This window comes from Falco peregrinus, chromosome 2 (assembly GCF_023634155.1).
Source record: "Falco peregrinus isolate bFalPer1 chromosome 2, bFalPer1.pri, whole genome shotgun sequence".
NCBI lineage: Eukaryota > Metazoa > Chordata > Aves > Falconiformes > Falconidae > Falco > Falco peregrinus.
The window spans coordinates 49,094,734-49,165,236 of NC_073722.1; the positions used below are offsets into that span (position 1 = coordinate 49,094,734).

The following is a 70,503-nucleotide window of genomic DNA, read 5'->3' on the forward strand; positions in this document are numbered from 1 at the left end:
CACCTAATCCTGGCCTAACACACTTGTGATCCTGAGTAAAGGTTGACTTTACCCATGTGCCAAAAATCAAAAGCCAAGGTTGAAAATTGCCAGCCCAGCCCCGGAATTCTCTCCATATGATCTGAATAACAAGCCTGTTTGTATGCCGAGTTTTTCTTCAAACCATCCCACTGGCACTGATGAAAGGCTTGAAAGGCAAAGGGCAGTGTGTGTGAAGAAGGATGTCAAAATCCAGATTTCCATGAATTCCCTAAGCAGAAGAACAGTGCATATCGAAGCAAATTAGCGTCACATTTCTTCTAAGCATGGCTCTTTACAATATTTGTGTTTCCAGGTGGAGTTTGGGTTCTGGCACCCTGCGTGGCCGAGGCGGCTGAGTGATGCTCTCAGTGGGGAAGCCTGTGAGGCGGCTGTTTGCTCAGAAACTCTGAGCTGGAATTTGCTCTGTGGGGGCTCACCGGCCTCTCGGCTCCTCAGTACCACGCATACCAGTCTGAAAAATGCAGGAGGACAGGATCAGGCCCTGAGCAGTCCTTTAATCCTATCTTATAGGTCTCAGTGAGGAAAATCCATATTATCTCGTAGCCTAATACTGTTCATGGGATACAAGAAATCAGCTTAATAAAAAAATCCTCTGTAGGACAAGTGCAAAATATTCCTTTTGCTTTTAAGTTAAAAGTGTATCCACTGGGAGGCAGAGAGTAGAAGCAAGAAAGGAATTTCTATCTGAAAACAATACAATTTGATCATATAATTATCTTTTTTTTAAGTTGGTTTACATACCAGATACTAATCCAGTCATTAAAGAGAAATCCATGTCTGAAATTTGGATGTTTCTTTCCTTTTTTTTTTAAGAAGGTAAATGTCCATTCTTTTAGGAAAATAGTATTTCCTGCTGTTGATTTGTTATGAATGGCTGGTATATCTTCAGCAAAAAAATCACAGGAAGAGACTTCATTGAAATCCTGGCTTCACTGCAGTCAATGGGGCTTTTACTGCAGCTTTCTCCAGCAACGTTAACACAAGTAGTTCTGCTTTTAAACAACCATAATGCTTTGAAACTTTTTTTTTAAATACTGTATTTTTCACAGTGTGACGTTGTATAGTGGATAGTAAGAAAATTTGAGATAAAACCTTTTTGGCAGCCGTAACACCAGACACACTTTACCAAGTCACAGTCTGTGCAAAATATTCCCTCTGAAAATACAAGCAAGGGCCTGGACAGAGCCCTGAAGATGTAAGATGACCAGTTAAACACCAACTCTGAACGGGCTGGCTTAGCACGCAAATACAACAGGTTACAGCCTTGTCACCTGCAGTCATACAACCATGTCAGCCTCTAGCTTTGGGGGGGGAGTTGTTTACTTTTGAGACTGTGTGGACACAAGAAAAGGTTTGGGGGAGGGGGAGGGGAAAGCTGAAAATAAGGGAGCAGGTTCAGGCAGGTGGGGTCTGGAGCTCTGAATTTGGGCCTTGTCTCTTCACACAACAATTTCAAAGTTTGGGTTGTCCCAAATAAGGCAGAATAGGGTGAGCAACAAAACATAACCCCAGAGAGCAATGGCCTGTCTGGGCAAGCCTCATTTCTGCTCTGGCTGAGCCTGAGGCAAAAAATTTCTTCCCATGTTCTAGCAGGGAAACAGGCTCTTTGCAGACTGTGAGAAGCCAGACTGGCTTTACGATGGGAGTTCATTTATGAAATGCAATTCTGGGGAGATGATAGAGGTAAACAGCAGGGGATGGACTTGCTTAAGCCTCCCTGGGATGCAGGAAAGTATGGCTCTTCCAGACGGGGAGGAACATCCCAGGGTCTCAGTCTGACCACAGCACATCATCCCATGCTGACATGAGCAGGGCTGCAGCATGTCACTCCCAGGCATGCTGGAGAGCATCCCATCAATCTCTGCTTTCCATTCAGCTCTTCTATTAACAAAGCTGTGACTGCTTTCCTTGAATCCTTGGAAGATGCCCTCAAATCCAATGCTCAGATGCACACATACCTTCCCATTCAGCCAGTCCACCATAAATCTGCTGGATTCCCCCTGAAAACACACCCCAGGACTGCAGGTCTGCAAGGCAGGATCCAGCCCTGTCCCTGAGCACCTCCCTGGGCTAAGAGCCTGGTGCCGAGGTCCTGATCCAGTCCCATTGAGGTCGGTGGCAAAGCGCCCGTCCAGCCTGGGGAGAACAAAAGGGTTGGGCTTGGCAAATCATTCCCGTTAATGTACGAGACAATTACTGATGCCTCTTTGCAAATTGCTTTTCTTTGACATTTTTATAACTCAGTAATTTCCAGTTGTGTTCCCATGTTTGCCTCTTTTGTGTATACTTTTCCTATTTTTGAGTGCATGGTTCACAACATTTAAACAAGCACTAACAACAAATTACCTGCTCAACTGGGTTCTGTGAAAAGAGGCCCTGGAACTTATTTACAAATTAAGCGGACTCGGGCAGGGAGGGAGTAGTCACCGGGAGCGACTTGCTGGTGTGCTGCAAATCACGCATGGTTTTCCAGCCAGAAAAGCACTGCATTTAGGGAGAGGTGAGGGCCCGGGAGCAGAAATCTGTCTTTCACCCAAGACCTTCTTCCAGTGGGGAAAATTCACCTGATTTCTTTTTTTTTTTTTTCACCTATTAATAACCCTCCGGAGAAATGATCCATCAGTAAATCAATACGCGAACAACTCCGCACCCGACTAATTTGTTTTCCCGTTTAAAGAATTAAGTCTACTTTGTATTTGCTTGTTTATTTCTCTCTGATTGTAATAAAATAAATATTGCATATTGGCGTCCTAAAAAAATATAACATCTCAGTTTAAAACACATTCATCACACGGATTCAAATTTCGCAGCCTTCCACGACTCTCCGCCAGAGGTTTTTTAACACAGATTTGATGACTCCAAATGCAATTTCTCCTCTCCTCACTTGAGACACATAATCGTTAAGCGAGGAAGTAGCTGCCTACTTTGCTTTGTTTCGTTTCGTATTTTTATTCGTCTAAATCTCCGCAGTATTTTCCTGCACGGCGGTATTGAAGTATTTCGACTGGGGCTGATATTAGGTATCCTGCATCCCAGCTTCTTTGGCTAACGCTGCTCTCCCATTGCAATATCTTAATTTCGTTACGGCTATAAAGAAAACTCAGGGCGCGCTTTAGAAATAATTTTAAAGAAACGAACAGAACACAGATTACTGTTGAAGATGCCGAGCTAGGTGGCTGTGTACCCACCAACTTTAAAATTCGGTCTCGAGTCATTTTAGATTATTTTTTTATCGCTACACCAATAGCCTGAAAATTATTTATACCTCGGGCTTTCGCTGCTCGGCATTGCAGCTGTTCTTTGTGGTCCCGGCATTTTGTGTTTTCCTTTGATTCGCCGAAAGATAAACTGGGACCCACCAAAATTTGCGATCGGATTTGTTTGCCGCCTTTCGTCGCTGCGTTTCGAGGCATCTTTATCACGCTCCGCAACGTCTTTAACATTTAAAACGTCCTGTTGGACAGAAAAGCACCGACGCTCCTTGGGCTGCAAGAAGGAATTTTACACTGGAGTAGATTTCTGCTTTTTTGGTTGGTTGGTTGGGGGGGAGTGGGGTTAGTTATTATCGTCATTATTTTCTGCGCTAATAAAAATATAAGGTTTAAATTGTATTTAGGCGATGGTCGAATTGCAGGTGGAGCCTGAGGACCGGGACTATACCTTTTTTTCCCTCTTTTCCCCTCTTTTTTTGCGGCGGGGAGCCGCGGGCCGCCTTTCCCGACCCGGGAGTGGAGGTCGGCGGCTCCCGGTGCTCGGAGACACCGGCGCCGGCAGCACCGTGACGGCCCGAGCCGGCCGGGCCGCCGCCGGCCTCCGCCTCGCCCTTTGTGCGGGGCAGCCCCGCCTTGGCAGAGCTCTGCCCCCACACACACACAGAGGGCTCTGCCCCCCGCGCAGCCCCGCAGGCCGCATCCCTCCCTCCTTCGCTGCACCCCACCACCTCCCCGCGGTCCTCCCGCTGGGCACCGCTGAGGCGGCGCCGGGCCGGGCGGCGCTGCGGGCCGGGGGGGGGTTCTCCGCACTCCCGGAGGAGCGATAGGTGAAAAGAAAGGCGGGGGGGGGAGGAGGGGGAATGATAATGATGCTTTTCGGTGTCGTCGGAAGAAGCGGCTCCGGAGCAGGATCAAGAGAAGGGTCCCGCGGGAGACGGCGGGGAGCTGGCGTGACCCAGGGGAGGAGGGAGGAGGGCAGCTGTCCTCGGGCACTCGAGTCGAGCAAGCCTCTTTCATCTTCAGTCCCTTTGGCTTAATTTACCTCTTTCCTCCAACGCCCTGTGAGTTTAATCACATCAGATCTCCTTCAAGCCAGAGCTAACGACTGGAAAGAACGAAAGAATGAGAGAGAAAGAGTATGAAAGAGTGGAAGGGGCAGAGACAGGAGGAAGAGAAGGGCTGCGGGAGGGAGGAAGAGAGGAAGGGAGGGAGGAAGGAAGGAAGAGAAAGAGAGAAAGGAAGGAGGAAAGAAAGGAAATGAAAAAGGGAGAGAGAATACGAATACAAATACGAATATGAAATGAAATAGTTCCTTTATCTTAGGAAAGACGAATAAGTAGGTGGTCGAACGGTTTCTGGTGACACTTGAAACATCAGCAGAGACGTTACCGCTGGCCGCGCGCGCAGCGCAGGGGCCGCAACCGCGGCCGCAGAAGCGCGACCCGCGGGCCGGGCGCGGCTGGGCAGGCTGGGGCTGGGGCTGGGGCTGGGGCTGAGGTTTGGGCTGGGGCTGGGGTTGGGGGTCCTCCACGGGTCCTGGTGGGGCTTCGCCGCCTTCCTCCCACCACTGTGTGTGTGTGTGTGAAACCATTTGTAGCACTGACACGCCACACAAACGTGCCTCTGTGAGAGCCCGCTCGCCCCTGGGCACCTTCGAAACCTAGGGCTGACTGGGGGGCTGTTTTCTTTTGCTTGGGGAGGGGGTGGCGGTGGCGGTTTTTTTTTTCAGGAAGGGGGATCAGCATTGCGGTTCTCGGCCTTCTCCCCTGAAACGAACAGAGGAAATGTTCCATTTGTTGGTTTTGTACAAATACTGTCATGGTGGGTTGCGATCCTTTACTAGTGTTTGCTGTGTTGTTTGGTTGCAAAAGGAGAACCAGGAGGATTCACACCATTTCCTGAAAGCTTTGGTTAATGGGCGCTTATTGATTAGTTGTCAGGCAGGGCCGTGCCTATGTCTGCGCCGTGCCCCCGCTCACTGCGCCGGGGAAGAGCCGGCGGGTTTCCCGGTGGGTTTCCCGGCGGCTACTCACGCAGCCATCGCTCCCGCACACATTTCCAGCGCTGCAGGGCGAGAGGAGGAGACGCTGCCTCGGCGGCCGTGACAGCCGGCGGCGAGCTGGGTGCAACATATCAATCACACCCGAGCCTTGCATTTGTTTGTTTGTTTGTTTGTTTACTTGTTTGTTTATCGCCCGGCCTCTGTCCCTCAGTCCTCTCCCCGCCCGGCACGGTGTAAGTGTAGCAGTGCCCTGCCGCGCCGACCGCACGGTGCGACGGGCGGAGGAGAAGCCCCCAAGGCAGGAGCCCTCCCCGGGCAGGAACCTTCTCCGGGCGGGCAGCCGCCTCTCCCCGCAACCCCCGGCCTGCCCTCGCCTGGCGCCTGTCCAGAAGCCCCGCCGGGGCGACCGCCGCCTCGACGGGAGCCACCTGCGGGGATCTCTGGATGAACCCGGCGGTGGGGGTGACCACCACCCCCAGCGGAACAGGGGGCTTGGATCAGCAGCCTGACATGCTTCTGTCACCTTTGAAGCCTTCTTAATGAGCAAATGTGCTCCCTTCCAGCCCCCCTTTCTGCCCCATCTACTCTGTTCATCCTCAAGCGGGTCGGCGCGGAGGGAGGGATGGGGCAAAGGGGCGGGTTCTCTGGCTGGTGGGGGGGAAGGGGAGCTGCCGCCCTGCCCTGCTGCTTGCAGGACCCCGCCTCACAGGAACGTTCCCACTTCGCAAACCTGGCTAACCCAGCGCTCCCGGCTATTTTCTAGGGATGAACCCGTCATCCCACTCCTTCTCCCCTTCTCTCGGTCAGTGAAAAGCGGCCACCCCTCGGTCAGTGCCGTGCGGGCTCACCGGCAGCCGCTCGGGAAGCCACTAGAGAAGATGCGCCCCCCCCCCCCCCCCCCCCCATGGGACAGGGCGAGGGAACACCCGCTGGCACTACCGGCCAGCGACAGTCCCGCCAGCCCAGGAGAAGGAACCGGCATCACTCGGAAGCTCTAAGCCTCCCGGCGGGCGGCGGAAAGAGGACCGGTGGCTGCTGCCTGTCCATGGGTAAAACGGACCGCAGCCCCGCCGGCAGCGACGGCCTCCCCAAAGCCATTGTGCAGATGTTCAATAAGGTAAAATGTGAAACCAAGCAAACAACGACACCCTGCCCCAGCGAAGGTGGCAGATAAGAGCTAAAGGAAAAGAAGGACCAGGTCGGGTGGACAGTTGTCGCTCCTGGGTTGCCTTTGCTATGAGTTCACATTTCAAATTACATTCAGGTGTACTGTCGACAGCGGTGGTAAGCCCTGCTTCACAACCTTACTGAGATTTTCCTTCTGGCCGGTACAATCCAAGCAGTCATTCTTTAAAAAAAAAAAATAATTAAAAAATGCCCAAATGCGTGGAATTAAGGCATTACCAGGATTTATGCTTTCCTACCACCACCGAACAGCACCCCGGCATCGAGAAGACCTGCAATAGGGAGCGCTAGTAACACCTTTCCCCTCTTGGGACAAGCAGACTAGTAATTTAAAAGTTTGTAAGCTTTTGCAAAGCCCCATGTAGTTAGTTTTAAATAGGCATCACCGTTAACAAGAACAAACTCGGCACATTAGCCCTTAAATAGCCCTTAAATACCGCGCTAATAGCCTCCACGTGGAAAGAAATCCCCAAGTGTTACAAATTCATTTTAACGACCAGAAAGCCGTCTGGGCAGCAGCAAAATGCGAAAACTCTTCTCTCAGTTCCCTGTCTTTGATTTATTTTTAACTACAGGCTCGTGGGAACGCAGCGCTAGAAAATTACGACCAGATGTACCTAAAGAGGCGCTTTCTCTGCTAAAATGCCCACTTCTAAAGTAAAAAGGAGAAAAAAAATTATCTAAAATAGTTTGGGTTTTGGTTTTAGCGCGGATGGAATTGCAAAAAGACGGGGCACAGCGGCGGTTGCGGAGCGCGCAGCTGGGAGGGAGCAGCTCTGAAAATAGAGCGCAAAGGGGCTGCGCTCCCCGCGGCAGCGCTGTGCCCGGGTGGAGGCAGCCCGGGGCTGCCGCTCTCCTCCCAATAGAGCGGGCTTGGGCGTTCGCCCCGTGCGGGCTGTGACGGGGGGCCGGGGCCCCTGCGCCCCAGCTCGCTGCTCTGTCGGCAAAGTAGCAAAGATGTGGCTGTGAAAGTGCGGGAGGAGGGAAGAGACCAGTCCCGAGAAACGAAGGAGCTTTTTTCCAGGTAAGAAACCCTTTGCCTAACCCTAAGTGGGGTCGTTTTAGCGCCTTGAAATTTTGGAACGAAGAACATCTATTTTAGATATGTTTCATGAGGTTTATCGTTTGTTTTGGTTTTTTTTTGTCCTTGAGAGCTGCATTTGGAATGGAATGGGGGAAGGAAAACAAACGTGGCTGTGCTCACTTTTCGTTTGTGACTTTATTCCTCGATTCTAATATGCCATGTAATAACAGCAAATAATAACGGGACCGTTCATCTCCTTTCGATTATACGATGTTGGACTTTTCTGGTACAGTAGTCTGGTAATTTAAGATTTCCTTTTCTTTCCCGATAAATAAAAAATAAACAAATCGCCTGAGCAGTTGCCTGCAAGGGGAGTACCAAGCTGTCTGTCCACGCCTTAGTATCGCGTATTGTAATTGAAATCCAACACTTTTCACCCCGTGTTATTGGAAAAGGTTATCGGGAGCTAGCTTTTGTTGCAGGAAACCTCATTTAAAAATGGCTCTGTAGGCTGCAATCCCCGACACTGATCTCATTGCAGCTCCCTCTTACCGCTGTTTACAAATCCTGGGATTTACCAGCCCTTGGCTGCGATGCCTGGTGGCATCGCTTGCTGCGGGCTGCTGTTGGGAGACGGAGGCTAGATGCCGGTTTCTGGATAGTTTTGTCTGGAGGAAGCATTATTACTTATCGAAACAGTCGGCCAGAAGTAAATCTTGTGTGGTGACTCATGCAGTACAGTCTCTCAAACCTCGGGACTCTCCGTTTGGCAGAGGGCGTGGGTTTCTGTGCTGGAGCCTTCTTGCGGAACCGCCTAATTCATCCAGGTGGGGAGAAGCAGCCCTCTAAGTGATGGGTTAATGGTTAGATTTATTAGTGTCAAGAAATATGAAACGGCAAATCAATAGAATTAATTTCTGTTTTAAACTGGCCATTAAAAAAATTCTGAAGAGATACTCGTCTGGAACATATCTTTGGGTAGGACTGTGTGTTTGCAGTTGTGGTTACCTGGCTGGTAAATAAGAGCATCTTTCGGGTATTAGCAACTGTATGGACAAAGGGAAGAGTCAGACCTTGAAGCTCGACTTTGTCTTGAAGTAGGAAGTTGCAAAACATATGTTGGGTGGAGGTGGAACAAAACGTAGCTATGAGTTCACTTTTCACTTGTCTACCACCAGGTAAAACCACAAATCAAAACCAGGCTGAACGCTTTCCTAAAACTCCTCAATTTTTTAATGGCAGCTGGGTCCAGGACCAGGGAGATATGTGGCTGTATTTGACTTCTGAAATAGATGGTAGTATGAAGCTTTTAAGCCCGTTTTTGAATAATAATAATGGGATTATCCCAGCGGCTACACTTAAAAGGTTTCTGTTAGATTTGTGTAAGGACAGAGCTGGCAGCCAGAATACTGCCTTTTGTGTCCTTAGAGAGTATCTATCTGTGATACCTAAATCATCCGTGGGATTTGTCTGTTGCAGTGCTGCCAAATTGGTTTGGGGTTAGGTACTTCAGAGGAATCAGAGAGTCTCAAGTTCCCTAGCCACAGCACCCAGGAAAAAAAATGGACTTTCAGGAAGAGAAGGAGATGCCTCCATCTCCTACTTACAAGACTTCAGAAGGACAGGCCTGACAGCCCATACCATATGGGATCTCTCTAGGGGCTCCTTTGTCCTGGTGTGTCATGTCTGACACAGCTGATATATTTTATCCAGTTGCTCGGCAATTAAATCATGCTTTGAAGGTCTGGAAGACCAATTCTCCTGCTTGAGTTGAAGCACAGGCCTGGAGTTGAAGGCTTTGCATCCCCTGCTAACTATGGGGTGGTCTAGGGTGAGGATTTCTTGTTAACGCTGCTCCATTTTAAGAGGATAACAGAGGGGGGAAAAAATGAGGCAAGACTGGAGCCAAGATTTCCTAAGTGTGATGTCTGTTATTGGGTTGTAGAGATTTTTCTCAACATTTTCAATTTGTCTTTTTGATTCTTTTTTCCCCCATGCTTATTTTTCACACTGATTTCTGATGCACAAGACTCCCTATCAGATTGAATATTCCTGTGTTATTATGAGTTTCTCTGGAGATTGTCTGGTCCAGCACCCCTGCTCAGAGCAGGGTAAGCTAGGGTAAGTTGCTGGGTAGTTAAATGGATTTTTCTGTATTTCAGTTTATGTCCATTGCCTCATGTCGTTTCACTGGACGCTATTGAGTGCAGCCTCATCTTCTCTACTCCCTTTCCTCACAGGAGTGTTACTGACACATATTGGTAAGATATCGCTCACCCTTCTCTAGGCTGAACAGCCCCAGTTCTCTCAGCCTCTCTTCGTATTCCAGATGCTTCCGTCCCTTAACCACCTTTGTGGCCCTTCAACAGACTCATGCCAGTAAGGCCATGTCTCTCATCTTGGGCAGCCCAGAACTGGACCCAGCACATGACCCCTACAGGTGCATTTGGGTGGGATGTCAGTGATAGGGTCCGTATGGGAAGGGTCCAAGGCAGGTCAGTTTGCTAAGACCTGACCTCATTTAGACATATTTTTTTTCTAGATGCAGTGAGTCAGAGATGCAGGTAGCAGTGCTCCTGATAAAAGTGTAATGCCTAGTCTGCCCTCTATGTGCTCATGGGCAGCTAATGTTCTTGTTCTTGTACTTAAAGAATTTATCTGGCTTGCATAATTGCCTCCAATACTTAAGGCCTTCTTGTGTTTCCAGAGAGCATCCTTTTTCCTCTGAGCTGGTGCTTTTCTAGGCTTTTTGTTCCCTGGTAAAGTCAGGACAAATCCTCAGCTTCATACAATCATACATCACAGTAGCTTTACGCACATGAAGTGTCCCGCTAAATATTTCACTAAGAGGTGGCTGTGAATTCATAGCCAGCACGTAAATGGCCTCCATGCCATTTAAAAAGTCTGTAAATTATTTTGTGTTCTTTGTCTTGTTAATGTTGTTTTACATGTTCTATTATCTTAGGTTATGCTTCACCATTCAGAAGCTGGATCTTGTTGAATCTGAGTCGCAATCTCAGTGGTATTACCAGTGCTTTATCATATTATTGAAATGATGGCAGAAGAGATCTGATAAACTTGTGTTTAAATTGCGTGAAAAATTATGCAAGTTTACACTTTAATTTCAAGTTATTTTACATGTGTATGAAATCTGATTGGGAATTATTTTTATCTGAAAGTAAAAAACATTCTTAGACTGTAGCTTAAATTATATGAATGTTAAAAAGTGGGTTTTTTTCTTTGAAAATCAGTTCTTGTTTTTTTAGTAACAAAAGATTTATATGATGATTTGGGGAATATTCTTGGTTTTTTTCTGTGAAGAGAGACAATTTCCATTGCCCTGTTACACTGGAAAGATTGAAATGTGTTGCAAATGGCTTTTCCTTTTAATGGGCATACTTTTATACATTCCTAGCTAATATAGTCTTGTTCAGTGGGATGGAGAAAACGGAGCTAATGCAATAGTTTTTACCAAAAGATACTCTGATCTTTTTTTTTATTATTATTCACTATTTTTATGATGTTAACATCTATCCAAACACAGAATAAAAAGACAGTTTATTCCCTGGACAATTTACAGTTTAAATAATTCCAGAGTTAGCAGCAGAATCTGAAATCTCTGTAGCCCTAAAATTCACTGTCTGGATGGTTGATATTTCAGCAGTAATGTAGCACTGCTCCCAGCGCATGATGCAATGGGAGCCACTTCAGCTTATCAATAAGGTCATTAAAATGAAGCTGTAATAATGCTTTTGGAAGCAATATTACACAAACTCTACAAAAGTCCACAATCCATAGCCGCATAGCCCAGCAGTCTGCAGCAGCTGCTGTGTCTCACCTGAACCTTTGCCTGAAGTGTGCCCATCACTTGAAGACACTCAGTCACCTAATGGCTGACCTCGTTGCTCTGTGGTTTGCAGGCAGAAGGCTGAAGGTTTTCCTTGGCATGCCGACAGAAATATTTTACGGGTAGTGAGAATGGACCTCAGGAAGAAGGAACACTGAATAATTCTTACACCAAAGTAAAAATCAGGGTTTTGGCTTCCAGAAGGTATCTGCCACTCCTGGGCTAAAGTTTGGCTCACAAGAGTAAGGTGCTGTTATATCCCAGGCTGGCACCCAAGCACGTGTGGCTGTACCTCCAAGAGGGTGGTTGCTTTAGGAGTAGACCCCATGTCTACAGCTGTTCACTACTTGGGAGAAGCACACACATATGAGTAATGTCATGGGTGAGATAAATATCCTGACAGTTGGGGCTCTTCTGGGTCTGCCTAGGGATGCTGCCTGGCATCATCCTGGGGCCAGCCAGACTCACCTTGTGCATGGTAAGAGCCGCACAAGGCATTTCCCAAAGGCCATGAGCTGCTGGCAACCTGAATGCAAGTGGGTCTTGCTCCGCTCAGCAAGGTTCACACCTTTGGCTTGGTTTATCTCGAGCCCCTTTCAAATACTGAAAAGTTGTGCCATGAGGGTGGGGTTTCTTCAGCATTGCACACAGCATCAGAGCCCTGCCCACCCCAAAGCTGCTGGTCCTTTGGGCATGCATGGCTACCAGCAGGAGAGCAGCTCAGTGTAGTGAGACAGAAACACCATGTACTTTTTGTCTACCCACCTTGCTGATTAAAAAAACAGGGAAATTCTGATTTCTTGTGGTATAAATACTGTTAGTTCTAGTCCATTACTGAACATGCACCCAGCACAGTAGGGTTTTATTTGTGAATATGAAGCACTGGTGCATCTGTGCTGGACAAACTCGGCGTTCCTCTGCAAATTAGCTAAAGCTGAGGATAATCTCACTGATTTTATACTGATGTTCCCCCAGGCACCATCTACCCATGACCCCCTCTTCCCACTGGCACTGTTGCCCTCAGGGGGCTGAGGGTGAGCCCTTTAGCCTGCCCACAGCAGCTGCACGCTCTGCCCAGGCCTAAAGAAGATGTTATTTTAGGAGGCGCGGTGACTCAGCCAGGATGAGAAACCATCCATTTCAGGAAGCAAACAACCTTTAACATGCTGCATCCTTATATATGAAATAAACACTTGCCTGAATCATCTACAGAAAAGACGACTGGTTTGGCAAGATTACATCCTGTGTAACTAGGAACAACAATACAGTATTAGCAACAGTAGATCAAGAGTTAGTGCAAGTGTAAATGGTAAGAAAAGGTCTATTCTAATAGATGATTTACCAGGAACCTTACAGTCAGCGTTGTTTCTTAAGTTCATCAGCAATACAGTATAATGTATGTTGCAAAGTCACTGACCCGGTAGTACATGTAAGAAAAAAACAGGTGGGATTTTTTTAATGTATGAGAGAAAGAAAAATGCCCACTTTGGAAATCTCTTCTGCGCGCAAAACCTTTCTAGTAGCTGAGCACTCTGCATGCTCTTCCTCTGCTTCAGTGTATGTAGCAAAGCAGTGCTCCATCTGTTAGAAAGGCACTACCATACAAGGATGCAAGCTTAATAAATTTCATTTATTATTATGCAGACATTTATAATTTCAAATAATTGGGCTCACAGTCTTTGAATCATTGAGTCATTTCATGATCAGCAGGCTCATAAGAGGAACACTGAGGTAACGTTTATATCTTGTGGAAAGCCTTTGGCACTTGGCATCCTAAGAATCCAGGTTTAGAGAGGATCAATATGGCCTGAAAAGATCAGAGCCATGCAGGGAGATGTTTCATTCTACCAGGCTGTGGAGAGGACTCTCTAGAGGGTAAACCACTGCGGAAGTCTACGAGGATCAGCCTTCAGTAGTTGGAACAGGGTTAGGCGAGGCAAAGGGTGGAGAAATGCCACTATACTTTCTTGTGCCTGGATGCCTGTGGGAATTTAGCAGATAGATAGTTTGTTTTCTACTAGCAGCCCTTCTGCTGATGAGGGGTACCAAGCCAGGAAGCAAAAACTAGCTCTGGATTCTTGGATTGCTTCTAATCCCACTAGGCGCTGTTGTTAGCACTCTTGGTTCTGTCTCCAGTCCACCAAACTCTGCTGCTTTTCTTAGGGGATTTCAGCCTTTGTTCAGGGGTGGTATTAAACAAGACTCAAATAATAATTCTTAGATTTCTGTACATAATATTATAGTTAGTCAAAATCATTTTTTTGACTGACAAATCAAAATTTTTTATTGACAAAAAGAGAATTACAAAAGCAAAAGGTGGATTTTTTTTTTTTTCCAAAGCCTTGCCTCACTTCTGCTGACCAAAATGCTTAAGAAAACTCAAGGGTGAGATTTGTCTCCGCAGCTCTCCCAGGCAGGCTGGGCTCTGTGCTCTACACCAGGGAGAGCCAGGGCTTGACCAGGGACACTAGTGCAGCTGATTGCCCTGAAAGAAAACCCTCCTGTTTTTCAACTGATTTATGTCAAAAAAGTGCTAAAAGGAATTTTCCAGCTGTTGCTCCTTAAATGCCAAAACTCACTGAGCTGAATTTATTCAGCTACCTGACTGTATCTGAGAGCAAAACTGTTCTGTCATCTCTGATCTTGCCTTTGCATATGATCCACACATTAGGGCCATGGGTCAGGGAAAGAAAAAACAAATGAGCAGCATTTTTCAAAAGCAGTTTCCCTGCCAAGAGAGTTGTTCAGGAATGATGCCTTAGGCTGACTACTTGCTTCTCTGGAAGAGCAGCTGAAAATTCTATTTGGGGTCCCTCACCTTTGTTGTGTGGTGTCTGTGTTTCTTCCTTCACTGCCTCATGCTGGACAGGAGACCCAGATGCTGGTGTCCTCTTTATATACAGCTGATTACTGATGAGTCTGTAATGGAGCTGTCAGCTTCCTCCTGTGGCCAAACCTAGTGTTTTTCCACCAGAGAAGCCCGTATACTCATTTAATCTTCAGCTCACTGTGCATCTCATGTTAGGTGTTTGGAAAGTGTTTAGGAAGAATTCGAAATAAATTGAAAGCCAGGTTTAGTAGTTACATAAAGCTCACATTGGGTCTTCTTAAATTGAGCATCAAGAAAAAAAATTGAAGAGTATTTACAAAGAAAGCACAAGGTGTTGCTAACAACACTAGCAATATCTCTGACTATATTTTTATCCAGCAAGGTGTTCTTCCTGGATAAAAACTCTGCAAGGCAATGCAATACTTACCCCTAGGTCAAGTGTCCATTCTCTCCTTCAGTGGTGGCAAAACTCTTTGGCTTTAATGGGAGCAGGTGAGGTCTGCTATATTTTCCTTTTAAAGAACCCAAAGTGGTACAATGGTTACTTCATGGCAACAGAAAAATGAGTCACTTGTCTCAGTCTATCAATCGAGTTCCTAATGGACACGTGTCCACATATTAAAAAAAAAAAAAAATCCCAATTAGCGTTAATTGGCATCCTTGCCTGCAGTTTCTGTGGAGAATTCAGTAATGGGCATGGGAGCAGAACTCCCTCCATTTCACCCCAAGAAAGGTCCCACCCCAGCAGACCGAAAGGCTCTTGGTGTTGGCACCAGGAAGGTTCGTTACCATTGCAGTGGAGATGTAGAAGACCTTGGCTTTTAGAGCTGGCACTGGGATCCCATGGAGAACAAAACCCCTTGTGCTGTTGGCTGTTTGCAGGCTGGTGTTTCCAGCTGGCCCTGGAGAGTGAGGGACGTCTGGGGACAGCACTGGGGGCAGCTGCCTGGGCACAGCGTGCTGCCCTTAGACAACCTGTGGCAGGAGAAAAGTGTTTCTTCTGTGAAATAGTAAGGTGAAAAGCAGAATAAGAAATAGCTGGTCTGTAGATCTTCCCTACCTGCCAGCCCTTCACCAGGTATTGGCTCACAGGAATCAAAAAGGCTGTATTGCTGGTGATCACCAGTTTTATTTAGCCATGTTTGGTTGGCTGTTGGCTTCCTTTTAAAAGTTATTGTCCCCTTGACAGCTATGGGATTAAATTAAGACAGTGGTTTGAAAACCATGGAGTGTTACAGACACAGACTTAGCAGGAGAAGAGCAGAAGGGCGAGCTTAAAGCGTCTTTCTCCAGGAAAAAGACTGTAGGGTGACAAAGAGCCCACATCAACTGCTGAAAAGCTGGTTTTGTGATGGTCACAGGGACCGGCAAAGGCCCTTGAGTAACTTGTGAAAGTCACAGGGAACAGTGCTTTTTCCATCATTTGGATGGCTTTACATTTTCAAAAGTTTTATAAAGAAGTAGAGCAAGGGAAATGGCATGAATGATTTTCCATAGAGCCAAACTCCATTTGCTTTCACTTATTCACTTAAAGTTAAGCATAGGATTAAGCAAAACAAGTTGTGGGTGTGTGTGTGTGTGTACTAGAAGCAGACCCTCACATCACATCTGCTGGTCTCTCCCTGCTTTCTGGCTGCCAGCTGACTGATGCCCCCACCTCATCCCAACTCTGAAGGCAGCAAAGGCAGAGAGAGAGGAGATGAAAGAAAAAGTGTCCTGTTGTCCCTGGCTTTGGCTGCATCCTGACAACACGCAGTCTTTGCTTTTCTCTTGTCTTTATGGGTTTTTTGCTCCTTAGTGTTATATGAGTTTGGGCTTGGGTTTTTTTGGTTTTTGTTTTGTTACCTTTCGATTTGCTGTCCAGTCAGCTGGCACTGGTCTGTGTCTGCCAGCGGCGCTGCTAGTGCAGACCAGCTGCACCAGCTAAAACTAGTACGTGCGTGGCAGGTTTGGGGTGACTGGTCAGGTTATGGGTTGGACTCATTTCTCCAGTGGTGGCTGATGAGTGAAAGGCACAATGAGAGGCAGAAGGTGAAATTTTAATCCCCTCCCTTCATCTTTGTGTTTGCATTTACTTGTCTTAGAAGAAACAAATCTGGTTTCTGTAGCAACATAAGGTCTCAGGCAGTTTTCTTCTTCCTGCCCATAAATCAGAGTTAAGGGTTGTTCAACAGGACAACAGCAATCTGTCAAAGTGGACCAGAGAGGAAAAAGATTAATATAAATGTCACTTAAATTTTAAGTGATTTCTTGTGCTTCCTTTTGACTTGTACTTCCTGAAAAAGCTCTATCTCACATTGCCTTATTTAACGTAAGTGTTGTCACACTGAAATTTATCCAGTTTTCTTTCCTTTTGCTCCAAGAAGATGACAGCTTAGGAGTGCCAGTTAAATACAGTTGTTGTAACTTGTTTATAACTATATCAATCTTCAACAAGGTATTTACACCATAACTACTACCCAGGTATACAAATGAACGCATAGAAAGCAATGCAGGTCAAAGACATTTATAGGATCATAGAATCATTTAAGTTGGAAAAGACCTTTAAGATCATCAAGTCTAGAATTAATTAAATAAAAGATAAAATAGAGTTAATTTCCCCTGATGCGGTATGACTAGTAATTTACATTAGTCATTAAAAAAAATATTATCGTATTCAAATAATTTAGAGAAAACCATAATTTACCTTAGTTTTCTGAACTTCTGTGACTGTGAGTCAAAGTGGGATTTAAACGGTTTTGTGGCTTTCTTTTCGCCTGTGTTGCAGCCGGGATGCATGGAGTTTCTGACAGTTTTTTCCAAAGAAATGGTCAGTAACAGCATCAAGATGTACAGTCTGCTGATTTGCTTCTTGTTTTCAGGAAGCCTGTGTTCCACAGCTCTACAAAAGAAGCAGTAAAATTCCTTTGGTCCTTGGGACTATTGTTGCACATTGCCAGACTGAACTTTCAGGGAGTTGTTCATCTGTCTGTGGAGTCTGATCTTCATAAAAAACCACACACTAATTCTTTTTGTTTGAAGCCATCGGTGTTGCCTATGAGCATACTGATTCATTAATTCTTATCTCTTGTCAATGTACTTATGGTGGTAGAAGTAAGATTAAATTTAGGCTTAGAAAATATTCCACTAATGCAGCTGCAATCAATGCTATAGCAACGGCAATAACAAGAAACATACAAACTACCCGGTGCTTTTATACTAGAAATACTGCACAAATGCTTATTTAAAAGAGAATTTCAGAAGTAGAAATACAAATTTCAAAGCAAAAATCTCTTCTAACTGGAGCTAGTTCAAAAATGTTTGCTAGGATTCTTTCTCATGAGGTTTTCAAAGTATCTGAAAATTGTTTTTGACCTAAATCGGAATATATAATTTTTATCTTTTTTAATCTTCCCCGAATAGCCTAGGTTGAACAAAACATTCTTCCAGTAATTTAGAGTAATATAATTATGTAATTTTACTACTTAAAAGTTAAATGCTAATATTAACTGAAATATGAAAATAAAAATTCTATCACAAAAAATCCAATTTTTTCCTGTTTAATGTATAGGAACACTGGAAATTCTCCTGCATTAATTTTTTTTTTAAATTCATGTTTTTGACCTGATTAAATCTTTCATTAAGTAACTTGGTCAGCTTTCAGCTGGGCAATAACCAGATTTAGACATGCTAAAATTTAAAGCTCTTGACTTTTGGGACAGAAGATTTTTACTAAGATGTGTTCAGATATACTGGAATTCTGAATTACTGGATGAATTCTTTGGGTCTGTGCTCTGCAGTAGGTAGGATTACAATAATGGCCCTTCTGTCTTTAAAACTGATTGACTGCATCACTTCATAAAAAATCATCTGGTACTTTCTATGCTGAACTGCAAAGATAGAAGACTAGCTCCAAATCAAATACCTGAAAGTGCTCAGAAGGTTTTTATTTTTTCTCAGCAGAAGCACTGGGCAATCAGGGTTTCTAAGAAACTTCAGGAGTTTGATGAAAGAAGATAAGTACATTGGAAAAAATCTGGTACTGCAGATTATCAATAGCTTATCCATAAGGATAATACACCTAAGGGTAGCTTGGCTTCCGGGCAGACGTTTGGTGCACTGATGCATTGGGCTTACACACAGTGAAGTCAACACACCTTAAACTTTCTGCATAAATTTTCAACATATTCCTGCAAATTCACTTTGTTGTTTTTCCCTGGACATGGGCTTTTTCTCTATTGCTCTTTCCCTAAGCTTCTGATTTTTTTGAGCTTTTCAAGGCTGGTGTTCTCTTCAGTGCCCTGGTTGTGGCAGACACACCTGGGTTTCCAGCTCTTTTAAATACTGTAGATACTGAATCTGGGCAGTAGAGAGAACAAACACATAATGTTCAGCAACAGAAGAGGAAAGAGCATTTCTCTTCCTCAGTTTTTTCACCACCTGCAGATTTTTCAAGGTTAATTCAGGTTTTTTGGTGATGTAACATTGCCCTCCTGAATATTTTTTTCCTAATCTTGGTGTTTCAACTGACCTAAGTGGTCTTTCGTTGACCTTGCCTGGTCCAACAGTCACCAATAGTCTCTTTCACAAAAACTGATTCTCTTTTTTTAATTTTCTTGCCTGAAATTTTCTTTTCTTGTGTGTCCTTCCTCTTGGCATTTAGGCTGGTTTTTTCTTGGTGTTGCTGCATAGGGACCTCTAACCTTGAAATCCCAATCCCTACTGACAAGCTTGCCTTTTGCTAGTGAGGAACACCATGATCTCTAAACACTCCTGCCTGTGTGAATGTATACAGGTTTAACAATTTTCTGCTGTTCCTGGTCAGGGACTTAGATGGCATGGGTCTGCCATCACAGGCTGGATCTCAGTTATGCAGGAATGCTATGCATACTCATAATAAAACAAATCCAGAAATTCACTGAATCAGTATTCATAAATCAGACATAGAGTCCCTGAATTGTCTTACCACTTTTCTTCCTTGAGGAGCAGTGGACAGGACTGTTTGTCTTGGATTCTAATGACTGAGAAAATTAAGAGAAAAATGTAATTTACCAGAAAAAGTATAAAAATTCTTTATGAACATGATGTTGGACCAGATGATTCACGAGGTTGCTTCCAACATGGTATTCTATGATTTTTATTTTTTTTTACTGTAAATAATTGTCATTGTATCAGGGTCCCTCAAAGCGAATTCTTCCCTTTGTCCATCCTGAAGCTTGGGGAAGTCTTTTCCAGGACCCATAATATCCAAAGTGAGACATGACTCACTACCATGGTGGTAGGGGTCGGTACATTTAAAATTCCTTCCTGAGAGAGCTTCCCCTTGTAGTACTAACAGGGTAGAAGCCCAGTCACACTCACTCCAGTGTGCCTCTAGAGATGTTTATTCGATTCACAGTCTAATATCCATAAGAGCATTTTCTAACTGGAAATCAGGAAAAGGAGCGGGACATATTATAAGGAAATTCTGCTAGTAAAGTGCTGCAAAAGTGCAAAGTATTTCTGATCCCACACAGTGGCAATGCTAGAAATAAAATTTCTTCTAACTTCCTCTGCTGTTCACTAGAGCAAATTTCTCCAGTGGAAACATGCATATGAAAATATTATTTGTCTTTACTTTGTTTTACAGCCATGCTCATGCTCTTTCCTTTCTCAAGGATATCAGAGATGACAGGTGCAAAACAAACTGACAGCCACTCTGCAACTTTCTGCTGGTTTCACAGTCTCAAATTCAGGCAAGTTCAGTCCAGACATAGAGGTAACAAACATATGGACAACTACTGTAAGGGTCACAATGCAGTAAAAAAATGTAAAGGAGTCTTTTCTGTTGCTGTTGTTTCAGTCTGAGAGATGAACTAGAGGCTGGTAGCAAACCATAGTCAGATTTTCTAAAGAACACGGGTGGTGTAAATCCTACCCAAATGCATGAGAGAGGTGTTATCGCTTTTAACCAAGCAGCAGTGAATAAAAATCAGGGGGTGTTTTGTATCTGTATGTAGGGTAATGAAATCAATAAAAAAAATCCTGTATCCAGAGTTGCTTTTTACAATTTAAAGTCTGGAAAGTAGAAGGCGGTAGAAAACAGGGAAAGGAAAAAAAAGAGTATGAAAAGAATAACAAACAAACAAAAAATGTCTGGCAACTGAAAATGAAGCCAGATAAACTCGAATTGCAAAAAATCCAGGTTTTAGCCATCATGGTAATTCAACAGGGGAATGTCCTACCAAAGGCAGCCATGTGAGGTCTATCTTTTATGTTCTTGATTGAAGACAGCCTGCCTTTCTACAAGAGGTATGTCTGCCCTATAGAAACTGTGCCTCAGTCAAGCACGAGCTTGGCTTCAGCAGGGCAGAAAGCAAATGAGTGAAGTTTGCAGAGGTGTGATAGACTGAGAAGAGTCCCTGACCTAAAACTCCTTGTACTTCCTCATTTAAGCGCACCACCTCCAACTGGGGGGTGGGGTGGTGGAAATATAATCACAGTTGTCCTCAGCTGTCAGTCACTTTTGGCAAACCAGGGGTAGGGTTCCCTGAATGGAAATTTCAATCCCTACTGGTTTCATCCAAGAGTTTTTCTGCTCTGGCAGAATAACATCTGTCTTACTTTGAATGAGATTTTGCCACTTAGACCAATGGAGAATAGTCTTTAGATCTTCAGGCGGGGGTGGGGTGGGGGTGGGGGTGGGAATCAAAGAAATAGTTCTTTTGGTTCATGGGAACCAAGGAGGAAATTTGCTCTTGTAAAACCAAGGACCAGAGACTGCAATAACTGTGTGTTTTTCAAGAGCATTTGGCAGGTTAGTTGGTGCTGAATAGTGATGACAAAATGTTCAGCAAACCAAAAATATTCCATCTGTTCACTAAAAAATGGGATTATGTGAAGCAAGACAAATAACAGGAAATACAGAATTCTTTCTCTCCTCCAGGCATTTCGAAACTAGCGTCTCAGCCCGTCCACTTAACTAGTATTAAAAGCCATTAAACCCAGCCTTTGAAACAAATCACGCCTAGCCCGAGCCTCAGCAGAGCGGAGGTGAGCAGGGAGGGCAGGACATGGGAAAGGCTGTTGCAAGGGGACATGGCTAAAAGCAAGCAACTCTCCTTCTCCGAGCCCCGCGTCCCCAAGCTCCTCGTCCCATGGGGATTTCAGCACAGTAGGCAGCACTGCTGCAGGGCACCTTCAGCCTCTGGAGGCAGAGGAATTTCACTTGTGAAGAAACGCAAGCTGTTCGGGGAGGACTGGCTGTGTGGGCTCTGCTGGGCTTTTCTTCCCCAGCCCCCCTCCCCACCTTCCCGTGCTTGCTCAGACTGGGGCTCTGCGGGGGGGTGGGGGGTGTACAACAGGAGAGAAAATGGGCTGTTTACTCAACAAGATTGCTTCGTGGCTAGTTTTGACAGCAACACTTGCAAAGGCTGTGAAAAATTCCCTCTGGTGAATTAATCTGGGACTTCCTTGAAGAGATGTTGGGTAAAACAGACCTTTTTGAGATGCCTGTGAGTTCCCGAGATGCCAGAGCTGGGGACAAGCTTTAGCTGTCTTTGGGCAGATCACGCAGAAATGCCTAGCCTTTCTTTGAGCTGTTTGTGTTGCTGGATTATTTTACCAGGCAAATGTTTCACAAGCCTGGTTTGAGTAAAATCAATAATTTTCTCTGGAGTATATTGTCTTTGGAGCACATCATGTCCCTCCGAGCAGACAGGCAGAGGACTGCAGCCCCTGTTTCTGTGATCTTTCTGATTTTTTTTTTCCAGGTAGACCTTACCTCTCCTGTTTTCTCATCTTTCAAGCCCTTCAGCTGCTCCCAGGGCAGACACACAAACATCTTTCAGCTTTATCCTTACCCTGCCTCTCCCTGTATGTGTGTTTGGGCAAGTGCTCAGGCTGTAGCAAGGGAAGGCTGATGAGGGTTACCATCACTGAGCCCTGCAGGAGAGCACTGCTTCTTATCATCATATTTGCGTAATTCATTATAAATACATGCAACTTTTGACTTGTCTGACCTATTACTACTGTAAATCTAAATAGAAAAAGGGTTTCTAAAAAGAGAACAAAAGAAAACAGTCTTCCTTGGTTTGATTTCGCATCTCTGCTTGTGGGTTCTGCTTTACTGGTAGGAGTTTTAAGCGCACACATGCAAGCGCACAGCTGGTTTGCTATACATTGTAGTGCCCTTCGAAAACCTCCCTTGCTGCTAGCCTTGATCCCATCTCATGCTACTTCTCAACAAAGACAGTTCCAATTTATACCCATTTCCAGCCATTTCAAACTGACTGCTTTAATTCATCTCATGGTAGTTACCAAGGGTCAGCAGAAAGATAAAGAAAAAAGGAAAAAGAAGAACAAATACTTCAGTTTCCAAAAACTTCAAGCTCCTGTGACCACTTTGAGCTGTCTAACCCCAACTGGTATTAATGGCATTTCTTGTATTTACAGGTAAATTGATTTTCTTTCTCACAGGAAATGAAAGAAAATGTAAGTTTGAAGAGTCACTTTCTGCAATATTCAAGAATACATTTGATTGCAGGAAGCAGGTTCCAAACCATTTACAGTGGCAGCAGAGGGGACAGAACCAGGCAAGGCAGAGTCACAGTGACTGCTGGTGTCTAAGTCTGATGGCAGTGAGGATCTGACACAAAGTACTACACAGCTGCACAAGCTACAGCAAGGTCAGTAGCTCACTTAAAAAGCCAGATTCAGGCACTGTGGCTTTGAAAGGGGTATGGAATTGTTAAGATCAGGTCATTTTAAAGAAATAATTTTCAGGATAAAATTGTAACTGACCCAAACAGTTGACCACATCACTCTTGCAGACGCTGTTGTTCCTCAAGGGAGGGACACCAAAACTCCCCTGAGTCATTCCCACCCAGCTTTGGACCCATGAAATCTCATGCCCAGGTAGGACATCGCTCTTCAGGTGCTGTATCATCCCTCAGCAGGGTGTGGTGATGTCATCTTTTATGCCACATCAGCCAGAGCTCTGTGTTCTAAATCACTACAGGCTTGCTTTTTTATTTTGATTTTGGACTCAGAAAGGAGTGTCAAAAAAGAAACCTGTGGGGGGGGAAACTCATCAGCCTATCTTTGAACTGAAATTAAAGGGAGGTTTCACAAATGACGAGTCATTGGAACATAATTTCATGATGCTGCCAATTATTGTTCACATTGTGAACCACTCAGAAAAATACCCTGAGATGCTATGTGCAGACAAAACCAGGATTTTAGCTAGTATAAATGCATTACTCTTAATGCAATGATGCTATCTTTTTTCCTTCCAAAACATAGTATATTTTTAAGGACACATTCTAGTGTAAGCAGGGTACTTTTCCCTAACTTCTGCGTAGAGGTATCTCTTTTGGGATAAGATCTTGTTTATAAATGGGGCAGGCAATCTTAGCAGGCAGGAACAAAGAAAAGTGTTTTTATTAGCAGCAGGAACCCCATGAACAGCTTTGACCCCAATTTAGGATTTAGCTTATCATTTCACACAGAGGCTTGCATCAAGAATTTGACACTGGTGCCCTTTTCTAATTTGTAAAGCAAACTAAAAGGAAAATAATGGAGTACGGATAAGTGCTGTTCATGAGCCACTGAGCAGGCTCTATTCCATTCTGCCCAAATTACTCCACAATCAGTCAGAAATCTCACGACAGACTAGATTGTCTTTTTGTTGTTTTTATTCCTCTAAAAAAAGAAAAAAAAAAAAAGGGCAAATTAAACCACCAGGCCTGTCTGTCCCTATCCTGCTGGCGATCAGGAGTACTGTGGAATTGGCATTCCTTGCGCTCATCACTGCATCCACGGAGGGAAGCGCTGCCGGGGCATGGAGGGCATGTTCGCCTGCGAATGTTAGAGCTGTGGTCGTGTGATCGAAGAGCAACCTAAGGTTAGGTCTTAAGCGTGGTAAAGCCCTGGCAGCTTTGCTCCAATTCCGTGATCCTAATGGCTTGAGACTGGCTGAATTCTTCTAACCCCAGCAATTAGTTCTTTCATTTTCTAGAACGGCTCACTCGAAGTGTTATTTTATCCACACAGAGGGCGCATCGGAGCTGGGGCTTAACCCACCCAAATGCGCTGGCTGTGTGAATCGTCTTTCAGGCAAAGCCACTGTGCCCTGCACCCGCCCGTGCTGATTCAGCCAGATTTTTGTCCCTGACAGCAACAACAACAAAAAAAAAAAAAAATCACAAATTTTGTTAGCTTTCGTGAACAAAAGAGCTGCGTGAGAGCAAAAACATACAAATGATCTTAGCAGATATGTGGTATTGACATCTCAGTGAGGGAGAATTTTAGTCTTTCTTTTCTCTAGCTGAAAGATGACACAAGGCAAACCCAAACTGCATTATTTGTGTTTCCCCCCCCAACAATGACACCAATATCCTGTTCCTGTGTGCCAGAGCAGCCTTGCAAATTAAAACTCCCTTCTCACCATATTTACATGGCACCCCTTCTGCAGCCCTGTTCTCTCCTGGCAGCAACTGCTGAAATAAGTGTGACTTTTCTAAACAAGGACATGCATCTGCATTGCTTGAAGTAATATATATATATAATATGGGAACTGCTGAGTGGCTTTTCTTCACATTACTGAGAAGCACATATTTCCTCCGCAGATTTTACAACACCAGATGAGTGGCCCCAACCCAGTGAGCAACGGGAGGGCTTGCTACGTGTGATTTTATGGAGCACAGCAGGACTAAGGGCTCCTCAGGAGCTCTGCTTTCACTCTGTGTTACTCTGGTAGGAGGGAAGAGCAAAGGGTGTGCAACATGTCTCTTTGAATCAATGTGTAGATATACGGAAAATGTGTGAAAACCCACACAGCCATCTGTTTACATGGGTTTGTATCATCTGTGGGAAGCAGAAGCATAAGGAGAGAGGTTTAGGCTCTGACTGTTGTTGGGGAAAGCTGGATATAGGACAGGAGGAGAAACTCAAGATAAAGAAAAAAGCCAAAGGAGGACAGGGCACAGGCCCAGAGGGGAGAGAAATATAAATATAAATGAGTGAATAAGGAGAAGATATATGCTATTGCTGTCACCTGGCTGTGTCTGCCTCCCAGGCTGGTGTCCAGCTCTGCTGATCTACTTGGTGTTCAACACCCTTGCAAGTTCCAGGCTTCCCTGCCACACTGCCTTGGTGTGACATGCCTGGGAAAGTGTGTGCAACACACCATTCATGCTCTGGACGTGCCAACCTCATGCCGCCAAGCATCAGGGTGCATCTCCAGCTTCACCTGTAAAGCCTAGCTCTCTCTGAACTCAAGCACGATTTGACTGCTGATTTTTCAAGAGTTATCCTCTTGTTGATGTCCTTGTGGCACATAACATTTTGGAATTGATGTTATCTGTAACAACCCATCATAAAGACTACTTCTGAAGGGTACTTTGGAGCACTGGGACAATACAGTTGCATTGCTCACAGACCTGACTGAACTGGCATGGCATCACCGGCATCATGAGCAATGCCTTAAAGTGCCTTTTGAAGCCAAAGCAATGCAATGTTAAATAACATGTGGTTAAATCTAGCCCTTGTGCTTGACTCAGCATTAGCATTAGGAAGATTTGCTCTGGAAACTCCTGCCAAGCAATAGGATCAGCGTGACAGAAGGATGGTGAATCGTTTGCCGTGGATCTTAGCTTGCAGACCAGGAGTTCAGAAATAGAGAAGATGAGATCGGAGGGTGACTGAAACTAGCCAAGTTCAAAAGCCTTCTTGCTAATTCAGTATGCAAACAGCACACAGGTAAAGGCATAAAATAGTTTTCCCAGCTACAGCCTGCCAGATCCATGCCCTAAGCATGGCTGAGGAATCCTGTGCAATGTGAACCAGGGATGACGGGGAAAGCCCGAGTCCTTCTCCAGCCAGGCAGGTTTCCTGGAGATTAGTATGTACATTGCACAGTGCTGCAGGGCTGTGGCAAGAGGCTGTGGCTGAAGTGATACTTTAGCCGTATGTCTCCCATCCCCGGCAGTGCTTGCAATACCATTTGCATTTCCAGGCTCTCGCAGCCCTTCTCCAAGGTTAAACACACTTGGCAAATGTAACTCATTCTGCAGCTAGAAAATGGAAAGGAGCAGAAAATGCTCCCAGCCAAATTACCCTCTTGATCTGATTCTTCTTGACTCATCTCTTCCCTTCTATCCTCTCTGCCAATAAGCTCCGGCAAGCAGGACTGAGTCTGGCTGCAGGAAAAAAGGGTAAAAACCATGGCTCAGCAAGTTTGGCCCAAAATGGTAAAACCAAGTGATAAATTAATTTGTTACAAGCAATGCAAGACTGGGCTTAACAAATTGCCCTTTCCTGAAGTCAGAAGGACTACCTGCACCTGCACTTGCACCTCCATCTGCCAGTATGGCTGACCAAAGAGGTGATCCTCCTGTTGTGGTAGTGCTTTCCCATCACTGACTCCCCAGACTTAATCTTCATTCTGCAGCAGGTAGGAATTAATTTTGCTATTGAGCAAGACAGTGTAAACAACAGAGATGAGTTTGTAGTGTCTGAGGTGGGAGTGGAGGAGCAGGGAGTGGGATGTCTCTCAGCACCATGTCTGCAGCCTATGGCCAGGATTGGGGAATTCAGAGAGAAGAAAGCTATATGATCACAGCCCACCTGGGACATTAAGTCAACAGGGCATGTCTTGTAAGTGGCAGAATCGGGCACCTCCAGAGGGTGACACGGAAGCCCCTGTGCTGGACTGCTGCCTGGAGGGTCTTAAATCTCTTAATTTTTTACCTATGGGGAGACTCACATCTAACTCAGACACCTAAATATATAGCCCAGACTTAACACAAACATCCCTCCTGATCACCATTAGATTTTATCAGAAGCAAAAGATGTCTAAGAAATGTTGGGGGTTTTAAAATATTTTTTAACAGAAAAGTTTAAAAACACCCAAAACTTTGAAAATAAAATACACAGCTCTGCAATTACATTGTGAAGTTACAGAAAAGCTGCCATCTCAAGACTAAATGTCTCTTTAAAAAAAAAAAAAAATACATAATGTTCTGACTTGTCTTATTTTGAGGTGTCGATAGATACCCAAATTTCCCAAAAGAAAGTTTGTTGGGAAAAATGCAGCAATGTGCTGGTAGAATGGAGAATTTATAGGTGATTATCTATGTTAAATAGGTTAAAGAACTTCCTCACTTTTTCCTGTGCAATCAGATTGGATTTCTGGTGCAGCAGCAAATGACAGTTTAATTATAGTCTTATACTCTAAAAATAACTCTTTACTTATTTGTGTCTCTTATAAGGAAAAAAATGCTAAGAAAATACTTGCTGAGACAGTTCAGGACCATGTGAGGCTAGGACTGATTCTTCCTAAAGGGCACTTCACATCCAACTTTGGCCTTGATAGGCTACAGAAATACCTGAGTAGTATCTTTTCTGGCTCAGCACATTTTGTAAAAACCCTTCAGTTGCGCTTTCTTTTAAAAATCTGCATTAGCTGTAAAAACCTTACTGGATGGCCTAGTTTCCTGTGGAATTATAAAAAAAAAAAAAAACCAAAAACAAAACAAAAAAAACCCAACAAAACCAAAATGTGCCTTGGGTAGAATGACCTTATTCTTTGCATTCTTATTCCCTGCAGCTGGTTTTTATGCTTTTTACTGCTGTGATGTGTTGGGTTGTGTTTTGTTTCTGTCAGTGCATAAAGTAAGGAACTGGGTGTGGAAGCAGTAGCCATGTGGGAGACAAGAACTTCCCAAGATGTAAGCTCCCATCAGTGGGCACATGATCTTTCCCACTTATCCAACGTCGTCTGTTTGACTTTCTCACCAACTTGAGAAGCTGCAGCACGTGCCCTGGCAGCCGCATGGTCTCCTGGGAGATGCAGGTTCTGCCTGGGTCGTCTTCTTCCTAGGTGACCATGTCTAATCATTAGGCAAATATACCAAGAGTGGCCATCAATATTGTCAGCTGTAAAAGAAAATGTGTAGGTGGCTATCAGTTAGAGATGGGAAAGGTGAGAAGACAGGAGCTGCCTCCCACCATCTCAGGACTCTGCTAGCAGGGAGCATCCAGTCAGCACAACCCCCTCTCTCACATACCAAGGGCTTTTGCCCGTGGGGACTCAAATGCTGCTGGAAAAGTAGATGGGCTGTTGAGCTGCAGAGCTTTTTTGCAAGGTGCCTGGCTTTCACTCCCTCCTGTTGGAGCTGCTTCACTTTGTACAGGTGATTAAATATTCATTGGGCCGGGGAGAGAAAAACAAGAGATTGATTCTATTGCCCAGTTGTTTGGGTGCTCGCCTGGGATGCGAGAGATGCAGGGTCAAGTCCTTGCCCTGAAGATGATTTAATTATTTATACAAAGTGGAACAGCTCCAGCAAGAAGGAAGTACGTGCCGGCAAGCCTGATGGCCCTCTCCTGCCCTGCACAAAGCCTCTTCCCTTTTAACCTGGGTGATGACTTGGTGCAAGTTTTCTCCTTGCCAAGTAAATATTTCCTGTGTGCATCGTGATTTATTAGCTTCTTGTTCTTGCTCCCCGAGCCAAGGCTCACTTGGGCACTGTGCTTCACAGCTGGATTCACAGCTGTGGCTCCTTGCCGAGGGAGGCACAGCCACCTTGCCCACCATTGCCCACAAGGGTCAAGGATTAACCTTTTACTAAGCTGCATAGCCACCTCGCTCCCTGGCATCTCTGCTCTCCTTGCCGTCTATGCAGCAGAGGAAGCCTCAGCAGCTGCAGGGAGGGCCAGGCTCTGGGACGCAGCAGGGAACACAACTTCCATAGGGATTTCCAGGGCTCATGGGGCCGCTGTGAACAGAGGGGCAGTGAAAATGCAGAACTTCCCCTGTAATAAGGAAATGACAAATTCTCTCATCCTGTTGGTTTCTCCCTAAGTGTTTTGATGTGGATTATTTACTTTACTACCATAATGTCAATGCTGCTACTATTGGTTGTTTTTTTTCTAGCTGACAACAATATCTGAAATTGAGATGAAGAACTAAAGTTTTCCCTTGCAGGGGCTGGTGGGAATGGCCTGTGCCATGTTATCTTCAACACATGAACAATCTTAATTTCAGTAGCATCCCACAAACTTTAAGTGTCTGGTTTAAAGCAGTGATTAAATAACCTAGTCTGCTTTACAGAAAGGATGTTTAAGCACCTGCATACTAACACAGCTGGTTTTCCACAGGGCTTTTAAATTGAGTGTGCCACCTTCAGCTAACCAGGCTATTTCCATCACTGTTCTGCAGCAAATGTCACTAGGTAAAAAAACAAAGATATCAGTACGGTGTTTCAGTTTACACACACAGTTAGCATGAGCTAATCTATTTCCTCATTTTGCACAGTTTGTTCTGCTGCTGTCAATTTTTTCTGTATTCACAAACAAAGGAAAAGTTCCTCATAAGGAAAATCACTGAGCACAATAAAATATAGTAGCAATATGATTATTCTTTGCAAGAATTATTTTTTAAAACAAAGCCAAACAAAACAAGATTTAAAAAAATCTATTATAACATAAAAAATGTAGTGCTTATACTTGCTATCAAAATCTGGTCCTGTTGACTAATGGCTTGCACTTGCAACAGAGATGGCATTGTTTACTTTCTTACCCAAGTTTACATTTATTATTACTGCTAAGTTTTGTGTTAGCACACACTGTTTTAAATTAAATGAATATCCAAATACTGGTTTGAAGTTGCTAATGGCACCATATGTACTACATTAGCTTGCATACTATTTAAAGAAAAGGTCTTAATTGTACTACCATCGCCTGAGGATATTTTTGTGGTAAGTGGTTAAGATTCATTTTCTTGTTCATGTAGAAAATCACTTCATGAAAACACTGGAATACAATAACTTTTGTCCAGTTTATGCATTTTTGCTTTGATCACTTGGATTAAGGGAAAAGAGGACTATCATTTAAAATCTGAGTGTCTCAGTAAGCATTTAGTAGTTATTTTTAACTGAAGTAACTTCCTTCCCTAACCACAAAAAAAAAGAATGTAACAAAATGTAAACATTTACTTCTAGACTTCACTAGTGAGTCTGTTTGCCCTCTGGTTTCACTGCTAAACAGTCTACAAAAGGTGTAAAATAGGCAGTGTAACCTCAAACTTGGCTGAAGGGTTTAGCATCAGGAAAAAAAAATAATAACTCCATAAATGCATCTAATATCTGGAAAACACTGGAGGCAAGAGCCCTCACTTTTAGCAGGTAGATGAATCGCAAGCTGCCTGGCAATGTGTCACCTCAGTGCCACCAGCACAGCCACTCACACCCGGTCCCTCCTTTTGTGGGGCTCAAAATTCAGAGCTGCTGCAGGATGCTGTGCGACTGGGACTGTGGGATGCAGAAGAGGGTTCGTGTTGTTGCCAGGGCTGGACCTATCCCTGGGTGTGCAACAGCGGAGGAGGAAGAGGCTGGGAGCCACTCCGCCAGTCCCACACTTTGACATTGTTTTGGAGTGATTTGTTCTTCATGACAGGGTCAAGCTGCTGTGAAAAGGTTAAACAAACGGACTTTGTAAGCTTCTTTTAGGGGAAAGCTGGTCAGACAGCCCCTTTAATCACCAATCCCCTTCAGCCCTGGGAAAAGGCATCGGCCAGACTCACTTGTGCAGCTGTGGGGAGCTGGGGTGAGAAGGGGTGAAGGCTCCCTGCCTTCCTGCAGCTGCCTTCAGCTGGAAAAAAAGAAATCCTGCAAGGGAAGGTGTTTGGCTGGAAGTGCTGGTGTGCCTCCCCCTGCACTGAGGTGCTGCCACAGAGGAGGAGGAGAAGGAGGAGGAGGAGGAGGAGGACATTCCTCTGGGGCCGGTGTGTAGCCCAGCGTCCCTAATGTTGTCTGCACCCATCCTGTCAGGAGGGTAATGAGGGGAAAGTTCCCAGATGAAAATGCAAAGCACCTCGGTCTTCAGTGGGGGCTTGGAGGAGGCTTGTCTTAGCAGCCTCCACCTTCCCTCCACCATGACTGCAGTCTGGCACTCTGCTGGGAGAGGAACCCTGGAGGGTCAATCCCCGCAGACAGGCAGTTTTCAGGTCAGCTCCTCTGCCCCATTTTGAGGTGTAAACATCTACTGGACACCCAGCACATTACAGCATTACACACCTGAACTGCACCTTCTTGGAGATGCCCTAGGGCAGGGATGGTTCCTCCTGCCACATTATTCACAGGGCAGCTTAATAAATAGTACTGGCTTGGCTCCCCTCCCATTGAGAGTGGCAGCAGCCAAGGGCGGCATCATCCCTCCTGCCTGACATGGGTGGTGGAGGCGGCAGGAGATGGCAGTGAGGCTCTTTGGCCCAACATGGTGTACAGAAAGGGTGAGAAGACACATGGTGAGAGCTGGGATGGGCAGCAAGGCCCACAAACACTGCTCACTCTGTCCTAAGAGCTTCCCTGCCCTTTGCAGCTGACTAATTTGGACCCTCATCTCCTCTCTGCTCATCCCCATTAAGCATGCTCCTTCCCCACCCTCCACCCCCAAGCGTTAGCTGTGAATTGCCCAACATCCACACACAGACACGGGCTTTCATTCCAGGAGCAATGTTTGCAGGAAAGCCCAGGGGTTGCGATGAGCAAACCCTGCCATCTCCCTGTGCCAATTCCAGCCACGCTAGGACCATGTCTTGCCTGTTTCCTCCCTTAGATCCTTACATCTCTCATCTTATTATCTTCAGCTGCTTTCTTACCGCAAGCTACTTTGGTAGTGATTTTCCACAGTGACCACAAATCTATTTTATTGCTGCTCTCCAACCTGCCACTGGTTCATGCTCCTCTCCTTACTGCATCCACCCTCCTAACTTCCTTTACCTCTCCACACGTTCCAGCACCTTGTTTCACATACATTCTTTTTCTTACGCTGCAGATAAATATGAAATAAGAAAAGTTCTCACCTCCCTCCTGTTTATTGACATGTCCTATCAGAGATGCCCTAACTGCTTGTATGAGCACTCCTCATCTATTCCAATGCAAAATAAAACATATTAATTCAGCCAAAAAATAAAGCTGATTTCCCCTAGTTGCCATGAAAGGGACTGGCTGTTACAGGGTTCCAGCCACAGAACTGAGGACCATCACTCCTTGGTTGTTCCTGCTGGATCCTTAAGTGCATGAGTGTGTAAGATGGACGGGTGTCAGTGAAGTCCACTGACTATGCTGCCAGGCAGCAGAGGCTTTTCTTTCCCCTCTGAATCAGGATTTTCTAGATCTTCCTACTTTTCTGAAAATGACCAGGAATCAGCAGGTATGTTAATAACTGGAGAACAGCTTCAGAGGATTTGTTCTTGAGAAACTTCCTTAACTCCATCCAATCTTTGCCTAAAACTTCTTTTGCCCCTATGTTATCATTTTCATTTGTATGTGAATAAGTGTCCTGAATGTCCAAGATGTAGAAAGACAGCTCAGAGCTTCCTACTTTGAGTTCTTCTCCAAGTAATCTCCTTGATGATTGAAATAAAAATGCAGGTTTCCTTCCTATAAGCAGGTCGATTTTGTATCCTTTCTGCACTACTTAGAAGCCATTTCTCAGGCAGTAACTTCAGCGTTCAAGATCTGGATTAAGATTATTCAAATAAAACAATGAAGAGGAGAATGAAAAGCTTGATACTTCCACTTAGTAATATAGTTGTGAACCTAATAGCCTAATTGCCTTCTGCACCCCTCTGATCTCCAACTGTCATACAACTCGTGCTGGAATAGCCATCATATTTCACAAAGCTGGGATGGATTTGGTAAGAGGCCAGTCTTGCAATCTTTCTTCAAAACAGAAAAATGGACATGGTAACAACTGCCAGCGAAGGACCCAGTACTAAGCTACTGAAGTCAGCAAGCTGCTCTGCCAGCGATTTGGGTGTGAATTAAGAGCCTGAATTCCAGATGAATCAACATCTTTCTACCATCATAGTCGGTCTTCAGCTGAATTTAATCTCCGTGCTGCATCAGCTGTCAACCAGCTGAACAGTTGTCTTGCCTGCGGGGATTTGTGGCAACGAAGCACTGAAAGAGAATTCAAGAAATCATCCAGGCCACTCTCCCATCCTGTGTGGAAGTTAGCTGAATCACTTTAGATAATCTCATACATATATTTCTTCTAACCTGCATCTCTGTAGTACAAGTCCTGGGATTTCTATCAAACCCCTGTCTTAGATACCATCTTAAGAGGCAGACTGTGTCTCTGATATTTATCCTGGGTTTTTATGCTGCAAGTTTAAGTAATTTCTCGTTCTTTTTCACTTGGTCACAACTGATCACCAGCAACTTTGTAGCAACATTTTACATATAGAAAACTGTCGCCTCCCTTCTCTTTTTTTCCCCCAGTTTAAACAAAGCCACATCTTTCATCCCTCATGTTTTCCAGATTTCCGTTATCCCATAGACTCTTTCCTGTTGATCAGTATGAAGGCAGCCAAGCTTCCCAACTCTGCAAGTAGCATGCCAAATGCCATTAAGCTGGAAGCTGGGAGGCACGTACCTTGGAAAGATGAGCAGGGAGGAACCAGTACTCTGGAAATTAGTTGCAGTGCAAAAGGATGTGTTTCCTGTGAAAAGTGGATCCTATGAAAACCTGGAATTTCTACAAAAATCTGAAAATCTGGGGCAGCTATTCCCCACAGTGACTCAGTGCGTGTGATCACACCACAGCTCAAGACACCTTGTTTTCTCTATATAGGGAATTTGGATTATTCAGCAGCCCCCAGGCAAGTAAAGACTGATGTGATATGGCCCAGGTAGGAGAGATGCACTTCAGCTGTTCAAGAGCAGGAGTGTTGCCATCCCCAATTAAAGCATCTGCATATCCTATCTCTTAAAAGAAAGATAAAAGCCTCTTAAAAGAAAGATACATTATTTCTTGGTCAGAAATAATGTTGCCACACACACGACATTTTCATTCACATGAGTGATACAAACGTTTTTGCATTAAGCCTAATTTTCTCTTCCTCATCAGAAAGCAGATACCATAATCATGCAGTTCGACTAGTGGGGCATGGAATTGGTCCTGGATGTTATCCATAATTACATATAGGATCAGATCTGAATTAACTCAGCTTGGTATTCAAACCTAGATCCTGAAAACATGTGGTTTGTGTTTGGGAGTACCAAAGGCTGGGCAATGGGTTCAGTCGTCTTTAATTTTTTCATGAGTTCTTAACACTTAATTGCTTGTAGGTCCTACTTTCCAAAAACATGATCATAAAAAGCAAATTTGCCAAGTTAATTCCAGCATTTCCTCACACTGATGAACTTTGTAGGTAAGATTTCATGCTGATATTAATGAGTTCCCAAACAACCAAAGCTGATTTCAGAAAGTAATAAAATTGGGGCTTAAATGTCTTACAAAACTGGAGATAGATCCAAAATGCAAAACCTCAGAGATGTTCAGAAAATGAACAGATTTGCATCTCCCTAATACCAAAGTCCATAACCAACATATCACATTGCTAGGAGACAGCCAGCAGTTACAGCCTACCCAAAAAGTGACCTTTGGTTTGTCTCACAAAGCTGTGCAAGTACAATGTTAATCTTCAGCTATAGTGTTATTCCAGATTTGGCACAGAATAGTCAGGTTAACATCTCTGTTGCTACAGAAGTTATAGTTAGGTGATTGTTTTCTATGGGGCAGGAAATTCTGTCAGCAATATACTGATATGACTTATGAGACCCCTGGTAAATACAAATGCAGAATAATATCTTACAGGCCCTAGAAGGCTCTCTGGGAAAGGCAAAAGGCACAGCTCACCTTCAAGAATGGAAAGGATCTAGTATATGTTGGATTCTGGTTAACCTTTATACATTTTCTTTAAACTTGCTTTTTTAAAAACATTACCAATGTGACAATATTATGGGACAGAACAGAGTTCAGTAACAGCCACCAGCATTTTTTGGTTAAGAAGAAAACAACTATCCAAAGGAGCAATGTGAAGGGCAGCGAGAGTGGAGTAAATCAGCGTAAAAACCAAAACATAAGGTAGTAGCAAACACATTTGGCTGGAGAAGGACTCTGCAGAGCCCTGGTGGTGAGGAAAAGAGGATGAAGGTGTGGGTGAAGAAGTGAGTGGAGAAAATCTGCTGGAAACTGTGTGTACAAAATGCTGATTGCCGTTGGTGTTTCATGGGGAGTTCTATGTCCATGGTCAGATGCTGTTCTCATGGCTCACAGGGAGCAGGGCGTATCTCTATGGGATTTTTCCCAGAGAAAAATACTTGTTCTGCTTTGATTTTCACAAAAAAATTAAGGTAGATGTTTCCTATGTGATGGATCTGAGCAAGGCTCCAGAGTAAGGAAATGACTGAGGATGTGCACACTAAAAGAGGTGTCAAAACTTATTTTAAAAGAACTTTGCTTTCATAAAGTCAAATCTCGAAAAGATTAGAGTCCTGACTCGGGAGCTTCCTACATGACATCTGTGTAGCTGGGTGTGTATCTTTCATCCTGGATAGTCACATATTTATTTTTTTTTATTGATTTAGGTCCAGACCCTGTTTGGTCCAGTCCCAGGGAGTGCTAGCCAAAAAAATAGTCTGATTTTCATTTGAACGAAACCAAATATTCTGGAAACGTTCTCTTTTTCCAGTTCCCAAGCAGCCAATAAAGGTAGCAACGCCTCTAAAAATAAATAAATAGATGAGAGAGAGAGAGAGAGAGAGAGAGATAAATAAAAATCTCAAACTGTAAGACAAAAAAAAATTCTCGCTGCTTTGGCATAAAGCCAAAGGAGGAAAGAGACATTCCTGAAGTAGAATTATTGGGAAGATGCTTCTTGGGGAGGACTCTGTAAGGGTCTCCTCGCCCTGCATCCTGCTCTGCCCCGCGTTCGCCTGCAAAATTCACGGGATTATCCCCGTTTCACTCGGGATGAGGGGAAGCGATGGGACAAATGCCGCCGGGCCGGTGGGGACACCGTTTCGCTTCCCCCAGCAGCGGCGGCGCCGGGGCCGCAGCCCCCGGGAGGGGTGTCCGCGGCGGGGCGGCCGGGCCGGCCACCAGGCGCTGGGCACTGAACGAATTCACCTCCCAGCTGGGCACAGAAGCTGCTTTTGGGGGTAGAAGTTTAGTCCCCCGTCTCCCAGCCCCGCCTGCCCCTCGGCTGAAGAGCCTGGCTGCGCAGGGCCGCGCTGGTGCCGCTTTGCCGACGGCACTGCCCGGGCTCTGCCGGCCCCTGCTCCGCGTGGGGGGTCGGGAGGGGTGCGACCACCCCCTTACTTCTTCCTAGGGGGGCCGTGAAACCCGGGGCTCCAGGGCCGAGAGGGTCTGACAAAACGAAATTAACACAAAAATGGGTTTCCCTAAAGAAACAAAAATTAAAAGCAACTAAAATAAAATCCTTTCCCCTGCCCCTGCTCGCTGCCAGGGGTGGAAACGGGCCACGGGCGCAGCCGCCGGCGGCCGGTGCCGCGGGAGGGACGAGGGAGAGCCCAGGCGCTGCGGGGCCGGTTGTGGGCCCGGGCCGTCGGGGAGCGCTCGGGACCTCTCCTGCGAGAGGGCTGCCACCTGACGGCAGGTCCGCTCGGGCCGGGGAGAAGGAAACGCCACCTGAAGATGCAGCCGTGGGCATCCCCTGCTCTGACCCCCAGTGCGGCCGGGAGCTGGCCCCGGGCCTGGAGGCGGCATTGCAGGAGGTGCGGGACCGGCGGCCCTCGTGGGAGCTGGGCCTGATCGACGGGGTGGGGACAGACACGGGTGGCGTTCCCCTTCCCCACAAGTGGCCGGGGAGGGTTTGGGGCTGGGCTGAGCATCAGCCTGCGGTCGCGGGGCCGGGGGAGGGGGGCTCTGCGCTGCCCCTCTGCCCCTGGCCGGCCCCTCCAGGGCGCCTCGGTGTTTTCCCACCCCTGCCCTCCCGGCCGGTGCCGCAGCCCCTCCCGTCTCCTTAAATTAACCCACAAAGGCGATCTCTCGCCCAGAAGTAGGGCACAGGAAAGTTTGGGGCAGAGGAGCCGGAAGATTCTTGCCGTTGGCTGCGATTCATCAAAAAGCCCCTTCATTATGAACAGCCCAGTTCCTATCCAGGGCGGGGGACCGCCTTGCCGCCAGCCTTCACCCCCCGGCGCACCCCTTTCCCCCCAGCCTCGCCCCCCGGGGCCAAGGCGCCAGACGCGGCGGCACCGCCCGGCCCGGCCCCGCACCGCCTTCCCGGGGGCGGCTCGCCCGGCCTCGGCCCTCCCCGGGGCTCGGGGCTCCCCGGGGCCCAGGCGCTTCCCCATCTCACCCCCTGCTCCCCCCCGGGAAAGCAGCCTTCCCCCGCTGGCGTCCCCCGGGGGCGGCTCGGCAAAGCAGGGGTGAGGGATAGCCCCTTTTTCTGGAGAGGAAGGCAATGTCTGATGCAATGCAAGGTCTGGTTTCCCCGTGTCCGCTGCCGGGCTGACGACCCGGGGCGGGCCGTCCAGGACCTCCCATCCCCCTCGCGACCCTGGGACAAGCCTGCCCTGATGGCATTTGCTTTCTCTTTCATTTGGTGATCGTTTCCCTCTGCGGCTGCGGCCAAACACTGCACGCGTTGAAATGCGCGCTGAGACCGGTAACGCGCTGCCTGCCGCAAGGTTTCCTACAGACGCCGCGCAGAGGTTAACCATAATTTTGATGACGATTCTTCAATCAAATCATATTCTTGCTGTATAACTGTATGTACACAAAACTGGCAAATCCGTCAGTTTTACTACTGAAGAATTTTTCTTTTCCAAATAAAGACTAAGGAAAACCTCAAGTGTCACCGCGTTGTTGGGCTATCTAATGATGCAAAGGCAGGAAAGCGCGTGCTTTCCCATCAGTGCTGCAAGATACGGTACCCACAGACGGGATCCCATGGATTGAGGGGAAATTTGGTGGAGGCAACGCTGGATGCGAAGACCCTCCCTAAAGTTAAGCATCACCCTTCTCTGCAGCGGGAGTGCAGGAAAAAGGAGCTGCATCTTTTCTCCATTTATTACCTGGAAAACAGAGGGCAGAAACAGTTACGGTGTTTCCTAGAGGCTAAACATTCCCATAAAGAACTTACAGTGGTTTTACAACCCGCCTTGCACAGAGACCACGGGTGGGCGGTGGGCGATGTAAGGGATGGGGCTCTCCCTGTCCCCACCTCCCAACAGCTCCAGAAAACCGCGCACGACCGGAACGCGGAGCTGCTGTGCAGGTCTTTGCCCTTGATTTGCCGGTGGACTATAGGAAAAAATGATATTCGAGGAATAAACAACTAATGCACGATATTTCGTTAAGGGAAATAGCAGTAGGTGATTATGATGACGTTGTAAAGTGTGCTGAGTATTTCTTGCCGCATTTCCTTGTGATTTTAACACCCACCAAACCCAGATTTGTTTGGTTTACATACAAAATTAAGGTAACTGCTAGAGCCTAATAACTCGTGTATTTCTTTTGACTTAACTAGATTTAGCTTATGTTAAAAACATACATTCAATTCAAGTAGATGGTGAAATGTAATTGATCTAGGCATTGTCTTTTTCAAGGTTAAAAAACAGAGAATTTACGCGGCATTGAAAAATGCTGTTTGAACATAGCAATGAAAATAAATTAGGTCTTTCTATTGAAGAGATTGACAAAATCCCACCAGAAATAAGTGAAATAAACAGTATGAAACAGGTATAACGGTGAAACTTTTTAAAGAGTAAAAACTTAAAAAAGAGTTTTTAAAGAAGCTTTGAGACAAGCTTCGGTCATACGGACACAAAAGGTGCAACTGGGTTGATAGCCTAATTTTGACAAGTGTCAAGACTTAAAGACAGTGCCAGGGAAAAACCAGGAGGAGAAGAACTGCAATTTCAGCACCAGAAAAAGACCATTCCCAATGTGAGGAATGGCTAGGTGGCCGCTACCTAACTGATAGGTTTTTAAATGTGCCTGAAGATGGTGCTGTTTGGATAGTAGAAGTAAGGTCTCTGACAGCTGCAGCGAAGTGTTGTATTTTGAAAAAGAATTTGCTCACCCGAAATTGTGTTAACAGCAGATTACTCCAGCAGCGCTTCGAAAATCTAAACAGTGGAGACGTATTGGGAAAAAAAAAAAAGGCTTAACAAGCAACATAATTCTAGATAATTTCAGAAATTAATAGTGTCACTGTGATAAAGCAGTTTCTGGTAAGTTGAAATTTTGGTCCCAGTGCCTATCAGCAGATCTCACCCTCCCACGCCAGCCTGGCTGCTTCTGCTTCTGCTCACCCCCCTGACGCCCCTCGCTAGGTACAGCCTTTGTAAACTTGTATCCGTGCACCCAGTGCCCTAAGGAAAAGAGAAGTTCCAGGAAAATATTCATGGCTGATTTTTATTCAACAGATAGTGAAGGAAATTAAAGTAGAATTTCCCACTATGTACAAGCTTTCATGTTATTAAGCTTGATTTTAATGTGAATCCAAAATGATCCGCTATAGTTTATGACAGTTAGTTCAACTCTCTTGGCCAGGCTGGGAACCAGATTTTCTTCTCATAGTTTTAATAAAGGAATTTTTAGAAGGTCACCAGGAGCTAAACTAGTAGATTCGAAAAGAAATGTACTGGCATATGTAAGACACTTCCCTGCAATTAGCAGTAAATAATTCGAGGGCAAAGCTAGCTTTCTGGCAAAATACAGTTCTTACAGAATTTATGTTTTCCCCTAAACTGCACAATGCTTTTTAACACCATATGCCAATCTGGGAATCTCAAACATAATAATTAGCTTTGAGTTTTTGGAACACTTCATAAAGCCTGGATTAATCCCAACTGTATTATCTGGTGTCAGTTACTGTAAGTTGGAGACACAGCATACCAAGTTACCAGCCAGTGAACTGTGCAATAATGACCATATGCTGCATGCTATTTTTTGTCTTTCTTCTTATATATATATTCTACCTATAACTTGTGCTAGGTCCAAGTAAGGGAAAACCCATGTTTGCTCCTGATCCAAAGCAAAACATGCTGCGTTTTACGTAAAGTGGATGTCTCCCAAATGGCAGGCTTTAAATCACCCCCCTGCCAAGCCATTGTACTGAAATACATGTTGCTTTTTAGGACTTTAAATTTACTTCCTCGGGAGAAAAGTATTATCCCAGCACTATCTAATGACCCGCCATAGAACGTTAACAGCTTGTAGGGTCAGTCTTGAATGGAAGTGCAGCCTTTGCATGGATTAAAGCATAGGAAGCCCTTCCTACAGCCTGTTGCTGTCTACTGCCCTCCCTCACTGTAACAGCTTTGGCTTTGCCTCTCCCATCAGAGTCCCTGCTCTGTGCTGCCCTGTGGGAAGAACTCAGAGCTGGGTCAGCAGTCTCAGTTAGTCTGGCAGTGAAGTCTCCACTTCAGAGGAGCCAAGAGCACCTGAGAGGTTTGCATAGGAGCCCGTGTGCGCGGCTCATTATTTTCTGGTAATTTCATTATCTTTCTTACTTATGCCCCAGAACCAAGTTCGAGGTGGCCTTCTAAGTGTCACCAGAGGGACTGCAAATCGACAGCTAATGTAACTGAATTGCTTTGTGATGGTGGTTTGCTTCCTTTTCTAGCAGGAGCAGGAGCCCTCAAACCAGGGAGCTTCGGGCCACAGGGCTTACATCCAGCGTGCAGAATCAAATCCAGGGTGAATAGTGCCTAGGGCCTGATGAATCACTTTGCTTTCTAGTGTGTCCTCCGAAAAAAATACAGACGTTAATGATGCCGTTTATCTCATTGTCTTTGCAGGTGGGAATCAGCTGCCAAAGCAATGTGTCTGGTGTCGTTCCAGCCATATAGCATTAAAAGATCCTGTTCTGGCACCATGTGAGTCTCCCAGAGGTCCCATGTCATACTTGAAGTCCCATGCAAGTGTCTTGAATGTCTTTGGGAATATCAAAAGTCACTAAGTAGTCACATTTAAGCAACCTATGTGCTGGACATGTGTACCTCAGCCAGCTACCATGGGCACTCCTCACAGTCAGTTAAGGGGTTTAGTCACTTTTCAGGCACAGTGTATCTGATAAACGTGTCCTGTGAATGAGACAGGACTGTGTGCTAGGTTCATGTTTCTGTGCAGTTTAGGGTGTCTAGGCTGGCTGTAAATGTCTAAATTATAGATGATTTCCACTCCAAATAACCCAGGTTCTGTTTTTCTGCTTTATGTAGTAATAAAAATGGAAGTGATGCTGGCGGACCCGGAACATCTGTGTTTTTCGGTCTCCAAAGGCCTCACAGATTCTGGTTGGGAGGGAGAAAATAGCTTTTCCAAAGAAGTCATGAGAGTGCTTCCCAAAAATGTGAAGATGCTTCCAAGGCATTAAAATAGGAAAAAAAGGAAAACCTAAGGAGGAACACAAACTCATTCTTTCAAAAGAAGAACCTCACCAGAGTTGTCCATATAGAGCAGCTTGTTCTGTGTTGTGGTGGTGTTTCTATTTCAGTCCCAAAGCTAAGCACCCAGTAAGACCAAGTCCTATAAGACAACAGTAAAAGAGGGAAACGTATGAGGCTCAGTTTTCAGGCAACAGTGAAACAAGGCAAGCTAAATATCTATTAGACCAAAGTCAGAAGTCATCTCAGGTAGAGTCAGACCTTGAACACAGGATTCCTCTGTGCTGGTCCAATGTTCCCAGCAAAATGACTTGTCTTCATCTTTGTAGAGACACATGGGTTTGGCAATGTACTGTGTAGGCTTTTTTTCAGCTAGATGTGAAAATTGAGGCAGGCTTTGTAGAAAATTCTATAGTTGATTGGGTTTTCTAACTCTTTTCCCCCACCCCTCTCTTTTTTTAATAGACAGAAAGACTGTGGCTCATGAAAAAATCCACACTTGGAAACACTGCTCTTTGAGTTTGGTTATTAAGTGCTAAATCACTTTTAAACAGGTCTGCTTCCTATTTTTTCCATTTCCAAATATAAAATATGTCACTGTTTTGTCTTATGTGTTAAGATGTTAGATCAATATCTGAATAATTAAATGCAGCAGGGCAATGAGCTGTTTAATTAGCCTTGAGGTTTTCAGAGTATTAGCTATTAAAACTAAATAGGAAAACTGGCTTGCTCTGAGCCCTTTTATTTATAAATTGCAACTTGGCAAAAGTACAGATCTAAGTTTATTATGCATTTGGATTGTGCAATACTGAACTGCTAGGAAAAACCTTAATCCATCTAGACCACAGCCATCACTTTTGTTTGCAATCGGTTACACGCACTACGCTCTCGCAACATCTGTGAGCATCCCGATGGGTTCTGAAGTACCGGCACACTTTTGGAGCCGTTTAACACCACGGACCTCACCTGTGTTTCACTTTGACTAATTTTTTAGTAAGGGAGATGAGAAAAACGCAAGCCTCGGTCCGGGTTGAAAGCGTTTTAGAGAGGTGTGTGCCTGCTCCGGGTGGGATTTGGCCTCGAGGTGGCACTGTGATAAGGCTGGTTGGGACTGCAGTGACACCAACTCAGCCAAGTAGCTTGCTGCCCTGGTATTTAAGCAATTTAAACATATCTACAGATCATCATATCTATGGACTAGGGTTAACAAGGATGTTCTTCTATGTCATCTTATTTTCAGTTATGTTTCACTTATATTAATATTTCCCATTTTCTTCCATGCAAGTAAATATAGACACATATTTTGAAAGCAGATTGAAACACGCTGATAGAGCAATCCAGTACAAGAAGAAGAAACTAAAGGGGGGAGGAAAGAAAGAGAAGGATTTTAATCTTTTTCAACGTAAGTGCAGAGTCATCAGACACTTTTTTTTGTTTACTTTACACAAGGAAGAAATGCAAAAGGCTGATTCCTGCTAGCAAAAGTATTTTTCCACATATTGCTTCACAGGTGTAGTGTTTCATACCAAGGGAGTCTGGCTACATGTGCACCTGGGAAAAATGTCAGGTAAGATTGCAGAATAGAAATAAGTCAAGTCCGGAACAGGGACCTTGTGGCCTATGGTCAGACATCACTGTCTTGAAATAGGTCAGATCCAGACACTTACTCAGAAAATTCCCAACTCAGGAAAAGGCACAGATTTTGGATTAATTTCCTCAGATCTCATCTAGATCCAAACTATTCTTGCTAAATGGAAGCATAAACTCACACGCCAGCTAATAATTTCCCCAGATTCAGACTCCGTGAATGACAACCTTAAGATTTTTAAACTTCTTCTAAACATGTTGATCATGGTAGAATTTTAAATAGTGTCTACATATCCTGCTTAATTTCTGATTAGGTACCAATAATGCCTTTAGGATTTATTAGTGCTTGCAAAATTGCTAGTAGTAATCTAATCTGGAATATTAATCTGAATTTAAATTGAACCTAAAGAATCTGTAGGTTCTCATTAGGTGTCAACAAGGCTCCCAAACCTCTCTAAGTAACACGCAAATACTGATTAACTCTCCTTCCCATGCCTCGTGCAAACTGTAGATTTGATCCTTATGGAAAGAAGAAATCAGATTCCCCAGACTCAGGTTTCTCAAGGATAATTTAAATATGTACCTCTTCAGGATAAGGTAGGTTTTTTTGAGCCAAATCTCAGTGGATTTCATTTATTTTTTTTAAATGGCTTTAGTAGATATATCAAAAGGAAAAAAACATGTAGGAACACTTGGAATATCGGCACAGGACAGAAGGCAATAACACAAGATCAGATAAAAAGATGCTTGATGTTTCTGACTCAGAATCAATGTCTCTTTAATCCACTGTTGATGCCAGTGGTGCTCACAAGACTTCACTGACCATCACAATGTCCAAGGAAATATTTCTTTGACACTTTTTTGTGTGTGTGTGTGTGTGTGTGAATTGAACGCAAGGTTAAGATCCACGTAACCAAACATAATTAATTCAGAAAAATATAATTGTTTTGCTTAAAAAACAATTAAAATTAAGCTGGAAATGAAGAGTTCCAGATGATTCAATTGGTTTTTATCCCTGTGGACTAAAAGAACAACAAATCTAAACACCGTGGTTTTTATCCTCAGCTGAACTTGACATCGACTTCACTGTGCCATGTAATAATTGGGTCACTGTCACACAAAACTTGCCATTTTATGTAAGGGAATGGCTGCCATGCATCTCTGTAGGGCATAGTTTTGAGGCTACATGCATACATTTTTAAGGGTAAGCTGGAGACGGAGTGATGAGTCAGGTCTTTATTCTGCTTCTGCTGTTCTTCACACTAAAAGGCACAAATGGAGAAAGGATTATTGCAGCTAGACAAGCTAGAAGCAGCCAGAAAATGAGGAAATAAAGAAAGGTAGGCTTTATTTCAATCAGCTTCAGCCAGCTAGAAGTTAGGTGTTTGGTTTAATGTCATTGTCCTCTACAGTGATGCCTGGCACCACTTGGTGGTAGCGTTCATCCCTGCCAATTTGGGGTGCATGGAGAGGGGAGATGGGTCACCTCAGCAGGTGCCCCTCTGCACAGGAAAAGTCAAGATAAATCTATCAGACTTGACACCTGACTTCTGGCTGGCTCCTGCCCCAGGTGGGGATCCTGGAACGCTGGAAACATGTGCATGCTGCTGTGGACAGCCACCTTGTCTAACGCACACATCCTCCATCCCGGCTGAACCCTGTGGAGACCTGGTGGTGTTTGAGCCTTTGGTCTGACAACCAGAAAGTACCGATAAGATCGTGCTCAGGCTGAATATCCTGATTGTCAAACATTCAGGAGACACATGAAAGCAAAGGCTGTGTTCAGCATCTTGGAGAGCAATTGCAAGCAGATGGTGGACATGTTTCTCTCTTGCTAAATGTAAGAGGACAGCTTCTTAGGCATGACCAAGACTGGATGACCTGTTGGGGCTGCTGAGAGGATTGAAACCACCTCACCCTAAGCAAGGAGCAGGGCAGGGTCAGGCAATCTCTGCAAAAGGTGGAGACAGAGCACGTAATGTTTCAGCAGCTCTAAGATACACAACAGAGTGTGTTACCTGCTGACAGCTCCGGAGCAGAGGGATGCCAAAAGACCCCAAGCTCCTGCTACAGAGGGGTGCCAAAATCCTGGAGTGCTGGCATCCTTCCAGCTATTTCCCCTGTTGTTTTCCCTGCTGATCTGTGCAAGCAGCCAGACAGTAGATGCGGATGAGGGAAAGCCTTCTTAGTTCATCTGGTTTACCTCTTTGACAAGGTAGACATATGCCCTCCATTTTCTGCATGGGAACAGTCAGCTCTGTGAGGAAGCACCGTTACAAATCACCTGGAATAAGTTTCTGAAAGGTTCCTCTCCTGTACCTCGACAGCACAGTTGGCATGAAGAAGAAAAGTAGGTATTTGCAAAAAAGACTGGCTTTAGGATACAAGGGACCTAAGTATCAACCCCCTGACCCCAACTTGCCAAATGTTCTTCTCCTTGACTGCACGGAAGCCCCATTCAAGCACAAGCCTTGTTTGCTTATTTATTGAGTACATATGTTTTACGGAGTCTATGATCTGCAGAAAACATTCCAGTTTTTGGACCCAAGGGCAAAATCCTTCTTTCCAATCTGCACAGCTGATCTTTACGCTGATATTTTGCTCTTCCTAAGGGATTTCTGTGCAGTGAGGGAAAGAGAAATACCAGAGCTCAAATCCACCAGGTGTATCTGAAAGGAAAAGCCTGCTTTGTTGTCCTCCTCATTGCCTCCCGCAGCAAAAGGAGAAATGTAAAAAGGACAATGCAATAGAAAATATGACAGCCGATATTGCTAGTATTTAATAAACTGACTGTTTTGAACTAAACCTGGTGGCTTTTTGCAATGCCAGTTCCACCAGCATTAGCAAGACTTCATAGCTCAGCAAAGTAATGAAGATACTTCTCTCACACCCAACTTAGGTGTTTTCTGTGAGAAAGAGCAACATTTTGGAAAAGGCTTCCTTTCCACTCTTTAGATGTGTGTGATCTTGGATCACCCCTCTAGTTTCTCTTCCTTTTTTTTCCCCCAAGTGTAGTCATTTCCAATAAGGTTCATGAAGGGTTTCTGCTTTTGAAGGTCCCAAATGGCTTAAATCACTCCTAGCACAAATGCACTCTCTATTGTGGAAACTGAAACCTGCCACACCATAAGGTGATCTATATATTAGAACCAGATATCCCTTCACATCTGCATTTCCAAGCAGTGATGTGGTATGTTTTGAGTTAGCCTACTTTTAGAGTGGCTCCTCAGATAGAGATACAGCTATAAATACTGCTAAAGGGCTGGTGTTTGCCAGGCTTTTGCAAGGATGCTATCTAGGGAGAGGAAGATGTGTAGGCAAGAGGTACTCTCCTTTGCAAAACACACATTAACTACCCAAACTACCATAACTGCACACTGTGATGACGAGCACCTTTTCTTCTTACTGTCTGAGGAAACTGCTGTCCCTTGCCAAGCAAACAGCAGGGTTTTGGCTGCTTCGGGTTGGATCCATGCTGGCCCCATCCTCTAGTCCTAAGTGCAAATGGCATGGCTTGTGTCTGCAGACTACATGCTCTTCCACTTCAAAACAGACTGGTCTGATACCTACCAGGACCAGACTGTGGACTTTATTATTCTATAAATGCCCTGACATGGCCTGGAAGGGGAGTAGTAGGCCAAAATCTGCCAGGGAGTAAGTTTACAGTGAAGACTTTGAACAGGAATTTGTCTAAACCTGTGCCACGATTCTTTCTAGCTTGCCTATACATGCTCAGCCAAGAAAGGCAAGTCGTATGAAGCATTTGAGCAGGACAAGGGAAGACCAAGTCATCTGTGACTCAGAGTGGAGACACCACACTATCACTGTGTGCTTGCTAAAGGGAGCAGTCCCACCTGCAACTGAGTGCCTTTGCCTCATAAAATCCAGTTAACTGCATCTCCCCTCAGAGCTGCCCTTCACCCATCTGCACCATGGTATGTATTGTCATGAAGCAGCAAGAAATCCTCCCCAAGACCAGACAGCTGGAAGGAGACATGTGAAGTGATCCATCTGTCTTTTCTTACATGACAGTTACTCCCTGATTATGTGGACAATATTGGCTAGATATGGTTTGTCTTTAAGAAGAGCACAGGATGAAAAGGTTAGATGTAGAGGTCTCCACTTTGATTAATCCTCCCAGTAGATGTGGTAAGAGAACTTTGCATGACAGAAGGCGATAAAAGGGCTATTGCACCTTTTCCTACTTAGCTGGTAGGACGTACCTCTTTGACACACAACACGGGTGTACCTTCAGCCCTCTTTGCCCATCTCTCCAGTACTGCCTCCATTTAAATCAAGACTTTAGCTTGCTCTGGGTAAGACATGGATTTACAAAGTGTGATATGGAAATTTTCCTGCAGCAAGTCCACCTATTGCTCCAATTTCAGATAACTGCAGTGTAGATTTTATTATTCATAGCCAGAGGCTTGTGTAAATTTCTGGTTTGACTTCTCATGTCCTCACAAGGACAGAATGCTGGCCATGGTGTTCAGGTTTCATAAGGAACTGCTGTGGGAACTGGCTTGTGCCATCCAAACACAACTCAAGGATTTTGTGAAGTCAAAGGGGAATCTTGTGAGAAGGAGCTGATATAGCTGGGTTTCCTGCCGAGCCCCATGAGATCCCGGGGAAGATAGAACATCTCAGTGCTGCTTGCTGAGGGAAAGCAAACAGAGCTTTACCACCGAGTTCACTCAGTGTTTGACCCAGCCTTCCTACTGCTTCAGGGTTCTCTAGGACTAATCAGACTTGATAACAAAATAATTCAGAACAAGAAAGTGAATGCATCTGGGGTTTCCATGGATTTACATTAGGATCTGAGTTCATTACAATATTAATTTTGACTAGGTCCAGTCCTTTCTAAAGGCATTTCAACACTACTTTCACGCTATGTGAAAATGTTATTTTTTGTACACCATAATAAACATATTTGCATGTATGTAACTGTATATATCTCCAGATACATATCTCCACATATGCTGGAGCATTGCAATTTTATTTATAATACAATCCAGAACCATTTGAAAATTACTTTCATCCCCAGATTTTAATGACTCACATAAACTCTAACTACTCATTGTTTTCTATAAAGATTATCTCTGAACTGACTCAAAAATTCATGGTTTTACATTTGTATATGTATCATTGTGACAGAGTTTTTTAGTGGGAAAATCTATATGCCTCACTTAAATATGATTTGCAAAGGTATAATTTTCACATGACAATGAAAAAAGGTTTCCTTGATCTAATCACAGTTTTAAAGCTTGGTATGTTGTCCTCTTCTATGGTAAAGGAATTACAGGACAGTGGAAAGGAGATGCTTTCTGTTTTCTATCTATGCAGAGCTCACTCACCTTTTATTAATATAACTCACAAATATAGGTGATTTTTTTTATTTAATAAAGCTCCATGTAATTTTCACAAGTTTTCTTAAACCTTTCCCTTTGGAATACACACAGTTTGAATCATTTTACTATAAAAGTGCAAAAGCTAGTGTAATTTTTACCCCAGTGTTAATGTTATTTGCAGGCTAACTTTGATCCATGCATCAATTTTCCTTTTACACAACTGTAAAAGACAAAGGATGTTTTGTACTGTAAGTTCTTAATACTTTCTTTGATTGAATTTGGCTCTGTCCTGGAATTAATCTAAAACTCCTGAGTCAATCAGATTTAAGAAGGTATGAGTTTTTTACTAAATTCACTAAGCTCCAACTGTTTTTGAAGTTTGATCTAAGAATCCAATGTATCAACACACGGGGAAGTTCATTACAGTCCTTGAAAATGGCTTAACGCTTCACTAAAATCATTCAAGATTGGATCAGGGAAGGAAAACAGCATTTTAATGAAATTTTACTTCAGAATCCTCAGCTTCAACTTCTGGCAGAAAATCTTTAGATTCAAACTGTAGGTGCATACAAATTAGAGTTAAAGTCTACCTTGTTAATTAAAAAAATACTTTGATTTTCTTATCTTGCATAACACAAAAATCAAATGCTAAATGTTATTTCAAAATATAAAGAGTTATATACTGTTGTGACAGTGCAGTATTTTCTTTTCTCTTGATCTTTTGTTTTAGGCAAAGCCAAGAGTTGTGTGCAGTGTTTCATTTCAGGAGATCTGCATTTTCTGAGGGAAAATAATTCCAAAAGTCTTATGGATAATAGGTCAATGTTCAATAGCTCTGAAAAGTAATTTTTTTTTTTTACTCTGTCTCTGTATTTTCCAACTTGATTGTTAACAGAACAAAATATCCATGGTTAGGTCTGGTAAGGATCTCTTTCCATAATGCTCTTTTGTCTGCATAACAATAATAAAAGCTTTATTGGCACCTATTTCACATGACCTCCATAATTCTCCTGTGGCTGACCCTAACCAGTACCAATAAAACCATGCATTCTCTCACTGTACATAAAAAAAAAAAAAAAAAAAAAAAGTCACGTTAAAATTGTGTCAGGAAATAAATGCCAAAGAACTTTCTGGAAAAGTCACTTTTAAAACAGGACTGTGTTATAATTGTTAGCTCATTTCACTAGGGACTACCTTTTTTTAAAGACATCATATAATTTCTGATGATCCATTTTCTACCCCTCTCCCCACGTCCATTCAGATATTTAATAAATATTTCTGAAAGGGCTCTGGAATTTTAGCGCATGGGAATAGATATTCCCCAAAATCATTCTCAAAGAGTTTTCTTTGCTAGTATATTCATGTACCCAAGGATATTCCCCAGTCTGACAATTTATTATGGGTTAAAATACCCTTCATACAGCAAGGACCCAGCACTTCAGCGATGCAGTTCATGCTTCCAACGGTGTGACATCTATAACGAGCAACAAACAGGTATCATGGACAGTCAGAACATGCCACAGGCTTCAAGTGTCCTTCCAAAGCAGTTAATAACTATTTGTGAATAATGAATACATCCACAGGAACCTGCGTGGGTTGTGCAGCACCCTTGAAAGGGGAAAATTTCTCTGCCGGTATGACTGATGGTGAAGATTTCGGTAGGGTTGGGTTCATAGAGGTAATTTACTGGGGGGGGCAAGGGGATCCAATGATTATCAGTTTTCCTGTTTCCCCATCTTCAGAGACCCCTTAAAAATTTACTGCAAATTCGGAAAAGAATTCCACAAAGTGTTGCTGCACTTCAGTGCTATTTAAGCCACATTTGAAAGCGTTTAGGGTTTTCTCTACCTGCAGGAAAAAAGGGGGGGTCCTGCTGCCGTGTTGTCCTTGTCCTTTGCAGGTTCCCTGCTGGAAAGGCCACCCAAAATGGGGTATCCCCGAGGGCTGCGCACAGGACCCTCACCCAGGTGGGCCTCCCCCAGGAGCTGAGCGGGGCCCCCCTTCCCCCAGCTCCCCGGGAGGAGGAGGAAGAGGAAGATATTACACAGGGGTTTAGAGGTGCAAACATCTTCTTGTTGCTCTTTTATTTTAAGGTTTTCTTTAAGTAGATATCCAAGCCATCCCACCACCACCTCTGCTCCTCCAAAGGAGCGTTGGACCCGAAAAACAAACACTGCTTCCGAGCATCTGCTTTTGAGTTTTGGTGGCTCACGGCTGTTTACTGAAGATGCATATACGGTCTTTATTTGTTTTATTTTTACAGTTAAACCGAACCTGGCTGAAAAACTATTTTTATCTAGCAGTATGCGCATATATATATATATATATATATAAAATGTATATATGTAAATACATATCTATAGATATACATCTCAGTATATCAACCAGAGGCAGATGTTGGCCAAGAATTTCCTTACCCGGCAGCGCTGCCGCCTGACCCGTTAGGAGGGTGATAGGAGCTGGGCGACCTGCGCAGTGCAGGTTTTTGGCACGGAGAAGGGAGGCTGATTCGCCACCCCCGCAAGCCACCCCCTCCCGCAGCGCTCGGGGTCAAACGACCCGGGCTCCAAGCGTACGGCGGGCCCTCGGAAGCGGGCAGGAGCAGAGGTTAGGCAGGGAGCGCTGAAGCCTGTCTTTCATTTCGCTGCTATTTTACGACACATCGAGGCAGTGCTGATGGGGGGAGAGCACGGGGAGACATCAAACACCAGCGGGGTAATTGCATTCATATTGCAGGCAGGCCCGCTCCAGCCCGGCCGGGAGGCGCCACGACAGCGGCCGGAGCGGCCGGCCCGGCATCACCGTGGCTCACCGGAGGCTCTTGCCCTGCCTTGTTTTCGGCCCCACATGTAGCCCTCCTTCTGCTGGTTTCCTCCGGAGCCCGGCCCCAAATCCCCGCTCCTCCCTGCCCCTTGCGCTGCAGCCGGCCTTGCTTTGCACCCACGTCGAGCCAACCCTGTCGAAGGCTCAGGCGCCGTTGGAGATGGTGACAGGGGGCATATCTCACGGGCACCCCACGCCAGGTGGCCGGCGGGCATCCCACGCCAGTGATCGGCAAGGACTGGGAGCCAGAACTGCTCAGCAGGAGAGACCCCACCTGCAGCGGCGCCGGGGCTGCTGGCCGCAGCCTTCCCGCACCTCCCAGAGCTGCCAGCGGTCTGGAGGTCTCCAAAGCCTCGGGATAAAACACGTACCGGGGAAAGAAACAGAGACAGAGATGGGAAAAATAAGGGTCTCGCCACCTGCAGTCTAAATCTGGTCTCAAAGCCACCTCTGCCGAGAACGGAGGGAAGCCCCTTCTGCCCCACCGGAGGCAGGCGGGAGCTTGCTGCCCAGGGAAAGCCTTTCCACCCAGCTGCCTGCAAAAAATAAAAGGTTCACGGTGCCGCGAAGAGATGGCTGGGGAGGAGAGGGTGGTGAGGGAAGGAGAGGTCCTTGCCCGACCGGGGGGTTAGCCCGGGGTGACCGCAATGCCCTCGGCACAAGGGGACACCCCACCCCGCTCTACCCCCAGGCAAAGGACATCGAAAGGAGTTGGGGCAGGGGCCTCCTGGCATTAAATTACGAAAATACCATCACTGGCTGCTTTTTCTGCTCCCTACATGGACCCCTGCTGGGTGGCTGCAGGGAGACATCCAGTAAACACATGCCCTTTTTCTCCTCCTCATCATAATAAGCACAAGGAGTATTAAGCACAAAATGTTAGTAGTCAAGTCACTACTGCAATGTGTGACTTAAACATAACTACAAGCTTAAAAAAATATCCCTTACCCACGGACATGTATGTACAAGTGTTATATTTGCAGGTATAGAATTATATCCATCCGATTTTGTGTTTCAGGAATATGTCTGAGTATACATGACTTTTCACAAACACAGTTCAGCATTATTGCACACCAAAGTTAGTTACACGTTATGCTAAAGAAATATGGAGGAGGAAAAAAAGCTAGAGCAAATTTACTCTTATTGATTTTATTAGGCTATTTCTAAGTGGAAAGCAGACAATATTACGTAAACTGTAGGAACACTTTATAAAATATGAGTACGGGATACATGCATATCGTTTGCACATTGCATATAAAATGTATAGAAGTAACCAGGGTCCACGTTTTTCTCTTTATTCCGGATAACACACGTATATTTTTCTGAGTCTGGCAGTCAAACAGATCTGACAGTTTATGGATGCTTAAGGCACACCGGTCAGACTCGTATTTCCTATGCAGCAACATGCACCAAGATGCGCAGAGCATCAAACCAATGCTTGTTAACATCACTCCTGTGCAACAAGTGACCAAACGACTTTTCGCCTGGTTTACAATTCCCCAGGCTGCTCTCGATCTCTGCCCAGGTGGGACCGAAAGCCGAACACGCTGCCATATATCCCTGCTTTTCCAGAGTCCCTTTCGGAGCTCTGGCTGCTGGCATCTTTCTGGAGTCTTTGGAACTGGAATTATTCCCTTTTTTTTTCTTTTTTTTTCTTTCTTTTTTTTTTTTTTGTTATTTTTCTTTCTTTTCTTTTCCTATTTTTCTTTTTTGTTGTTGTTGTTTGTATTGTTTTTTCTTTTTTTTTTTTTCCCCTGAGTAAGCCTTGACCTCAAAGGTCCCCATTGCCACTCCGGGAAGGGGAGCGGGACAGCTCCGTGCCGAGGAGGCTGGCTCCGCTCCCGGCTGCGCCCCGGCCCCGCCGGACGCTCCCGCCGGGCAGCAGCCAGTGCCCCCGTCCAAAAGCGGGAGGGGAAGGCGGCCCTTGGGAAAAGGGCTCTTGTCCAGGAGACCCGTAACGGGGGACAAGTAGGGATATGCCGGCCGAGGAGGCAGAGCAGAGCAGGGCAGCAGGAGAGAGCTGACCTGCAGATGAACACTGCCGGATGAACCTCCACGGGTCTCCGACGTGCACTCTGGGTCGACCTGTCCCTCTAGAGACCCGGCTGGCCTGTTCCCGAGGGAAAAGGCAGAGGCTAACTCTGCTGCCCCGGCGCCCTGCAGCGAGGGAGAGTTTGTGGGGGCGCTGGGGGTCCCTGTCTCGAGGACGGCGGATCCAGAAGTCTCGGGAAAGGGGGCAGGCGGAGGATGGCTTCACGGCTTTCCATGAAGCGGAATTACAATAGGAATAAAAATAAAACAGTCGGGCTGCGGGAGGGTAACGCCAGGAGCCGTGGGCTGGGTGCTGGAGCGGGCAGCGCATCGCCGCTGCCTCCCCGTCCGGGGCAGCGGGAGATGGGGCGTCCTGGGCGACCCCGCCTTCCATGAGCGGGCGCTGGCTGGCTTTCCAAATAAACTGTACAGGCATAATATGCATCTATCTACACAAACATTCTTCTATATGTATATACGTATATACATATATATAGGAATACATATATATATGTATACATAAATCTATATATAGGAAAAGGTTAAATGTTACCAACCGGGCCCCGGGAGACCCTGTAGACGGCGGTTCCCTGTCGTCCCGTGCCGGGCACTCCCCCTTTCACCGACGGGACACTTCCAGCTCAGGGGGCAGATGTCCCTCCACCCACCCCACCCCCTTCCCCCCACCCCCCCCTTGGTTCAAGTGACCTAGCCGGGGTGCTCCGGACGGGGGGCAACCTCACCGCTCCGCCGGCAGCCCGCGGCGGTGGCTGGCAGGCCGGTGCAGGCTCTCCGGGCGGCGGAGGGCGCATCTCCTCCGTCCATCGCCGCCGCTGCAGACATGAAAGAGCTCGGCGGGGGGTGGGAGGGGGGTTGATTATTATTAATGATATTAATATCACTGCGATGTCCGCGGCGCTGATTGGCTGGCTCAGCTGCCCGCTGAGGCCGCTGCGGCCAATGGGAGGGCCAGGACGTGGGGCGGCTAAGCCCCCCCGGCTGCGGCCCGTGTGCCGAGGCCGGCGCTGCCGCTCCCCCCCCCCGCGCCGGGATTTGCTCCCTAATTGACCTAAATAAGGAGCTCGTGAGTGGCAGCCCCGGGGCGGCGCACGCACACGCACATGCACACCCACCCCGCACTGCACACGCACACACACATACACACACGCACACACACACATACACACGCACACGCACGCCCAGGCACCGGCAGCGCCCGGCCCCGCCGCGCTCCGCGCCCTGCGCTTCCCCTGCGGAAATCCCATTTGCCGCCGCGCTCCTCCAATCGCAGGATCCCCCCTCTCGTGCCCAGCGTTTAACTCGCATGACATTTTTATTTCGTTATTATCGTTTTCGCGCAGAATCTGGCGCCTCCGATGGGTTGTCGGGTTGCTTTTTTTTTTTTTTCCTTCCCCGTTCCCTTCCCCTCCTCCCCCTCCCCCCTCCCCTCCTAGCTTGCAGGAAATGATGGCAAACCGCGATCTGAAATGATTACTCCGGAAAAAAACCCTTTTATACCAGGAGAGCATCCACGGGGCTAGGCAGAGGCAAGAGGCGGCCGCGGGGCAGCGGGGAACCGAGGAGCCAGCCGCCGGCGGAGCCGGGATCCCCCCTCCCGCCGTTCTCTCCGACGATGCCGGACGAAGCCACGGAAAGCGCCGGCTCCACCTCCGCCCGCGTCTCGTCCTTTTTCATCGAGGACCTGCTGGGCACCGAGGGCACGGCGGGCGGCGGGGCGCGGCGGGCAGCGGCGGGCGGCGGCGGCCGCGGGGGGCCGCGCTGCGGGCCGCGCTCGCCGCTGCGCCTCGGCGCCCCGGGCTGCCCCCTCCGCGACGCCGCCGTCGGCTGGTACCGCCGAGCGCACGCCGCCTTCCTGGGCTGCGCCAGCCCCGACAGTAAGTCGCCTTTCCCTACCCTTAATCACCGGGCCAGGCTGTGACTGGGGGTCGAAGCCGGGGGGGGGGGCTGCCTCTGCTCCCTCCGCACCGTAGATCGAGTCCCGCCGCCGTCCCCGGGGCAGGCGCGGAGTAGATGTGCGGGGTGGCCCGCAGCCCTCGCCCTGCCTCCCCGTTTTCGGCCGCCCAGGGTAAATCTCCGGAAATGCTCCCTGTGTGTCAGGCACCTGGAGCCTCCTTCCTGCCGCCCGGAACGTAAACAGGGGTCGTTTGCTTGCTCGGGCATTTTCTTCTTTCCCCCTTTTCCCTCCCCTATTTCTTTATTTTTTTTTTTTTTTTTTAAGACGGAGCTATGGCTATTTTTGACGCCCCAGCAAGCGGGATTGCCGGGACCCCCGTCCCTAGCAGCCCGGCAGAGAGTTCGGCAAGCCGGGGGAGCCGCCGGGCTGGTGTCCCCGCGCCCCGGCCCCGTGCCCGCAGAGCCGACCCCGCTGCCCCGCTCCCGCAGCACGGCTCCGCGCAGCGCGGCAGGCAGCGGCCTGCCTCCGCGGGAACCCCGCCGGAACGGGCGCTGGAGGAAAAGCCTGGGTTCAGGGGCAAGGATTAACATCTGAAAAAGTTTATGGGCTGCGTTCAGTGGTTATTTTTATCCTGATAGAAAAAATATTGTCCCTCGGTACATCTCTGTGATCCTATACGAGCCCGTGGAGTTCTCACGATTGCTCAATGAGGAAGAGAGGCGTGATTTGTAACCCAAAGAGTTTCTTTTTACAGTGATGGGTTTATTAATATTTTTAATTTCTCTCAGAAGTACGCCTAGAAACAGAGAACGACCCCAGAAACAACTGCCACGTTTTTCTCGCTTTTCCCCCCCTCCTTTTCTGTTTTCCCTCTGTTCTTTAAAGGGTAGGAAGTATTTTTTTCCCTGTAAAATGGCAAATGTAGAGCACAGTGTTGGAAACTCCACGGAGACGTGCTGAGAGGCAACGTCCCGGGATTTGAGTAGCTGACCCCATCCATTTGGTTTATCGAGTTCAGAATAACGTGAAGCCAAAATGTCTGTTTCTTACCTCCCTTATATACACACACACGCACTACTATACTTACCCCCTTACACACAGTAATATACTTCCATATGTACTTGCGAGTACATATGTGCGTAAGTATATTTGTGCATGCGTCTGTGTGTAAAGATATATGTGTGTATAAATAAGAGTTCAGGCGTATTCATAGGTGTACATACGTATATAAAAAGTATATACATGCTTCTGTGCGTATATACGTGTGTGTATACATATACACGTACACTTGCATTTATGTGTGCGAAACATATATCTGAAAGAATATGTATATTGTATACGTGTGCATTTAGGTACGTGCGTACACCGAGATGCACGTGCACATCCGCACCTATAGGCGTGTTTACGCAGGCGAGCGCATGTGTATGTACGTGAAATGTAACTTCTGTGTTTCGACATGAATATGCGTGCGCGTGTGTGTATATACTCACAAATATTCGGGAGTTGCTATGGCAAGAGACCGCGCAGCGGCGGGAGCCTTTGCCCGGGCTCCCCGCCCGGCAGGCGGCCCCGGCCTCACTCGCTCCGCAGCCGCGTTGCTTCCCCCGCCGGCGAGCGGGGCGAGGGGCAGCGCTGCCCCGAGCAGCGGCCCCCGCTCCCAGCCCTCTGCCTCTCTCCGCAGCTAGCGACCGGGACTCGCCCGAGCTGCCCGAGGAGCCGGCGGAGCGGGCGGGCGGCGGCGGGCGGGCGGCGGCGCGGGGCCCGGCGGGCGGGCGGCCGGGGCCGGGCAGCCGCGAGGAGGAGGAGGAGCGCGGCGAGGAGCCGGGAGAGCCGGAGCAACGCGCCGCCGGCCGCAAGAAGAAGACGCGCACGGTGTTCAGCCGCAGCCAGGTCTTCCAGCTGGAGTCCACCTTCGACGTGAAGCGCTACCTGAGCAGCTCGGAGCGGGCCGGGCTGGCCGCCTCGCTGCACCTCACCGAGACCCAGGTGAAGATCTGGTTCCAGAACCGCCGCAACAAGTGGAAGCGGCAGCTGGCGGCCGACCTGGAGGCGGCCAACCTCTCCCACGCCGCTCAAAGGATAGTGCGGGTCCCCATTTTGTACCACGAGAACTCGCCGGCGAGCGCCTTGGGCTTCACCCTGCCCCACATGTCGCCCCCCTTGGTGGGCTTCTCCAGCGGTGTCAGCTACCCCCTGGGCACCTTCCCTGCCGCCTCCCTCCCGTTCCTACGATCGCAGATGACAGGACTCGTCTGAGCGCCCACCTGTGCCGAAACCGCGGCCCCTTCGCCCCCTCCCCCGGCTTCCAGCTCCACCCCCCTTCCTCCCCGGACTTTTGATTTCCAACTTACACGTTTCTCGATTTTCTGCTTTTGGACTTTTTTTTTTTTTTTTTTTTTTTTTTTTTAAACGTGCAATAAACTTACTTTTGGGGTTAACTCGGAGCGACGCGCAGTAGCCGGAGGGAACCGAAAGGACTACGAGGACCCCAGCCGGGAGCCGGGAGCCGGGAGCCGGTCGGCGGGGCTCCCCCCCCCCCGCCCCGCGCATCCAAAGAAAATGCAGCCCTGTGGCAGCGGCAAAGCCCTCACTGCCCCCTCGGCCCCGGGGTGACATAGACCAGCGTTTTCCGGGGGGCAGCAAGCACCCCCAGACCCTTTTCCCCTCCTGCAGAGCTGCCAAGCGTGAGACGAATGTACGGAACGGCCGGGGCCCGGGGCGCCCCCCAGCGCCGCAGCCCCCGCCCCACGGACGGCGAAGCCTGGGGGCCCCCGCCGCGGCCAAGGGCCATTCCCCGGGTCCTCCACCGCCCCGGGCCCGCGCCCCTGCTGGGGAAACCCTTCATCTTCCCCGCTGCCCCGGCTGCGTTCCGTGCAGAGCGGGGCACCCTGCGGACCCTCGCCTCCAGCAGCTTCTCCAGGGCCCTTTGTTTTAGCCACTTAATTCGTACAGATTGCCCCCACACCCCCCTTCAACCCCCCCATCCCCCGTTACTCCCATTTTCATACGATCGATACCCAAGCATGTGCTGATGCTCCCTGATCCTTCTCGGTGCAGGCTTTGTGATTTGAAACAACTGGAAGGCAAATTGTTGGAATGAATTCGCCCCCCCGAAGTTCGAGCTGTGAGGATTTGGTTTCTTTGGTTTCGTTTTATTTCCCTGGCAAACTATCAGCAAAAATACAAGTGGGGTTTTTTTTTAATTATATATATATATATAAAATTCAACATACTGTGTTTTACCAATGGGTTTGCCACTTATTTTGGTCTCCTGGAGCGGCTGAGGAAAACGCACCTCGGCTTGTCCGTCTCTTACGGGACCAGTTAAGGTGATAGATTAAAAGTTCGCACTGGCAATTAAAAAGGAAGGAAAGAAAAATAATCACATGGGGACAGACTGAGGAGCTGTATGGCTAGTTATGCAAGGTAACCTGTAATGTGATATTATATGACGTATTATGCATGCCAAGCTATTTTCTTTAATAACTGTTTTCCCCTCTCTACCCACTGCTAAAATGAATATCGGGTCAATCATTGTTTCTAAAGGTTTGAATTTCTTTTTCCGAATACTAAGGGGGAAATGGCCTTATAAAACTCAGTCATGGTGGAAGGTCAAGCTTTGATCGTATGTTTTAGGGCATAATCAGATGTAATTGAACCGACCAGCTTGGAGCACTCGGTGTCCCCGCGGGGAAAGCTGGGTCCTGGATCTGTTGGGGTATGTGCATGCGGACCTGTCTCTAGTGAAGGAAGAGCCATCTACTTCTTACTATTGCCTACGCTTTACATTATATTTGGAGCGATCGCACAGTTCCTTGTTATGAAATCGATCGGCGAGATGCGACGGAGCTTCAGTTTTGATACGAAACCTGAGAAGAAGGGTCAGGGGCGGATTATAACCTCTCCACAGCTTTTTTTTTTCCTCCTTTTTTTTTTTTTTTTTTTTTTTTTTTTTTTTCCCTCCCCGCTTTGGCCTGAAACACGGCTCTGGGCATCAGCCTGCGCAGTTGAAGTCGGGACGCTGAAAGCCTCAAAAACACTCGAGAGTGAATTAAATATATATCTATCCTGGGTTCCTGAGAAAAGTGCTAACTTACCGGGGTGCTCGTTTCGACTTGAGCCCCGATTCTGGAAGCTATTGGGTTTTGGTTGTTTTTGTGGGTGGTTTTTTTTTGGGTTTTGTTTGGTTTTTTTTTTTCCTCCAACTGCTCTGAAATCCCTCGTCTCACTCCGGGAGATCTTCGCCAGCTGTTTGCTTTGCATATCCGTCAAGCACCCGAATTTGGGGCGAAAACTTCTGAAACTTGGTCCCCGAGCAGTGTAAGGAGGACCGGGAGGCGGCGGGGCTGGGGGTGCCGGTACCCTGGACGGGAGCCGCCGGCCGCAGGGGGAGCGGCTGGGGTGGACTCCAGCTTTTTCATGGGCAGAGGAGGGGACTTCGGACGATGTTTCTTCCGAGGGGCTCAACCACTTGGTTTGATACCGTTCAGAGCCTGGCTACCCCTGGAAGAAAGCGGCCAGATCGTTTTCCCCCACCACTTCCAGCTCCCCAGATCTCCCAGTGTTACCTACCGGAGTAAAATCCTGATTCACTACAGTCATATCAGAGTAGATTGTAATCCAACGCAAAACTTAACACGCCTGCCACTCTCCACATGCCTTTTCTTTGGAGTAACATATGAGATTATTATACTTCTGATTCTACTAAATATTCTTTTCTTGAAGTTAAGGAACTGGCAGGGCTAAATGATCAATTGGATTTTTAATATGTGTTTTGACATTAGTTTGTTTTTTAAAGACGTTCTGATTATATCAATAAACAGATTTTTTTTCATACACTGTATTTGTAACTTATGATCATAGTAAAATATTAAAAGGTGCAAGACGTGAATTCATCCAAGAAAAAGTGCTTACTTATGCCTTATTCTATACATGCAGAAAGTGCTTTACAGTAGCTTATTAAAAGTATGTGCTGAAAGTAGGAATATATACACCTCAGGTTTCTTTACCTCGTAGCTTTTAAAACGACGCTTTTCGTTGTACCTGGTGGCAAGACATTTCTGCAGGGTGCAGAGAAACAGCTAGCAGAAGGCGTAGTCCCTGATGTATATGCCTTGAAGATTTCCAAACAGGAAGAAACACAAACAAACAAACAAACAAACCAAAACAAACCCCCCAGGCCCACCCTTTAGATCAGGACAGCGGGTTCCTCGCAGTTTTCTTCCCTGTGTGTATTTTTTGTTGAGCAAATCAGAGCGGTAAGAGTCACGCTTTGTGCTTCTGCAAACAGAATGTAGTGTTGGAGGACTGTTAAACTCAAAGTAGTTTCGCAAAGACTGTTTGCGACATTTAGAGACATAAGTTGTTGCTTTGTAGATCAAAGCAACCTCAGAATAGCTTTAAAATAAATGCAGTTATACTACAGCTGTAATATTATTATGCAGCATAAATCCTTGTCTGTTGACATTTATTTAATGAATGTTGCTACAACAGCTTAGCTAGATGGCACTCCAGAGGCGAGGCAAAGGAAAGCCTTGCCAGACTACTCATAAAGATAACTTGTGTTTATTGGACGCTAATAAAATAATTAGCGAAAAGATTTATTTTTTATTTTAAGCAAAGCAAACGAAAATAAGGTCTGAACTGACCTTCTGAAATAAATTCCTGGTGTAGCTGTCATAAGATGTTATTATTAATTACACTTTAAATGAAAACGATCGATATGCTGAAAAGCACCTTGTTAAATGGCTACTTTGCAAATGGTACATTGCTCACCGGCTTAAGATGGCCTATAACTTTTCTCGTAGGCATCGGTCTAAAATATTCATGCAAATCAATACTTGATAAATCTCATAGGTGCGCGCTGGCTCCAGTGTTGAACAACATAATTAGATCGATATTTTTTTTCCTTTCTTTTATACTGCATTATCTTGGAATAGTCTGTCTCTGCCCGCTGTGAACGTGCCGGCCGGGCGGGATGCTAGCCCCGCTCCCACCATCGATCGGCGGGAGGCTCGCTCCAGACCTCGGCGGACTCGCAGCATTTAGTGCTCGCAGCCTCAGACCTGATCCAGGCAATTTTCTTACATTTCCCGTTCCATTCCCGATGAGTATCACTTTATGGAGAATTTCTTAATGCTTCCTACATTTTAATTTCTATGTAGTGAGATACATGAACGTCTATTTAAATAGATATTCATGAAAACCTAGATATGTGTCTAAAATTTAAAACTTTTTTCTCTTTTTTCTCTTTTTTCTCTTTTTTCTCTTTTTTCTCTTTTTTCTTTTCTTTTCTTTTCTTTTCTTTTCTTTTCTTTTCTTTTCTTTTCTTTTCTTTTCTTTTCTTTTCTTTTCTTTTCTTTTCTCGTCTCGTCTCGTCTCCTCTCTCCTCTCCTCTCCTCTCCTCTTTTCCCTTCCCTTCCCTTCCCTTCCCTTCCCTTCCCTTCCCTTCCCTTCCCTTCCCTTCCCTTCCCTTCCCTTCCCTTCCCTTCCCTTCCCTTCCCTTCCCTTCCCTTCCCTTCCCTTCCCTCTCTTCTCTCTTTAGCAATTCCAGTCTACTGAGCAGCCGAGAATTACTAGCTTTATTCGGAAATCCCTTCTAGGATTTTGAGTATCAAGTGCAGAGGTTGCAGGAAGGCGATTTATCTGAGGACTTTGAACTGACCTTAGAGGAAAGCAGAAGGTTTTGAAAAGGGATGCTCTGCCCCGGGGTTCCCCGCGGCCCGACCAGCCTGCGTCCCGCACCTCTGGGTGGAAGGAGCTGGCTTAGCGCGCTCCGCTTCCCCGAGAAGCCTGTTTATGTGTGACATTGGTAGCAGCCTTCCTGTGGGACCCCAGGGAGAGTTGCTTTCCAGCCAGTCAAGCCATTTGCTCTCCCCTCCCATCCCGAGACCCCCGGCGCAGGCGAGGGATGTCCCCACTGCCCCGCACCACTGCCTGCACCCGGGGGCGGCGGCGCCCCACCGGGGAAGGGGGACACCGCAACGCAATCGGCAGTTTATACCCAGCTACTGCTCAACCGCAAAATCGAGTTTATTGTAGGGACCTGCAGCGCTAAGGTGGCCGACGCCGCCAGGTTAGTTCCATAAACCTTTCAGGCAGCGCTTGTGTTTTGGACCCGCTGGCCCCGGCTGCGTCCCGGGAGGGCGGCGGGGGCGGCTTGGAGACCGCTGCACGGTGCCGGTGTGCCCGCACTACCCGGGTCTTATTTGCGAGGGGACGTCAAACCCGGAGGGGGCCTGGAGTACAGCGGGGGGTAAGCCAAGCCCGGTTCCATAACCCAAACCGGACTCTGGCGTTTCTGTAGGATCTAATCAGATTTCATTTCCATCGGATTTAGATTTAGAGTAGGAGACTTTTTGCACTCCGAGCTAAAATGGAAATAGAAGTGTGCCGGGTGATTTCTGGTGAAAAGCTTGCCCAGGTGAAAGGTTTCTGTTAGCTTCTGATACAGGAATATATTATTCAAAGAAAAAGGTTCGCTCTTCCTGCGCTGCTGCTGTGTGTTACCGGCCTCCCTGTCACGACACGTCCCAGACGACAAGGTTCCTCCCACATAAAATACGAATGAAACGCGGAATTTGAAAGTATCAGTGCCGGGAAACCTGTACCTATTGTAAGGAAAATTGTTGCTCTTAAACCGAGTGATTAAGCACCTTGTCCGAAGGCCTTTCGGAGCCTGGGGAATGAATCACGACGCGGAGCAGTGCTGCGGGGGACAGCCCTTGGGCAGCGAGACCCCCTTTGCTGGCTCAGCCCCTGGCAGCTGAGTCTCGCAGAAAGCGGAGACTCCGGCCGAAGCCCCACTGCCCCGCGGCCGCTCTCAGCCAAGCCTCTGCCGGGGCTGCGCTGCCCGCGCCCCAGGAGCCAGTCACTCGGAAAAGGCTCAGACTTCTGGCAAAGTCTCTCGCCCTCGGGCACCGACAGCCCCATCAGCTCCGGGCCGAACGCGGACGGGCCGGGGCTCGGAAGGGTTTGCTGGGGGCTTGGAGCGGGACCCTCCCCGCCGCAGAGCGCTCCCTCTGTGGAAGTACACTTTGCGGGCGGGTGGTTGGGCTTGGCAGGGTACGGCTCCGCTGTTCACATGCGAAGCCAAGTCTTTACTCCCCCCTGAAGCTAAGGGGGACCCTGGCAGAGGGCGTGAGGAGCCGTCAACGGATCTGGCTTGTAGGATTCGCTGTAGGGGGGACCCCGGAGGCCTCCCATCCTCTTGTGGCCAGTGAATTGGTTTCAACCTACCCCAGCGGCTGGAGAGATCCGGTACGGTAGCGTGCTCCCTCACTGCACAGTTTGTCAGGGGAAATATCGGGTTTGTAAAGCGACCAAATGGGGCTGGGAAAGGAGGAAAACAGACCTTTCCCAGAGGTGTGTTGCCGGGCCGGGTCTCCAAGGGCTGAACTTGGACAGTTCGGGGAGAGGGGGCAGTGAAAAAAGTTAGGAGATAAACATCATGTCTCCTTCTTCATTTTCCTTCTTATTTTCTGCCTTCTTCAAGTTTCCCTTTTTCTTCCAAGAAAAAGTCTTCTAGGAAAACATACTGAGTCAACGCATTTGCTTTTAAGATGGATTTTTGCGGGACTAAAAGGGAACTGCTTTGCAGCAAGAACAGATGTGAGCACCTGGGACACGCCTCATTCACGGACAGCGGGAAGGGAGGCCAAGACAGGATTGCAGGGGCAAAGACCGACCTACCTGGCATCCAAGTCCCCCATGCTCCAAGTTTTACCAGCTCACGGGGAATTTCTTTTTATCTTTCCAGCTGCTTCTGCATTTTTTTACCACTGTTCCCCATCCTTTTCCTTGGCCTATCACTCTTGAGGGGACACTTCCCTCTGTCAGAACCACCAGCTTGTACTGGAGATTGCAAGACAAATGCAACAAGTTGGGCATTTGGCCAATAATCGTGTTGATGGAAGACGGACTTGTTAGGTTGGTTTTTTATTTTCTTCTTCTTTTTTTTCCTCCTGGTAGAAAATGTACAGCTCTCCAGCAGACGGCTTCATTAAAATCTGAGTGCATTTATAAAGTGAAACAACTTTTCAAGAAAAAGAGCTGAAACCCACTCTCTCAAGTACCAGTGCGTTAAAGATTCACACGGCCCAAAGCCTTAAGATGCCTTGATTTTAGCTCACGGAATCTCTGCCATCACAATATTTAAGAGACTGTCAGCACTTCTATTATCAACTCTTTTCCAAGGGCTTCTCGCTTGCCCTCAGCAGTTTTTGTGGCGGAAACCTCGAGATTCGGACTAAAGGCCTCTTAAAATCCAGTTGGAAACATTTCCCTGGCTTTACAGGGGGCCTCAAGGGGGGGCGAGGGCTCCCCCCCGCCATCCCCAGCTGGTGGCAGCTCTGAAGTCGATGGATGCCCTGCCCAGGGGTAGCGTAAACGGTTTTTAAAACGTTGCAGCGCTGGGAGGTGGTGGGAAGCCAAAGTTCTCCAGATAGAACAGAAACACACCGATCCCTCCCCAAGTCCCACAGAACAGGCGAGCACTTCTCCATCCTCCAAAAAGCATACCCTGGGCGTACTGACACAGGCACACTGGCCAGCACTTTCTCACCGTTCCTGTCCCAAATGCGGGATCTCATACAACTTTTAGCTCATGAAAACCACAGAAGGGTTCTGCAGACGCTTTGGGGGTTTGGGTGTGGATTTTGGGGTGGCCTGACACCACGGGGCTCCTCGGGAGGAAAGGGGATCCCTGCCTCTCCTGGGGAACTCTGCACACTCGGCCTGAGGGCCTGCCAGCAGAAGGACCGCCGGGATGGGACTCAGGCTGTATGAATTACTCTTCACCAGGGCCCCCCACCCCCTTACAACGGCATCGATAATCTACAGCAAATGCCCTCAGCAGACTGCCTGGTGTCGTACCAGGTGCTGTACAAACACGCAGGAAGGGTTTTGCCGGCTCCCGGCCTCCCCTTTCCCTCCTGCCTGCTCTTACTGCCATCACTGCTTTTCCTTGTTGCACTCCGCCCCATTCCCCTGCTCTCATTTGCAGTCTTCTCCCTCCATCCTTCTTCACTTCAGAGATCTCCGTCCTGCCACCCCACCTCCTCCTCGCCTTCCCCGTGGGCTCTCCTGCGCCTGGCTCTGCCTTTCCTCTGCCGCCTGGCAGCCAAGGGCCTGGGCAGGAGGGCAGCCAGCCCTGCCTTGCCCCTGCTGCCCAGGGCACCCTTTCGGGGCGCATCTCATCGGCAGTGAGGAAAGGAGCACCACGGCACACACACACACCCCCTCCTTCCCCATCCCTTCCTCCCCGCTTCCCTCCAGCTCCTGCTCCTTTTCCTTCTTCTCTGCCTCTCTTCCCTGCCACCTCCCCTCCCTCTGTCCCTCCCTCCCCTGCACCGCTCCCCCTGTCCTCAGTCCTTTGGCTCCCTCTAGCTCCATCCCCTCCCTCCGCCGCCCCGACCCCTCCTCCCTCCCCCCGACCCATCCTTCCCTCCGCCCCGGCTGCCGCTGCCGCCCGCCCGCCCCAGTCAGTCCTGCGGCGCAGCACGGCGCGGCGCGGCTCGGCTCGGCTCGGCGCGCCATGGTGCAGCTCGGGAGCGGCCGCCGACCCCCACCGCCGGCCCCGGCCGCGCCGCCCGCGTTCAGCATCGACAGCATCCTGCAGCCCGGCCCCCGCCGTCCACCCCGGGAGCAGGGCAGAGCCCGCGGCGCGCTGCCGGAGGAGGCGGAGGAGGAGGAGGAGGAGGAGGAAGAGGGGCCTGCGGAGCAAGACCCCAGTAAAGGCTCCAGCAACTCGGGTACAGAGCCGGCAGCCCGCCCCAGGCTGTCTCGCACGTCGGGTCGCAACCCGGCTCCCACCCAGAGAGCGGCCCCGGCCCGGCCCCCGGCGAGGGTCTGCCCCGGCCCCCCCAGCGCCGCCGGGCCGGGCCCGCACACACGCAGACACTCACACGCACACGCAGTCACGCACACGCACACGCAGCCAAGCACACTTGCCCACAGGCGCACGCAGCCGCGCCGCTCACGCAGCCGGAGGAGGGACCGAGGCTCCGCGGCCGGGCGGGAGCAACTGCCACCGGCACACGCACACGCACCAACCTGCTTCCAGGGGATTTTCCAGGGTGTTTTACCCTCCTCCAGGCCTCCTTGGCAGTTTGTGCGTGTCCAGGAGCCCCTGGCTTCTCTGTCATACAGCTGGCAGAGACATTCCCTTAGATTCTTATTGGAAGCTGCTCACCCTTCTCTTCCCCTCTGGAGGGTGGGGGGGCCGTGGCCAGCTCTCGGCAACTCCCTCCCCATCCTAGCCCCCCCTCCCTCCCCGGCTTCGGCCCCTCTCCCCAGCGCTTCGCCGGGCCGTGCGTGCATGCGGGGCGGGGGCGCGGGCGGCGGCGGGGGGCTGATGCTGTGCTTTGCCCCTGCAGGCAGCGCGCCCCGCCGGCTCCGGGCCGAGGGGACGAGCCGTGGCTTCCGCACGGAGCCCGAGAGCGGCGGAGGCGGCGCGGGCTCCCCACTCCCCGCCGAGGGGCTGCGCGGCACCCGGCAGCCGCCGCCGCGGGAGGCCGGTGGCTGCGGCGGGGAAAGCGGCAGGTCGCCGGCGGCGGGCGGCAGGAAGAAAACGAGGACCATCTTCTCCAAGAGCCAGGTCTTCCAGCTGGAGTCCACCTTTGACGTGAAGCGCTACCTGAGCAGCGCCGAGCGGGCCGGGCTGGCCGCCGCGCTGCACCTCACCGAGACCCAGGTGAAGATCTGGTTCCAGAACCGCCGCAACAAGCTCAAGAGACAGATGTCGACGGAGCCCGAGGGCCCGGGGCCGGCGGAGCCTCCCGGGGAGCCGCCGCCGCCCCCCGCCGCGGCGGCTCTCGCCTTCCCGGCCCTTTACAAGGACAGCACCCTGCTCAGCCGCTGCTTGCTGCCGCTGCCCTTCCCCCTGCTCTACCCGGGCAGCGCCATCCCCTACCTCTGCCTCCCCGGGCCGGGCAAACACTTCAGCCTGGTGGACGGGGACGTATAGCCTCTCCCCCCGGCCCCCGACCTTCCTCTCGCCGGGGACTGCCCCGATGTTATTTATGCCCCCGCCGTGTCGGTGGGGTGTCCACCTTCTCCACGGCCGGCGGCAGCCGCCCCCCGGCCCACGAAGGGGCCACCCGGGCTCCCTCCACGCGTGTCCGTGGGCCGCCGACACGTTGTTAAAGCTCGAAATGGCGCTGCCAGCCCGCCCTCGCTCTTGCAGCGCTTTTTCTCTGGTCAGGACCGAGGAAATAACAGGAAGCCACCAAAGAAACGGGGATGTGTTCTGCCTCCCTCTCTCCAAATTATCCCGTGCCCGTATTTCAGGGGGAGCCGATGCTCTGCCTCAACCCACAGGGACTGTGTCCCCGCGTCTGCCCCAGCGCCGTGGCCGTCGCGGTACGGTGATCCGAGTCCCTTTCAATAGAGTTTGCTAAAAGCGAAGGCCGCGATGCGCTCCTCTGTCTCAAACGCTCCACCTCTAGTGTCCCTCAGATTACCCTTTCCCCATCTTTGACACTATCGAAATGTAGACACCTTTCCGCAGATCTGGTTCTTAAACGGTGGCTTCTCTGACTACTATTTTTTTTTTTTTTTGTCTCTCCCGAAAAATACCCGAGCTCTCTCACACTTTTTGTGCTAACTGGTTCTCAAAATGCGGCTCGTCTGATGTTTTTGCAGAACAAGACAAGCTGTCTCTCATACTTCTTGTGCTAACCCCGCCCCCCGAAATCTCGTGGGACAATTTTATCTGCTAGATCCTAGAGTAAAGAAGTGTTGTTTTTTTCTTTCTTTCTTTTCTTTCTTTTTTTTTTTTTTTTTTCAAATTTCTTTTTTTGTTGCCTCCCAACCCGCGCTCTCCCGGATTTCCAAACGCTTTTGTCGTCCTCTGATTTTCAAGTTCCACACGCTTTATACTCAAAGGTTGGAAATAAACCTATTCAGAAGGTGACATGCATGCCTTTTCACTACGGTTACTACTAGGCAGTATCAAACGAAAGGTATTTCCTAGAGTGCATCGACGGTTTTTAGTTTAAAAATAAAGGTTAAAAACACAATCATGGCATTACGAAATTCCCCCGTGGGTGCGAAAACGGGCAGCTTCTCGACTTTCCCAGTGGGAACAAAAGCGATAGGCGACGCGGCTGGATGAGAAGGGGTTTGCTTTCCTTGTCGTGCTCTTCTGCCGTTTGCCTTCCCGTGGGCGATGGGCAGGGGCGGGCAGCGACCCTGCGGGCAGGGGCGTGGGCCGGCCCGCCGAGGGGAGCGGGCAAGCGGTAGCCCCGCGGCTCACAAGCCGCCTCCGCCGAGCGCTGCGCGGCCGGGGAAAGCGCTGCGGCTGCGGGCTGGGGAGCGGGGCCGGGGCGGTCCCTGCGCCTGCCGAGCGCTGGGAAGCGGCTGGCAGAGGCTGCCTGGAGTTTTCTCACGGTTGCGATGATCTGGGAGCGTCGTTTGACCTCGCCTTTCGCTTTTTAATCGGTCTCGAATCAGTGTCAAGGAGCAAGAGGGGTCCCACGGGACGCACCTCGCTCCGGACAAGGATAAACGCTGCCGAGGCGGCTGCAGGGGCGGTGCGACGGAGCGAGGGGGACCCGCCGGCTACGCTTCGCAGCTCTGGTTTCCCCAAACTGCAGGTCCCGGGAAGATGCAGGAGGCGAATTAACGGTTTGGGTCGCGCCACCGACCCTTCTTTTCTGATCTGACTTTATGGTGAAAGTTAAATTCAGATCCTCTGAGTCCACGAGTTGCTCCGTGGCTACAAACATTGGAGACGCATATAAGCGACGATGACCCGATTCCCAATTGTTCGCGTTTGCCTGTTTTTTATAATTGATCATCTATATGGGAACCTGCCTTTGGTTGCTATTTCTAATATTTCCAACGTCCATACACCCTTCCCTGATTACTGCCACGAGATTAATCAATACCGATATGGGCAAATCCGGCTTTTTCCAAACCCTTACCAATGGAAGTTTGATTAGATGCAGCAGCTATGCGCTAAGGTCCATTTCCTTAGGACACGGAGCTAGATTCATCTAAAACTACCCTTCCACATAACTGCAGCATCAGATGTCTGCGTTGTGAAAGATAAGTATATAAAAAGTCGCTATTCAGCAATTAATCTACTTTTTTCATCGCAATTATCAAACTATTTCCAGTCTTATTCTTCTCTCAGTTTTATAGAATTGTTTCTGGAATTGTAGAGGCAACTGAAGGAAAAGACAGACCCAGAAACCAAGGAGAGTTATTTTAGCATAAAACCAGCAGCAGGACATGCCCTGCGTGCCGCAGCTCCGGTGCGGGGTCCGGGTCGGCAGCTTGCTGCTCACCCGCGCCCCAGCCACGGTCCTGGTCCTGGGGGTTAATGTTGCCTTCGATGAGCGCCTGGCACACCTGGGGAGCTGGGGAAAGGAAATAACCATCCCGAAGTATTCGTTCACCATCAAGATAGAACTGTTGGTTTCGAGATCATTGGCCAAAACTATTAACCAAACTTGCTAGTCGGTGTAACACAGCCAGCGGCAAGGTGGCTTTCTCTGAAGAAAACCAAGTTCACAATGTATCAGGATTCCCAGCTGAGCAGTCAATGCTGATCACACTGAATATTTCTGACGTTTCTTTTAGAGTTTTAAACAACTGCATTTGCAATTATAAATCACTCCTTACTACGAGAGATCGCTACCAGCCACCATACAGCAGGAGATTAGTACTGGCTAACCTATTGATGGGATACTTTAAAAACCAAAACAAGCTGCAACAAAACTAAACAAAAAACCCTCTGTAAGAGCTTGCAAACAGTTTGAGAAGTAAAAATAATAACAACAAACAACGCCCAATCCAAAACCCAAACAGTGCTAGGACTGATTAGTTGCTGGAACTGAGATTTAAGAACGTGCTGTTAAGTTTTGACACGATGAAAAGAGATAGTGCAGCTGGGTGAGAAGCAGGTGGAAGACACGTTGTGCTTCCATATTGAAGGCATTCTCTATTAAAAGCTCATATACAGTGCTGCAGTTTGGTGTTTTTCTTGGTTGTGGTTTTTTATTTTTTTTTATTATTATTTTTTTTATTAGAAGAATATCTAGAGGCCCTACCTGTGCTGGGAGATCCCTTGTGTTAGGCATGGCACATATGTAATTACAGGCTGCCCCAGAATACTCCATAAAATGAAGAGAAAAGAAAGATATGGCTAAGACCTGACCCCCGAACCTTCCAAAAGAAAGATCATAATCAAACACAATCTTTCTCAACAAGAAAATGTATTTGAAAAGCAGTTGGATACATACATAAATGCATTGGATACATACATAAATGCATTGCTCATGAAACAGTATGATACAAGGGCTTGCAAAAGCCACCCCATCTCTCTCTCCTCCACCTCTTTGCAAAAGCCCCACATGGCTGATCCTCAGTGCAGCAGCTCCAGGAAACCTGATTTTCATCTCACCTGTGATGTAAAATTCCCTGGGATTAGGATGATCAATAACATTGCTGCATGTGGCAGCTTTTCCTGTTCAAGAGAAAG

At 47.5% G+C, this 70,503-nt stretch overlaps 2 protein-coding genes and 2 long non-coding RNA genes across 5 annotated transcripts; 3 read left to right on the forward strand and 1 right to left on the reverse strand.

Annotated features, from left to right (window-relative positions):
• The first annotated feature begins 7,243 nt into the window (after positions 1-7,243).
• LOC114012926 (uncharacterized) lies at positions 7,244-49,271 on the forward strand. 2 transcript variants are annotated; one of them, XR_008746166.1, is made up of 5 exons: positions 7,244-7,465; positions 22,646-22,787; positions 40,728-40,805; positions 46,617-46,834; positions 48,978-49,271. It is a non-coding gene; the product is annotated as an uncharacterized LOC114012926 (long non-coding RNA). The 2 variants fall into 2 exon arrangements; XR_008746165.1 differs by lacking the exon at positions 48,978-49,271 and having other exon boundaries at positions 46,617-48,964.
• Positions 37,760-54,001, reverse strand: LOC114012924 (uncharacterized). The gene is made up of 6 exons (XR_008746164.1): positions 53,845-54,001; positions 44,094-44,161; positions 41,574-41,684; positions 41,367-41,454; positions 39,005-39,050; positions 37,760-37,994 (listed from the first exon to the last, which is right to left on the reverse strand). It is a non-coding gene; the product is annotated as an uncharacterized LOC114012924 (long non-coding RNA).
• Positions 54,002-54,715: 714 nt separating this feature from the next.
• Positions 54,716-58,937, forward strand: HMX1 (H6 family homeobox 1). The gene is made up of 2 exons (XM_055798111.1): positions 54,716-54,996; positions 56,698-58,937. The coding sequence occupies exons 1-2, from the start codon at positions 54,735-54,737 to the stop codon at positions 57,270-57,272; spliced, it is 837 nt and encodes a 278-aa protein (XP_055654086.1). The 5' UTR covers positions 54,716-54,734; the 3' UTR covers positions 57,273-58,937.
• Positions 58,938-65,479: 6,542 nt separating this feature from the next.
• Positions 65,480-68,663, forward strand: LOC129783856 (homeobox protein HMX2-like). The gene is made up of 2 exons (XM_055796519.1): positions 65,480-65,767; positions 66,392-68,663. The coding sequence occupies exons 1-2, from the start codon at positions 65,551-65,553 to the stop codon at positions 66,979-66,981; spliced, it is 807 nt and encodes a 268-aa protein (XP_055652494.1). The 5' UTR covers positions 65,480-65,550; the 3' UTR covers positions 66,982-68,663.
• Positions 68,664-70,503: the final 1,840 nt, after the last annotated feature.

Excerpts from the sequence above, each read along its gene's own strand:
- HMX1 (XM_055798111.1), top strand. The coding sequence starts at position 54,735 with ATGCCGGACGAAGCCACGGAAAGCGCCGGCTCCACCTCCGCCCGCGTC. Across the intron at positions 54,997-56,697 it reads GGGCTGCGCCAGCCCCGACA|CTAGCGACCGGGACTCGCCC; the intron begins GTAAGTCGCCTT and ends CTCTCTCCGCAG.
- LOC129783856 (XM_055796519.1), top strand. The coding sequence starts at position 65,551 with ATGGTGCAGCTCGGGAGCGGCCGCCGACCCCCACCGCCGGCCCCGGCC. Across the intron at positions 65,768-66,391 it reads TAAAGGCTCCAGCAACTCGG|GCAGCGCGCCCCGCCGGCTC; the intron begins GTACAGAGCCGG and ends TTGCCCCTGCAG.